The sequence below is a fragment of the Periophthalmus magnuspinnatus genome, chromosome 21, assembly GCF_009829125.3.
Source record: "Periophthalmus magnuspinnatus isolate fPerMag1 chromosome 21, fPerMag1.2.pri, whole genome shotgun sequence".
Lineage (NCBI taxonomy): Eukaryota > Metazoa > Chordata > Actinopteri > Gobiiformes > Gobiidae > Periophthalmus > Periophthalmus magnuspinnatus.
The window spans coordinates 3,859,061-3,915,011 of NC_047146.1; the positions used below are offsets into that span (position 1 = coordinate 3,859,061).

A 55,951-nucleotide genomic window follows, 5' to 3' on the forward strand; every position below is an offset into this window, starting at 1 on the left:
ATTGTCATTATTACCAGATAGAGAAAAAAGAGAGAGAACTAGAGGAGTAAAATAAGGGAGATGGAGAGATAAAGAAAGGAGGGAGAGAGAGCAGACTGCAGAGGTTTTAAGCTGTTGCAGGTTTAAGTCCTGATCTTTTTGATTCTCCTCATGTCCACAGCACTTTTCGATGCTCCACTTCACCTCCTCCTCCCTCCTTCTCTCCCTCCATCACTCTCTCCTGTTGGTGCAGAATGGCAGCCACACCTCTGTCCACGTGCCCCAGGGCGGCTGTGGCACAGGAGAGGCCGAGGAGAGACGGCTTTTAAAAAAACCTGAACCCGTCTCTGCACTTCGAGTCTTTAAATGATCTGAGTACTAAACCAGGACTAAACCAGGACTAAACCAGGTCTAAACCAGGACTAAACCAGGACTAAACCAGGACTAAACCAGGTCTAAACCAGGACTAAACCAGGACTAAACCAGGACTAAACCAGGTCTAAACCAGGTCTAAACCAGGACTAAACTAGGACTAAACTAGGACTAAACCAGGTCTAAACCAGGACTAAACCAGGACTAAACCAGAACTAAACCAGGACTAAACCAGATGTAAACCAGGTGTAAACCAGGTCTAAACTAGGACTAAACCAGGACAAAACCAGGTCTAAACAGAGTTGTAGTCTGGGGTGTTTTAATGTCTGATTTATTTTAGTTGTACTGTAAGTGTCCCATGTCTGTATTGGAGGGTGAGTTGTTTTCAGTCTCGCTGTGCATGTGCACGGTGTTGTACATGTGCACGGTGTTGTACATGTGCACGGTGTTGTACATGTGTACGGTGTTGTATATGTGTACGGTGTTGTGCATGTGCACGGTGTTGTGCATGTGCACGGTGTTGTGCATGTGCACGGTGTTGTGCATGTGCACGGTGTTGTGCATGTGTACGGTGTTGTGCATGTGTACGGTGTTGTGCATGTGTACGGTGTTGTATATGTGTACGGTGTTGTGCATGTGTACGGTGTTGTGCATGTGCACGGTGTTGTGCATGTGTACGGTGTTGTGCATGTGTACGGTGTTGTGCATGTGTACGGTGTTGTGCATGTGCACGGTGTTGTGCATGTGTACGGTGTTGTGCATGTGTACGGTGTTGTACATGTGTACGGTGTTGTACATGTGTACGGTGTTGTGGGGAGGGGTCTGGACACATGATGAACAGTGTGATTGGTTTAACAAGTCGCCACACGTCAAACTCTACCAGAAACACCTGGCTGTAATCAGGGCAGTCCTGTGTGATGTCACGTAGTACTTTAAACTGCAGAGCCCACTGGAGCCCAACACATTTTTGACTGTTTTTGATCAGAAAGCTGCAAAAATAAAAAAACAAAAGGGCCATAGGAGCAGTGAAATGATGCTATTAAAACACCACAGACACAGTTTAGCAGCAATAAAAGTGAATTTAGTGTTTAGTTCCACTTTAACTACAGACTTTATGGGACCAGCTTTAAAACTAAAACATAACTTTGGAAAAGAAGAAAGAGGAGCAGAGGAGAATACAGAGGAGCAGAGGAGGATACAGGAGGGAGCAGAGGAGGATACAGGAGGGAGCAGAGGAGAATACAGGAGGGAGCAGAGGAGGATACAGGAGGGAGCAGAGGAGCAGACAAGGATACAGGAGGGTACAGAGGAGCAGAGGAGAGGGTCAGAGGAGCAGAGGAGGATACAGGGGGGCACAGAGGAGCAGAGGAGGTCAAACGGCGCCTCCTCTCTCCCTCTTGTTTCGTATCGATCATGTTTCACACGTGTTTGGTTTTCAGCGCTGCATCGATCACAACAGTTTGACCTTTAACCCCCCACTGAGCCCAAATACTGAACATTTGTGAAAAATATAAAGAACGAGAGAAAGAGAGAGGTAGGACAGAGGAAGAGAGGAATGAGAGAGGAGAGAGAGGGAGGACAGAGCGAGAGAAGAAAGAGAGAGGAGAGAGAGGGAGGACAGAGCGAGAGAAGAAAGAGAGAGGAGAGAAGAGAGAGAGAGAGACTGGGCCCAAATACTGAGCAGATATTTGTGAAAAATATAAAGAACGAGAGAAAGAGAGACGGAGGACAGAGCGAGAGAGGAAAGAGAGAGGAGAGAGAGGGAGGACAGAGCGAGGGAAGAAAGAGAGAGGAGAGAGAGGGAGGACAGAGGGAGAGAAGAAAGAGAGAGGAGAGAGAGGGAGGACAGAGCGAGAGAAGAAAGAGAGAGGAGAGAGAGGGAGGACAGAGCGAGAGAAGAAAGAGAGAGGAGAGAGGAGAGAGAGAGACTGGGCCCAAATACTGAGCAGATATTTGTGAAAAATATAAAGAAAGAAAGACACAGGGGGGACAGAGGGAAAAAGAGAGGGTAGAATGAGCGAGAGAGAGGGAGGGAGGCCAGAGAGAAAGAGAGAGGGAGAAAGAGAGAGAGGGTGTGGAGCGATAACCAAGGGAGAGAGAGAGAAGAAAGGGAGAGAGTGCCCAAATACAGAGCAGATATTTGTGAAAAACATACAGAACGAGAGAGGAGGACAGAGGGAGAGAGAGGAGAAAGAGAGAGAGAGGGTGTGGAGGGATGGCAGAAGGAGAGAGAGACACAGAGAGAGAGGAGAGAGAGACTGAGCTCAGATCCAGAGCAGATACTTGTGAAAATAGGGTCAAATAAAAAGGTTAAACTGACTCTCTGATAAACTCTGATGATATTTATGTAGGATTATTAGTATTTATGTAACGTAAATGTACAAATCCTATGGCAGACGGGTGGATGTCGTCTCGGGCGTGTGGAGCTCGTCTCCAACGCGGTGTTGACACGGTGCTGGTGAATTCTATAGCGCCGTCTGGTGGTTTAAAACAGAACTGCTTCCTCTGCAGAAGAACTGACACGGCGTTCAGTCAGAGCTCTGCAGATTAATGTGAACTGACGCAGAGGATATCGGTCACGTATCGATCACACGACACAGGGGATATCGGTCACACGATACAGGGGATATCGGTCACATATCGGCCACACGACGAAGAGGATATCGGTCACATGACACAGGGGATATCGGTCACATGACACAGGGGATATCGGTCACATGATGGCGAGGATATCGGTCACATGACACAGGGGATATCGGTCACATATCGATCACATGACACAGGGGACATCGGTCACATGACAAAGGGGGTATCGGTCACGTGACACAGGGGATATCGGTCACAGGACACAGGGGACATCGGTCACATGACACAGGGGACATCGGTCACATGACAAAGGGGGTATCGGTCACGTGACACAGGGGATATCGGTCACAGGACACAGGGGACATCGGTCACATGACAGGGGATATCGGTCACAGGGGATATCGGTCACACGACACAGGAGATATCGGTCACACAATACAGGGGATATCGGTCACACGACACAGGGGATATCGGTCACACGACACAGGGGATATCGGTCACACGATACAGGGGATATCGGTCACACGACACAGGAGATATCGGTCACACGACACAGGGGATATCGGTCACACGACACAGGGGATATCGATCACACGACACAGGGGATATCGGTCACACGACACAGGGGACATCGGTGACTTTTCTTAACGTGACTCAATGACACAGCTCCCCGCGCGTCGACTCATTTGACCCGTCACCACACAGAACATTTTTACCGTAAACACAAAGCCGTGCAGTCCTGTTCCGTGCCGTTACCTCGTGTCTTACTCCTGTTTTCACTGGTGCAGACTCACTGTGATGCATTTCCTTCTCCAGGTTTATTTTCGATTTATTTTTGCTGATACGCGTAGGATTCAGCAGCGTCGCATAGTCATTTAGGTACAAATGAAAAAAAACAAACACAACATGACGTTTACGGCGACGTCAGCTCCCGTCGGACAGCGGCGTTTGGAAGTCAGTCGGTTTAAATGAACATTGTGATTTCAAAAGGTGCAAATTCTGTCAGCTTTAACTGGACTGAAATGTGATGGAGGACGGAGAGGAGAGGAGGAAAAGAGGAGAGAGGCAAGGACAGGAGAAAGGAGGAGAGGAGAGGAGAGAGAGAAGAGGAGAGGGGAGAGGGAAGGACATTCAGCGGGCCATGATCCTCCAGAGCCTAAATAAAAGATGAAGCACTTTTTCAAATCCTCCACAGAGACTCGGAGCAATTTAGAGGAAAATCAGACACACAGAAGAGGAGAGAGAGAAGAGGAGAGGAGAGAAAGAGAGGAGGAGAGGAGGAGGAGAGAGAGAGAGAAAGAGGGGATAGATGGAGACAGAAGAGGAGAGAGAGGAAGAGATAAAGAGAGAGGAGGGGAAAGGAGGAGAGAGAAGAGATTAAAAATATGAATCTCAGACGGGGAAAGAAGGAGGAGGCGAGGAGGAGAGGAGGAGAGGAGGGGAGATGACCAAACCAGGACTAAATCAGATCTAAACCAGGACTAAAACAGGACTAAAACAGGACTAAAACAGATCTAAACCAGGACTAAAACAGGACTAAAACAGGACTAAAACAGGACTAAATCAGATCTAAACCAGGTCTAAACCAGGACTAAATCAGATCTAAACCAGGACTAAAACAGGAAACCTGCATCTCTGACCTGGAGCGCCCTCTGCACAAACTGATTTTCTTGGTTCAGTTTCTTGTTGTGAATATTTCATGGCTCTGCTCCATCTGCAGCTGAGAGCCAAACCTCCCAGGACCTCCTATAGTCCAGGCCTCAGATCCAAGTCCAGAGTCCAGACCAGAGTCCAGACCAGAGTCCAGACCAGGGTCCAGACCAGGGTCCAGACCAGGGTCCAGACCAGAGTCCAGACCAGGGTCCAGACCAGGGTCCAGACCAGAGTCCAGACCAGAGTCCAGACCAGGGTCCAGACCAGGGTCCAGACCAGAGTCCAGACCAGAGTCCAGACCAGGGTCCAGACCAGGGTCCAGACCAGGGTCCAGACCAGAGTCCAGACCAGAGTCCAGACCAGGGTCCAGACCAGGGTCCAGACCAGAGTCCAGACCAGAGTCCAGACCAGGGTCCAGACCAGAGTCCAGACCAGAGTCCAGACCAGGGTCCAGACCAGGGTCCAGACCAGAGTCCAGACCAGGGTCCAGACCAGGGTCCAGACCAGGGTCCAGACCAGAGTCCAGACCAGAGTCCAGACCAGAGTCCAGACCAGGGTCCAGACCAGGGTCTAAACTAGACTCCAGACTGATACAAACTTTTATAAAACTCCAGGTAAAGTTCAAAACTACTAGTTACTATTTACAGCTACTACATACTACAACCAATACCACTACTGCTAGTACTGCTAGTACTACCCCTCCAGTACTTCTCCCCTGTGCATATGTGGGTGCAGTTTTTCCTCCTCTGACGGACTCCTGCTGTATTTAACTTTCTGAACAGGTCCATCCTTCACTCTCGTCCTCTAATGATTTTCTATAATCTCCCCCCCCCCCCCTCCCCCCGTCAGGGCCACACCGGCAGTCACCTGTCACTCACTGTGAGGAGGAGAGAGGAGGAGAGGGGGAGAGGGGGAGAGGAGGAGAGGAGACGAGAGGAGAGGGGGAGGGGAGAGGAGAGGAGGAGAGGAGAGGGGGAGAAGAGGAGAGGAGACGAGAGGAGGAGAGGAGGAGAGGGGGAGAGGAGAGGAGAGGAGAGGGGGAGAGGAGAGGAGAGGGGGAGAGGAGCAGAGGAGGAGAGGAGGACAAGAGGAGGAGAGGAGGAGAAGAGCATATTGTCAGAGGAGGAGAGGAGGAGAGGGGGAGAGGAGAGGAGCAGAGGAGCAGAGGAGGAGAGGAGGAGGAGAGGAGGAGAAGAGCATATTGTCAGAGGAGGAGAGCAGCACAGGGTCACATGAGGAGAGGAGAGAAGCAGAGGAGAGGAGGAGGAGAGGAGAGGAGAGGAGGAGAGCACAGGGTCAGAGGAGGAGAGGAGAGAAGCAGAGGAGAGGAGGAGGAGAGGAGAGGAGGGGAGCACAGGGTCAGAGGAGGAGAGGAGCAGAAGCAGAGGAGAGGAGGAGGAGAGGAGAGGAGCACAGGGTCAGAGGAGGAGAGGAGCAGAAGCAGAGGGGAGGAGGAGGAGAGGAGAGGAGCACAGGGTCAGAGGAGGAGAGGAGCAGAAGCAGAGGGGAGGAGGAGGAGAGGAGAGGAGCACAGGGTCAGAGGAGGAGAGGAGCAGAAGCAGAGGAGAGGAGGAGGAGCACAGGGTCAGAGGAGGAGAGGAGAGGAGAGGAGCACAGGGTCAGAGGAGGAGAGGAGAGGAGCACAGGGTCAGAGGAGGAGAGGAGCAGAACATGTACAGTTGTTCCTCTGGGATCAGCTCCACTTTTGTGTTTTATTAATGAGAAACAAACAAAGCTGGAAAAAGGACACAACAGTCCAGACTTAGACCTGATTTAGTCCTGGTTTTCTCCTGGTTTAGACTTGGGTTAGACTTAGTTTAGTCCTGGTTTAGACTTGGTTTAATCCTGGTTTAATCCTGGTTTAGTTCTGGATTAGTCTATTTTGGAGACACAGGTGGAAACGCCTCATGTTCTGATGTTGATGATTCGTTGAACTCTGTGACTTTGAGTGTTTTGAATGTTCTGGACCACGGCCCCGGTGAAGGTTAAAATGGATAAAGATAAACAGAAAGCGCCGCGGAGGAACAGTGACTCGATCAGGGCACGGAAAAGGGAGGAGGGCCGAGCGGGAATGGAGCAAGTCAAAGCTCCAGGTTCATTATGAGATTTACAGAGAAAAGATGCACATGTACAACCACAGTTTATGTAGAACAAGGGAGAGGGATTTTTCTGACATTATTGGAAGTTGTAGTAACAACTCTCGTGTCCTGTTTGCAACAGTAAACAGATTAACAAACCCTCCAGCTCCACTGAGGATAGAACTAATTTCCACATCAAAGTGCAATGAGTTTGCAGTATCCTTTAATGGCAAAGTTCAAAAATGCCATAAATTCCACAATAACAACCCAGCACCACCGAGACACTTAGAGCGGACTCACTCTGCACCTGTAACTGACAAAACTGTCCACGAGATCGTCACCAGTCAGTCCATCTACAGCTGCCTCCATGCGTTGGCCAGTAGATTTCTAAAGTCTGTGCTCAACAGTTTGCTGTCACCACTCGTTTGCATAGTCAATGTCACTTTAATCTGGAACATTCCCAAGATTGGGACGTTATCAAGCTAAAGAAGAGCAGTCTTGATGTCGCAATACTGAACAATTACCGACCAATCTCAAATCTGATATTTGTAGGCAAAGTCTTTGAAAAAGTAGTTTATCAACAGCTTATTAACTTTTAACACAACAAATATTTAGAGCAGCACTGAGTCTGCTCTTTTTGAAAAATGACGTCCGCCTGAACACTGATGCAGGAAAAGTCTTGATCCTGTTGATCTGAGTGCTGCATTTGACACTGTGGATCATGGCATCCTCTCACAGAGACTAGAGGACTGGAGGACTTTGCTGAAATTGGAAAATGTGTCTCAGAAAAAATGTCCCTGACCTGTGGGGTGCCCCAGGGGTCAAGTCTAGGACCCTTGTTGTTCACTCTCTACATGCTGCTGTTAGGTCAGTTAATACACAGCAATAATGTGTCCGACCACAACTGTGTTTAATGTGTTTTGTCCCTATTTAAAATAAATAAATAAATAAATAAAATAAATGAGATGTGAATATGATTATGCCTTTTTATCCTGCACTCTTCACGTTTAATGTTAATTTCATGACGCTCATTTGTGATTATTTATGTTTTGATTTGTTGTATTGTAGTTTTAGTATTTCTTATTTTGTAAAGTACTTTAAACGACCTCGTGTTGTACAAATAAACTGCCTTATCTATGTTGACGTGCTGTTTGTGCAAGTGGGAATGCAGTCTTGGTTTAGATCCATTTCAGACCTGGTTTAGTCCCTGGTTCAGTCCTGGTTTAGTCCTGGATTCATCTTGTCTTTGGTCCAAGGTAAGTTCTATTTTAGTCCTGGTTTAGTCTGTGGTTTAGTCTGTGGTTTAGTCCTGATTTAGTCCTTATTTAGTCCTTTTTGAGTCCTGGTGTAGTTCTATTTTAGTCCTGGTTTAGATCTGGTTCTGTTCTGGTTCACTCCCACTTTAGTCCCTGTGTTTAAGTCCTGGTTTAGTTCTATTTTAGTCCCAGTTTGAGCTCCTTTAAGTAGCTGTATTTAAGTCCTGGTTTAGATCCAGGTCTGGTCCCTCTGGAGTGGGTCCCTGTTCAGACTGGAGTCCTGCTTAATGAGATCTGATGAGTCCAGTCCCAGAAGCCATGACCCAGACTGAGCCCAGACCAAGTCCAGACTGAGTCCAGAGGAGGTCTAGACCGAGTCCAGACTGAGTGCAGACCCAGTCCAGACCAAGTCCAAACCCAGTCCAGATCCAGCCCAGACCGAGAATGACAGTGAAAAATGAGCCGCCTGCAGCCGAGGGAGCGTCTGCTGCCACGAAAAAGAGACCTGGTTTGAACTAGTCTAAACGAGGACTGAACCAGGTCTAAACCAGGTCTAAACTAAGACTAAACCAGGTCTAAATCAGGTCTAAACCAGGTCTAAACCAAGACAAAACCAGGTATAAACCAGGTCTAAACCCAGACTAAACCAGGTCTAAACCAAGACTAAACCAGGTCTAAACCAGGTCTGAACCAGGTCTAAACCAGGACTGAATCAGACTTAAACAGGATTAAACAGTACTAATCTGCTCCCGTCCCATCCTCTCATCCCTCTTTTCTCCTCCTTCCACGCTCCCGTCTCATCCTCTCATCCCTCTTTTCTCCTCCTTCCACGCTCTCGTCTCATCCTCTCATCCCTCTTTTCTCCTCTCTTATCTCTCCTCCTTTTCCCTTTCTCTCCACCTGTCTCTCTTTCTTGTGTCCTCTCCCTCTCTTCCTGCTTTTTCCTTCACTCTCTCCCTGTCCCATTTTCTCTCTCTCCTCTGCATCCCTTCTCTACTTACCGCTCGCCCTGTCCCACATTCTCTCTCTTTTTGATCTCCTCCCTCCTTCCCTCTCTTGCTTTCCTCTTCTCATTTACTCCTCTCTTATCTCTGGTCTCCTCTGTCTCTCTTCTCTCTTGCTCTCTCTCCTTCTCTCTTTCTCTTCCTCTTTTTCTTCTCCCCCTCACTCTCTCCTTCTCTCTTTTCTTTCACCGTCTCTCTCTCTGCTCCTAACCTCGTTCCGACTCATTATAAATCTGAGCATGAACCCAGGGGAGAGGTTCAGCTGCAGACGAATCCGGTTTAGACCTGGTTTAGACCTGGTTTAGACCTGGTTTAGACCTGGTTTAGACCTGGTTTAGACCTGGTTTAGACCTGGTTTAGACCTGGTTTAGACCTGGTTTAGACCTGGTTTAGACCTGGTTTAGACCTGGTTTAGATCTGGTTTAGACCTGGTTTAGTCCTGGTTTAGACCTGGTTTAGACCTGGTTTAGACCTGGTTTAGACCTGGTTTAGTCCTGGTTTAGACCTGGTTTAGACCTGGTTTAGGCCTGGTTTAGACTTGGTTTATACTTGGTTTAGACCTGGTTTAGTCCTGGTTTAGACCTGGTTTAGGCCTGGTTTAGACTTGGTTTATACTTGGTTTAGACCTGGTTTAGTCCTGGTTTAGACCTGGTTTAGTCCTGGTTTAGACCTGGTTTAGTCCTGGTTTAGACCTGGTTTAGTCCTGGTTTAGTCCTGGTTTAGACCTAGTTTAGACCTGGTTTAGACCTGGTTTAGTCCTGGTTTAGACCTGGTTTAGGCCTGGTTTAGTCCTGGTTTAGACCTAGTTTAGACCTGGTTTAGACCTGGTTTAGACCTGGTTTAGACCTGGTTTAGACCTGGTTTAGACCTGGTTTAGATCTGGTTTAGACCTGGTTTAGTCCTGGTTTAGACCTAGTTTAGACCTGGTTTAGACCTGGTTTAGACCTGGTTTAGGCCTGGTTTAGACTTGGTTTAGACTTGGTTTAGACCTGGTTTAGTCCTGGTTTAGTCCTGGTTTAGACCTGGTTTAGGCCTGGTTTAGACCTGGTTTAGGCCTGGTTTAGACTTGGTTTAGACTTGGTTTAGACCTGGTTTAGTCCTGGTTTAGACCTGGTTTAGTCCTGGTTTAGACCTGGTTTAGTCCTGGTTTAGTCCTGGTTTAGACCTGGTTTAGTCCTGGTTTAGACCTGGTTTAGACCTGGTTTAGTCCTGGTTTAGTCCTGGTTTAGTCCTGGTTTAGACCTGGGTTAGATCTGGTTAAATCCTGGTTTAGTCTTGGTTTAGTTCCTGACAGCACATCTGAGGCTTATTACCCTCCTTTTCTATCTCTCCCTCTCATATGTCATCTTCTTTCTCTCTATCATCTCTTCCTCTTCTCTCCCTCACTTCGGTCCCTCTTCCCCCCTCTCTCTCTTTCTCCTCTCCTCCCTCTCTTCTATCCCTCTCCCCCCCTCTCTCTTTCTCCTCTCATCCTCTTCTCTCCCTCACTTCTGTCCCTCTCCCCCCCTCTCCCTCTCCTCTCGTCCTCTTCTTCCCCCCCTCTCTCTCTTTCTCCGCTCGTCCTCTTCTCTCCCCCCCTCTCTCATTCTCCTCTCGTCCTCTTCTCTCCCTCATTCTCCTCTCGTCCTCTTCTCCCCCCCCCTCTCCTCCCTCCCTCCCTCTCTCATAAACATGGCGTATCTCCTGATTGAAGTCTCTGTGGGGGAGTCCACTAAACCCACATTATGCTCCACTGACACCGTGTCCGTCTGTGGCAGAGTGGTTAGCCTTCGCCTCGCAGCCGCGCGCTCTCGGGTTTAATCCTCTTTGCATGTTCTCCCTGTGTCTGTGTTTCCTCTGTTTTTCCGCAGTGGAGCTTTAACCCGGGTCTAATGTAGTAGGACACAAAGAGGAGAGGAGCGAGAGAAAAAGAGTTAACTGCATCCCACCGTCTCTTTCTCTTAATTCATCCCTCCCTCTCTCCCCTCTCTCCATCTCTCCCTTTCTCTTAATTCATTCTGCCCTCTCTCCCTCCTTCTCTCATCTGTCTTTCTCTCTTTTTCTCTTAATTCATCCCTCCCTCTCTCTCCCCTCTCTCCATCTGTCTTTCTCCCTCTCTCTTTCTCTTAATTCATCCCTCCCTCTCCATATCTGTCTTTCTCTTAATTCATCCCTCTCTCTTTCCCCTCTCTCCATCTCTCTCTTAATTCATCCCTCCCTCTCTCTTTCTCTTCATCCATCCCTCCCTCTCTCCCTCTTGCCCCCTCTCTCCATCTCTCTCAATTCATCCCTCCCTCTCGCCCCCTCTCTCCATCCCCCCCTCTCTCCATCTCTCATTCTCATAATCCGTCCCCCCCTCTCTGCATCCCTCTCCCTCTGGCCCCCTCTCTCCATCTCTCTCTTTCTCTTAATTCATCCCTTCCTCTCTCCCTCTCTCTCTTTATCCATTTCTCCTTCTCTCCCTCTCTCCATCCCTCCCCCTCTCGCCCCGTCTCTCCATCCCCCCCTCTCCCTCTCGCACCCTCTCTCCCTCTCGCCCCCTCTCTCCATCCCTCCCCCTCTCGCCCCGTCTCTCATCCCTCCCCCTCTCCCTCTCGCCCCCTCTTTCTCTCTTTCTCTTAATTCATCCCTCCCTCTCTCCCCCTCGCTCCCTCTTGCCCCGTCTCTCATCCCTCCCCCTCTCTCTCTCCCTCTCTCTTTCTCTTAATTCATCCCTCCCTCTCTCCCCCTCTCCCTCTCGCCCCCTCTGTCCATCCCTCCCCCTCTCCCCCTCGCGCCCCATCCCTCCATCCCTCTCTCTCATATCAGTGTTGGATCAGGAGGAGGAAATGGACTCCTAGCGTCGTTTATCGTAGCGCGGCGTTAGCGTTAGCTCCTCAGATAAAACCGACCAATCCGGCGCGGCCCTCAGATAAGACTCCACTGCACGCGCTCACAACCTGCTCCTGGCTCTGGACCATTTTTCAGAAAGAGAGAAAATAAAATAGGGACAGTTTCCACGACGATGAGCTATTTCAAACGGAATATTAAACGTTTTGAATGTGAAAAAGTGAAGTTGAGTATTTAGCATTTTATGTAACACATTTTTTCCCATTTATTTGAGCGAAATGTGTCTTCGTGTACAAATCCGTCGCATAAGCAGCTCTGGAGGTCAAAACAAGTCCTCTGTGTGACGTTTGCATCTAATTATGAAATGTTTTATGGTCTGGAAAAGCAGGACGTGCACTGGTAGCATGCTAGTTGTCGTTAGCTTCACTGCGACACTGCCCTGGTCGTGAAAAGCTCTATTAAACTCATCGTGGTGAATAATTAGGATGTTCTGAATGCGTAAGTAAAGTGAGGAATAAATTTAGACGACTGCAAACTGTTTAAAATGAACTCTTTCTGTTTTTCACATTTTCTAAATCCGGTGCGGCGTCTTTAACTTTGGGCCGAGTGTGAATTCAATGAGACGTGACACAGTCCCACGTCCACAGAGCTCAGTCTGAACCTGGACTCACTGCTGCAGGGACTTTAACTTTTTACACTTAAATATGAATCTGGATTTATAAAACGTGAGGTAAACGTGTCCTCTGCATTTGACCCGTCATTCTGTGTCTCTGGGTTAACTGATCAGTGTCTCTTATGTCTCTGGTTTAGTCCTGGTTTAGTCCTGGTTCAGTCCTGGTTTAGTCCTGGTTTAGTCCTGGTTTAGTCCTGGTTCAGTCCTGGTTTAGTCCTGGTTTAGTCCTGGTTCAGTCCTGGTTCAGTCCTGGTTCAGTCCTGGTTTAGTCCTGGTTTAGTCCTGGTTCAATCCTGGTTCAGTCCTGTTTTAGTCCTGGTTCAGGCCTGGTTTAGTCCTGGTTTAGTCCTGGTTCAGTCCTGGTTCAGTCCTGTTTTAGTCCTGGTTCAGTCCTGGTTCAGTCCTGGTCTAGTCCTGATATAATCCCGTGTTAGTACTCGTCTCGTCCCCGTTTAAGTCCTGGTTCAGTCCTGTTTTAGTCCCGGTCTAGTCCCGGTCTAGTCCTGGTCTAGTCCTGATATAATCCCATGTTAGTACTCGTCTCGTCCCTGTTTTAGCCCTGTTTTAGTCCCGGTCTAGTCCTGGTTCAGTCCTGGTCTAGTCCTGGTCTAGTCCTGGTCTAGTCCTGGTTCAGTCCTGGTCTAGTCCTGGTCTAGTCCTGGTCTAGTCCTGGTTCAGTCCTGATATAATCCCGTGTTAGTACTCGTCTCGTCCCTGTTTTAGTCCTGTTTTAGTCCTGTTTTAGTCCTGTTTTGCCCCCGTCTCCCCTCCGTGCGTCACATGATTCTTGGATCGATATTCCCGTTTTAGCCGCGGTTGTAAACTTAGCAGCGTCATTAGCATTAGCGTTAGCCTCAGGTTCAAGGACACGGGAACAGATGCCCTGAAACCAAATTATATCAGAACTTCAGAACACGCCACAGACCCGTTCTTTCGGTCTAAAAACAGAAAAGGGCAAGTTATGGACCACCAGACTTTCCTCAGGGTGAAAACGTCCCTGATTTTTTAGAAAAATAGGAGAGCACAGGTCTGGAGGAACGAGTGGTTTTAAATGTTCATGTTTGTTTTCTATTCCATGTGTGTTATATCTGTGTAATCCCTCAGTGTCCTGTCGGTTCACAGATTATTCTGAAGACAGTCAAAAAAGACTCATTTCTGTCCTGTGGTGGTTCAGTCCTGGTTTAGTCCTGTTTCAGTCCTGGTCTGGTCCCTGTTGCAGTCCTCTTTTAGTCCTGTTTTAGTCCTGTCTGGTCCTGGTTATAGTCCTCTGTTAGTTTCATTTTAGATCTGGTTTAGTCCTGTTTAGTCCTGCTTCAGTCCTGGTTTAATCCTGGTCCTTTAGACGCAGGTTTAGTTCTGTTTCAGTCCTGGTCTGGTCCTGATTATAGTCCTCTTTTAGTTTCATTTTAGTCCTGTTTTAGTCCTGTCTGGTCCTGGTTATAGTCCTCTTTTAGTTTCATTTTAGATCTGGTTTAATCCTGGTTCTTTAGACACAGGTTTAGTTCTGTTTCAGTCCTGGTTTAGTCCTGTTTCAGTCCTGGTTTAGTCACTGGTGTAGTCCTCGTTTAGTCCTCTTTTAGTCCTGTTTCAGTCCTGGTCTGGTCCCTGTTGTAGTCCTCTTTTAGTCCTCTTTAAGTTCTCTTTTAGTCCTGGTTTGGTCCTGATTATAGTTCTCTTTTAGTTTCATTTTAGTCTTGTTTCAGTCCTGGTCTGGTCTCTGTTGCAGTCCTCTTTTAGTTGTTTTAGTCCTGTCTGGTCCTAGTTATAGTCCTCTTTTAGTTCTTTTAGTTTCATTTTAGTCCTGGTTTAGTCCTGGTTTAGTCCTGTGTATACTAGTCTACGTGTCTTATACTTGTTCTGATTCAGCTCAAGATCATTCTAAAACTATTCAAGAAAGGTTCATTTCTGTCCTGTGAATGTGACTTCTTTAGTATCGATACTTGCTCAAATGAGTATCTAGTTTCGATACTAGTTTTAGCATCTATAAGTATCTGATTTTTGACACTTTTGACAATCCTACAAGGCAAACACGTACAAAAAAAGTCTCCACGTTCCCTGTACGTTTGGCTCTAACCTGAACAATTCTACCTTTTCCCAATCTTAACCCAAACCTACAACAGTTGAACGAAAAAATACTCACCTATAAATAACTGTTCTATTACAAAAAACAAATATGGCGCATTACGAGTAAAAAAAATCTAACAAGGGACTGGCAAATTTGACGCACTAAACTGTTAATCTGAGGTAAGAAATGCCGTTTTGAAAATGGCTGATCAACGAGTCGCTGAAATAAACAAATCTGATTGGACGGTCGACGGACGAAATACAGATCAGGTTTATCAGTCTGGACTTGCCACCTGACGCTCTTCGTGGAGATACTGATACCGATACTGATACTGATGCTCTAACGACGTGTTCCTCTGCTCTTTGTTCCGATCTGAATGTTGAATCGTGAACCTTGAAACAGCTGCGGTCAAAAACATAGATTATCCTGCAAGAGAAAATGAAACCAAGGTCATCCGGCCTCAGTGCGGCGGCAGATACACAATCGCGGAGCCAAAGAGCGCCTCACCTTCAGCGCACTCGCCCAGAATACGAATCCATCTGCTTCACCTCCCTCGCCATTTTCAAAACGGCGAGCCCGACACAAACCACAACCGCGCGGATGTGGCTGTAAGAATAAAGCTTATCGCGATGACGAAGTGCCGCCGCCGCCGCCGCTGCTGTGGTGTGAACGTTTTACCTTGAAGTCGCAGATGCAGGTGACCATGTTGCCGATCCTCAGGCACTCTCCGTCGAACTTGCAGGTGTTTGTGTCGCAGAGGAACAGGTCGGTGTCACGGTCGTCGTAGCCTGAGGACCAAAAAAAGAAAAACGGTGCGAAGATTAGGGCTGTGTAATCCCTCCGCCGTCCGGGTCTGAGCCGCAGCGAAAGGCGAAGTTTAAATCTGTCAAACGGACGAATCGTTGCGGGGGGAGGGAAGACGTTTCGCTTTTTCGAACTGAAGAAACGGCGCGGACGGGCAGCGAAACGTCTTCGCTCCCACAACGACCGGTCCAGTTGACAGATTTGAACATCGTTTTTCCGCTACCACTGCAGTATTCGCTAACATTCTCTGGTATCTGTTCACAAACTCTCAAGAATCCGTCTGGAGATACTCCCGACGTAAGGTTCAAATTCACCCACCAACGGATGAACTTCAGCCTTTTCTAGCCAAACCGTAACAGGCGAAATCGGCGAAGTATCAGCTTTATTTTTTACAATTATTCTCTATGTTTTTGTCTGTAAAACCCCTCACCACATTTCGCACGTTTCTCTCTCGTTTAAACTCTCTCAAAGTTCAAACCTTCATCTTTTTGTAGAACAGGACCATGAACGTTCTTCTTGATCTCGGGCTCCTGAAAACTTTACTTTTCTGAAAACTTTAAGACAGATTAATACGGAAATTTTGTGGAGCTAATCCCAAACAAATAATGATAAAGTTCAACGTTTATGGATCAAAAGTTTGGAGATTTCTTTCAAAAACAGTCAAATTTTTATACAGCGGTCCGTCGTTTATCGTGGGGGTTGCGTTCGAAAAATAACCCGTAATAGTCCAAATCTGCGAAGTATCAGCTTTATTTTTTACATTATTCTCTCTGTTTTTGTCTGTAAAACCCCTCACCACACACTTTATACACTTTTCTCACACAGGCGTTGACATTTTCTCACATTTCTCTCTCGTTTAAACTCTCTCAAAGTTCAAACCTTCGTAGGCGTCTTTGTCGGTGCAGAACGTTTCATCGACATTGTGGGTTTTGTCGGGGAGAAAACAAATTGCAAACGTACAGCACTTCAGAGTCACACTGCGATCCAACATTTATGTAAATTTGTCTGAACACACTGGGAAAAAAAGCATGTAAAAAAGCACTAAAATAATCCACGAAAGGTGAACCGCGATATAACGAGGGACAACTGTACACGACCAGCCAAAAATTTTGACAAACCCTCTCATTCAGTGCTTTTTTTGTTTGTTTATTTTGACTACTTTTACTACGTCTTATATACACACAGAAGACATCACATATATGAAGTAAGATATATGGAATTATGTAATTAGAGAAAAAAAAAAAGAAGTACTAAATAGTTTTCTACATGTTATATTCAAATCCTCAAAGTCTCCTCCTTTTTGTTTTGTCGAAAGAGTTATTTTCTTTCTTTCCTACATAATTCCATAAATGTTACGTCACATACTTGATCTGATGTCTTGTGTGTTTATAAAATGTTTAAAGTAGTAAAAATAAATAAAAACTGTAAATTTGTCTGAACACATTCTGTACTGGACAGGAGACACGGCACGGAGGAGACTGATGGACAATGGTCTACAGTCCAACAGCCAATCAGGACGCACGACACAATGGTCTACAGTCCAACAGCCAATCAGGACGCAGAACACAATGGTCTACAGTCCAACAGCCAATCAGGACGCACGACACAATGGTCTACAGTCCCTAAGACCAAAATGACGAGTCTGACAGCAGCAGTTAAAGAGAGAGGACACAAAAAACAAAAAATAAAAAAATAAAATATTTTTTTTTTACTCAAAATAACAAAAAAAAAAAAAAAAAAGAATTCAAAATAGAAAAAAACAAAACAAAACAAGAAAAAACAAAATTGACACTGATGGACAATGGTCTAGAGTCCAACAGCCAATCAGGACGCAGAACACAATGGTCTACAGTCCAACAGCCAATCAGGATGCACAACACAATGGTCTACAGTCCAACAGCCAATCAGGACGTAGAACACAATGCACGTTCATACGATGTAAAAAAAACATGTAAAATTGCGTTAAAAAAATCCATAAAACAGCGAGGCAGCGGAAGGTGAACCGCGATGTAGCGACGGACAACTGTATTTTGTTTGTGAAAAATATTTAGAGGGAAAAATGTCGGCGCTTTTCGCTCCAATTTAGCCAAACTTAGATTTTTTTTGGCTTGTTCCGGACTCAAACATAAATCATGACGTTCCCCGTTTTCCCGATCATTTTCCGTGAGAAAGAGAGTTCAGATTGATAAACGTACAACTCATTTCAGACGGATACACACGTGAAACTTTTGTCCGGGTGAAAGAATCGACTTTTTCTTTTATTATGGATCGTACCCGGACGACGTGAAACGGGTTAAGATTCACCGCGATCGGATTAAAACTGCAGTTTGAACAGCTGCGACCGCAAAGACTGCAGTTTTTGAAGTACCGTAATTTCCTCCACAAACAACGAAATCTCCCGCGTTAGCACAAAAACTGCTCACCCTGTGGTTTAGATCTGTGCAAACATGTTCTGAAATGTGATTCATGTATTAATTATATTTTTTCCCTCCCGATCGTTCAGCCCTAAATAGAAAATGAATAAACTGTCAATAAACGTTCAGTAAAACGTCCATAGAGTTTAGATTCTCCTCACAAGTGTCAGTCTGCAGCTATTGATCCACAAGCATGCACGGAATATAGACCAGGACTAGACCAGGACTGGACCGGGACTGGGACTGGACCGGGACTGGACCAGGACTAGACCGGGACTGGGACTGGACCAGGACTAGACCGGGACTAGACCGGGACTGGACCGGGGCTGGACCGGGACTAGACCGGGACTAGACCGGGACTAGACCAGGACTAGACCGGGACTGGGACTGGACCAGGACTAGACCAGGACTAGACCGGGACTAGACCGGGACTAGACCGGGACTGGGACTGGACCGGGACTGGACCAGGACTAGACCGGGACTGGATCGGGACTGGACCAGGACTAGACCGGGACTAGACCGGGACTGGACCAGGACTGGACCAGGACTAGACCGGGACTAGACCGGGACTAGACCGGGACTAGACCGGGACTAGACCGGGACTGGACCAGGACTAGACCGGGACTAGACCGGGACTGGACCGGGACTGGACCGGGACTGGACCGGGACTAGACCGGGACTAGACCGGGACTAGACCGGGACTAGACCGGGACTAGACCGGGACTGGGACTGGACCGGGACTGGACCAGGACTAGACCGGGACTAGACCGGGACTGGACCGGGACTAGACCGGGACTAGACCGGGACTAGACCGGGACTAGACCGGGACTAGACCAGGATTAGACCGGGACTGGACCGGGACTAGACCGGGACTGGACCGGGACTGGACCGGGACTGGACCAGGATTAATCCAGGAGCAAACCAGGACTAACCCAGGACTAACCCAGGACTAACCCAGGACTAAACCAGAACTAAACCAGCACTAAACCAGGGCTAAACCAGGACTAAACCAGGACTAAACCAGGACTAAACCAAGTCTATACCAGGACTAAACTAGGACTAGACAAAGGGTGCGTTGGTTTTGGCTCAGTTTAGTCCAGATGATAGACCTGGTTTGGTGAAGTTCTAGTCCTGGATTAGTACCAAATTTTGATGTGGTTTCTGTGTAAGTGTGAACCCATTTAAGAACTCATCCAAGGCCAAACCAGGACTAAACCAGGACCAATCCAGGACCAAACCAAGTCTAAACCAACTCTATACCAGCACTACGCAAAAATCGACACAAAACCCAACCTTTGTAAAAGTTCTAATTTCCAGCTGAACACGAGCAGTTTGTGTTTACGCTGAGCTTCATGGGAAAATATTTCTGGTCTGTGGGGATTTTTTTTTTTTTTTTTTTGCTGCAGCACCAATGAACAGCCACGAATCCAACATCGTGACTGGTCTAAGCTGTACCACTCTATCCAGATGTTTAAATAGCTCCACGGTTAGCATCTGTTAGCGTTGTTAGCTCGTCAGCGTGAGGCACAGGAAACAGCAGATTTCCCGATCGGCGCGCCCTGCTGCTCCGGAGCAGATTACAACTCTCTGAATTATTCACCAAAACAAGCTCCGGCATCAAATATTCATCACTCGTGTTTTCATCGGCCGAACGCTACGAACCAGAGCCACTTAGCGCACTCTGCTAGCGGCTACACCTGCTCCTCCCGCTCCGGCTGCTCTACACACTCTCACGCACATCAAACATTTAGAGACAGCTAAAATACACGAGCAGGACAAGCAGGAGGCCAGGGGTGAGGAGAGGGGGGAGGAGAAAGAGGAAGGAGAAAGAGGAGAGAGAGAGGAGAGAGGAGGAGAGGGATGGACGGCGGAGGAGCTGAGGGGAGTGAGGGAGGAGAGGACCAAAGGATGTGAACTCCGAGTAGGAAAAGGGTATCGTGGGAAGAAAAGGAGACAAGAGGAGAGAGGGAAAACGAGAGAAGGGGAGGAGGACCCAGGAGAGAAGAAGAGGCTGTAATCGGGCTAAAAACGGTAACTGCTCATGTCGTTGTTTACGGTCGTCTGTCCAGAACCACGGGCTTTGACTGAACTTTACAAAGACGATAGTTTTTCAATGTAAAGTGAATTGGAGCCAGCGGTGAGCAGGTTAGCTATGTCCATTTATATAAAGTATGAAAACAGAGCAGATTTACGCAGAATCAACAGTCAAAGCACCAAACTCTTATTTATCTCAAGTAAAAAAAATAAAAAATAAAAAAAGTGATATATTTAGTTCTGAATGAGACGGGAGTTCTGGAGAGGAGACGTCTTCTGCGTTTGAGAGACATATGAGCGTCTGTGGTCGGGCGATGTTTACGGTGGAACGAGACAAGAGGAGATTCTCCCGTCATTTATGAGAATTTAAAAACACAGAGAAGCACTTTTAGATCACCACCTGATGATGTCATGAGGTGTAACAGACTCTGTAGCAGGATTACTAAAACACGTAAATGTGGCCAGTGCGACGAATTCTCATAACATCTGCGAGTTCAACAGAATCCATCTTGGCAGCCTCCCAGTCGGACAGAGATTGGACCAGTCACAGAGCGGCGTTACGGCGTTACGGCGTGGGCGGCGCCGGAGCCGACAGACAAACTTCAGCTTATTTTCACAGAAATACAGACTGTTTAGAATGTGATAATTGTGCAGAGGGAAGAAGAAGTTTGTGCATTTGTGGAGGGAAAGACGCGCGTGCTTTTCTCTCAACTGGATGTGACGAAGTTTGATTTAACGCCTTGTTCGGCTGGTGTAAGGCGTCGGCCAATCAGATTTAAACATTGGTGATGACGTTTTGACCCTGGACTGTGAAAAGAAGTGGACTAAGGCAGCGTGACGTCAAAAACAGCGTCTGGCTCCGGTCAAATGAAGCTCATCGACGCTAAAGGTTCAAGGGGCGGATTTAGGGTCGAGTTCCATAATTAGAAATCCAATCACGAGTATCATAGCAACCAAAGAGCCAATCAGGAGCGAGGCTGTGGAAGGTAACGCCCACACCACTGGTTTAGCAGGGAGCAGGCGCTTAGCAACACTGTCAATCAAACCTGTTGCTAACGCTGTTGATTTACAGACAAAATAGCGAAACAAAAACCCCAAAATCGAAAAAGAGGGAACAGAGTTTTTCAATAGAAAGTGAATTGAAGCCAGAGTTGATAGAGCCGGAAGCGCGCCCACGATCACTTCCTGTTACTTCAATCAAAATTTTAGACAACTAGCAGTAAAAGTACTGTGAAAAGTACTGTGAAAAGTACAAAAGTGACCTCTGACCCTAGACTGATAAGTGTAGAACTCGACTCTAAACCTGAATCTGGAGTTGGCTGAGTTTTTCGAACAGAATACAGGAGATTTAACTTAACCTCAGAGGATTTCGAGTAAAGACTGAATCAAACCACGAGCAGATGAAGGAAATGAATTTATATTTTTAGTTTTTTGGCTGAAATCTGTGAGTGAAGGAAGATCTGGCAACCGCGGGGGATTCAACACTTTTTGCTCTTTTAGTTTGAGCAGAGACGGCCAGAAAAGAGAGACAGGGAGGACAGAGGGAAGCCAAAAGAGAGAGGGATGGAGAGAGGAGAGAGGGAGCAGAGAGAGGAGCGATGGGGGGGGGAGAAAAGGAGCAGCCAAAAGAGAGAGAGGGAGTAGAGTGAGAGAGAAAGAGCAGGCACTGAGCCACAGAGCGATAAAAACTGTGGCTCTTTAAAAACGTTGAAACTGAAGCTTAAAACCAAATACAGCACAAAAAGAACTGAATCAGAACTGAACCAGGACTAAACAAGGACTAAACCAGGACTGAACCAGGACTAAACAAGGACTAAAGCAGGACTGAACCAGGACTGAACCAGAACTAGACCAGGACTGAACCAGGACTATGCCAGGACTGAATATAGGCAAGGCAAGGCAAGTTTATTTGTATAGCACAATTCGTACACAAGGTAATTCAAAGTGCTTTACAGAATAAGAAAGACATTAAAATCACACAAATCAAACATAAATAATCACAAATAATCATCATAAAATCAATATTAAAAGAGAAGAGTGCAGAATAAAAACCTGTCAGTCATATGCACAGCTAAACAGAACTGTTTTGAGTCTGGATTTAAACATTGTCAAAGTAGAGGCCTGTCTCACATCTTCAGGAAGACTGTTCCAAGTTTTAGCTGCATAAAATTTAAACGCTGATTCCCCATGTTTAGTCCTGACTCTGGGCACCAGCAGGAGGCCGATCCCTGAAGTCCTCAAATTGCGAGATGGTTCATATGGCACTAACATGTCGGAGATATACTTTGGACTTAGGCCATGGAGAGACTTATACACAAGCAGAGCTGCTTTAAAGTCTATTCTTTGAGCTACAGGAAGCCAGTGCAGAGACCTGAGCACAGGACTTATGTGCTCATACTTCCTGGTTCTAGTCAGGACCCGAGCAGCAGCATTCTGGATGTACTGCAGCTGTGTTAAGGCTCGTTTGGAGAGGCCAGTGAGCAGGCCGTTACAGTAGTCTAACCTACTGGAGACAAATGCATGGATAAGTCTCTCTAAGTCTGGCTTTGACAGTATACCTTTGATTTTTGCAATGTTTTTTAGATGGTAAAAAGCTGCAGATGTTATTGATTTGATGTGGCTGTTAAAGTTCAAGTCTGAGTCCATTATTACCCCTAGATTTCTAGCCTGATTTGAAGGTTTTAGAGAGAGAGACTGGAGGTGACTGCTGACACTTTCTCTATGTTTCTGTGGGCCAAAGATGATAACTTCAGTCTTGTCTGAGTTTAGCAGAAGAAAGTTGTTTTGCATCCACACACTGATCTGTTGGATGCAGTGGCAGAGTGAATCCACTGGTCCATATTCACCTGCTGCTAGTGAGACATAGATCTGAGTGTCATCTGCATAGTTGTGGTAAGACACATTATTGCTGCGTATTAACTGGCCTAATGGCAGCATGTAGAGATTGAACAGCAGGGGTCCCAGGATTGAACCCTGGGGCACCCCACAGGTCAGGGACATTTTATCTGATATACATTTTCCAATTTCAACAAAGTACTCCCTGTTTTCTAAATAGGACTTGAACCAGTTTAGTGCCGTACCAGAGATGCCCACCCAGTCCTCCAGTCTCTGTAAGAGGATCCCATAATCAACAGTGTCAAAAGCAGCACTCAGATCTAACAGGATCAAGACTGAGACTTTGCCTGCATCAGTGTTCAGGCGGATGTCATTTGTCACCTTGATAAGAGCAGTCTCAGTGCTGTGGTGGGGTCTAAAACCTGATTGGAAAACATCAAAGGAGTTGTTCATTTCAAGGAAGTTAATAAGCTGTTGGTAAACAACTTTTTCAAGGACTTTGCCTAAAAATGGCAGATTTGAGATTGGTCGATAATTGTTCAATATTGTGGCATCAAGACTGCTCTTCTTTAGGAGAGGCTTGATAACCGCAGTTTTCAAAGCACTTGGGAATGTTCCAGATTGAAGTGACATATTAACTATGTGAGTGAGTGGTGACAGCAAACTGTTGAGCACAGACTTTAAAAATTTAGTGGGTAGCACATCGAGGCAGCATGTAGATGAACTCAGACTGGTGACAATCTCTTGGACAGTTTTATCAGTTACAGGTGTAAAGTGAGTCAGCTCTAAGTGTCTAGGTGGGTGCTGGGTTGTTATTTGTGTTGTGGAATTTATGGCATTTTTAATACCCTGAACCTTGTCATTAAAGAATACTGCAAACTCATTGCACTTAGATGTGGAAATTAGTTCTAACGGCAGTGGAGCTGGGGGGTTTGTTAATCTGTTTACCGTTGCAAACAGGATACGAGAGTTGTTACTACAACTTCCAATAATGTCAGAAAAATACCTTTGCCTTGTTCTACATAAACTGTGGTTGTACATGTGCATCTTTTCTCTGTAAATTTCATAATGAACCTGGAGCTTTGACTTGCGCCATTCCCGCTCGGCCCTCCGGCACTCCCTTTTCTGTGCCCTGACCGAGTCATCATTCCTCCATGGCGCTTTCTGCTTATCTTTAACCATTTTAACCTTCATCGGGGCAATGGTGTCCAGAACATTCAAAACACTCGAAGTTACAGAGTTCAACAAATCATCAACATCAGAACATGAGGCATTTTCAAAGTGTATCATTTCCATGAACAGTGCACCTGTGTTATCATTTATGTGTCTCCTTCGAACAACTGCAGGACCAGCCGCTGGTTTGGGAATAACAGACAGGTCAAAGAAGACACAGAAATGATCAGACAGAGCAACATCCACCACATTGACATTTGAAATATTTACTCCTTTTGTAATGAGCAGGTCCAAGGTGTGTCCTCTGTTGTGGGTGGGCTCGCTGACATGCTGAGTCAGGCCAAAGGTTTCAAGGACAGAACTGAGCTCTTTAGCGTTCCTGTCAAACACATTATCCACATGTACATTAAAATCACCTGTAATGACTAAACCATCAAAGTCTGTGCATATGACTGAAAGCATCTCAGTAAAATCATCAATAAAACTCAGACAGTGCTGGGGAGGTTTGTATATGAGTAAGTAGAGTATGGAGGGGGATTGTTTTAGCTCCATTTTGAATGAAACATACTCAAAAGATGAAAACACTCCAAATGACAATCTGTGAGTAGCTAAACTATCTCTAAAAAATGCGCACACACCTCCACCTTTTTTGTTTACTCGTGTTTCAGATTCAAATTTGAAGTTGGGTGGAGTTGATTCCACTAGAATTGCATTACCTGTGTTTTTGTCGAGCCATGTTTCAGTTAAAAACATAAAGTCAAGACTAAAAGAAGAAATAAAATCATTAATTAAAAAGGACTTGTTACATAAAGATCTGACATTGAGCACAGCAAGTTTCAGATTAGTTTCAGTAGGACTGGATGTTATCTTCTTACAGGGAATGTGAACTAAATGTCTCTGATTGGACAGTCTAACTGTCCTTCTGTTAATCAGTCTACGCGGTGTAACTGTAGATATAGCTCCATCACAGGGCCTCAGCATGATATTATCTTTATCATGACTGTATGTCCTGAGACAGCAGAGGCCCTGTGTGTCCTAGCTCTTGTTGATAACAGCTCTGGGGGAAGGCAGGGAAGGGCGAGGAGGGGGGAGTTTGGGTGAGGGACCAGGTGAATGAGCAGGGGGGAGTTTGGGTGAGGGACCAGGTGAGGGCCGAGGAGGCGGAGCAGGGGGAGTTTGCGTGAAAGACGAGGGGGGATAGGTGGGTACGGGGAAGAGTTCAGCATAGTTGATGCCAGAACTCTTGATCGCTCTATATTAGGTGTGAGAGGAGCCATCTTAATTCCTGATCTGATGAGACTTTCTAGATGGTCGGGAAGGGCCATAGGTGAAGGTGGGGAGGAAAAGGAGAGTGAGGAGTCCCTAGAGGGAGTGGATGTAGCAAAGGGGACCCAGGGTTGGTCTGTAGGCAGGGGTGATTTGTTCTCTTGGGGAGGTGGTGGTGCTGCTGAATCCTTCGCTGGGGGAGATGGTTGTGCTGCTGGTGGTGACTCCTTCGCTGGGGGAGGTGGTGGTTGTAGTTGTGGTGCTGCTGGTGGTGCTGACACATTGGCTTGGTCTGTGGTTGGTGCAGCAGGAATGCTTCTCTCATTCCTCTTTTCTCTCACTGGCCCAGGACCCTGTCCAGGCCGGTTTCTCAGAGCGTGGAGGAGGTTATCCGTCAACACTCTTACTCCACCTCTGCTCAGGTGCGGGCCATTTCCCTTGAACAGGTCCTCTCGTTTCCAGAAAAGATCAAAGTTCTCAATGTAGTGCAGTCCTCTGGCTGCACATTCGTTGAACAGCCATGTGTTCAGCTGAAGCAGCCGGGTAAATTTGTTCATCTTCCTTCTGTCTATGGTAGGAAGAGGTCCACTGATGAAAGTCTTAACCTCCACTTTATCAAGCTCCTCAAATAATTCAATGAAATGCTTTTTCAAGATTTCAGTTTCATTCATTCTGGTGTCAACTGCACCCACGTGCACAATCAGCTGTTTAGCTCCTTGGTGTGTTGACAAAACTTTTGGGAGGAGTTTTGTAATCTCAGAGACAGTGTGACAGTGACAGTGTGACAGTGTGACTGGGGTACGAGCAAGTCCTGGTGTAGAATATAGTCTACACCAGGACTGAATCAGGACTAAACTAGTACTATTCCAAGTCTCAGACTCCACATCGGGGGTCCTTCCCTCCTCCTTCAGGCCCCGCCCCCTCGCCTGCGCTCCTTTAATCCTGTTTCTGACTCAGAGATGGGACTAAACTCTGATTATGAATATTGGATTACACATTTATGATGACAATGAATAATCTGTCACCAAGCTCCCAGATAACACTGTAGTACAGCATTTGTTTGGGCCTGATTTAGTCCTGGTTTAGTCCTGGTTTAGTCCTGGTTTAGTCCTCGTTTAGTCCTGGTTTAGTCCTGGTTTAGTCCTGGTTTAGCCCTAGTTTAGACCTGGTTTAGTCCTGGTTTAGTCCTGGTTTAGCACTAGTTTAGTCCTGGTGTAGTCCTGGTTTAGTCCTGGTTTAGTCCTGGTTTAGTCCTGGTTTAGTCCTGGTTTAGCCCTAGTTTAGCACTAGTTTAGTCCTGGTGTAGTCCTGGTTTAGTCCTGGTTTAGTCCTGGTTTAGCACTAGTTTAGTCCTGGTGTAGTCCTGGTTTAGTCCTGGTTTAGTCCTGGTTTAGCACTAGTTTAGTCCTGGTGTAGTCCTGGTTTAGTCCTGGTTTAGTCCTGGTGTAGTCCTGGTTTAGTCCTGGTTTAGTCCTGGTTTAGTCCTGGTTTAGCCCTAGTTTAGACCTGGTTTAGTCCTGGTTTAGTCCTGGTTTAGCACTAGTTTAGTCCTGGTGTAGTCCAGGTTTAGTCCTGGTTTATTCTTGGTTTAGCCCTAGTTTAGTCCTAGTTTAGTTCCGGTTTAGTTCCGGTTTAGTCCTGGTTTATTGTTTGTTTCATTCTTGTTTAGTCTTGGTTTCAAGCTGGTTTAGTCCTGGTTTAGTACTGGTTTATTCTTGGTTTAGCCCTAGTTTAGTTCCGGTTTAGTCCTGGTTTAGTCTTGGTTTTAAATCAGACACATTGTGCTTTTTTCAGGATGAATCACAATCACATTTACTAAATCATGAAGCATCATCATCATCTCCATAAACAAAACCTCCTCCTTGTGCTTCAAATCTGCGGCCGGTGCAGTTTAAATCTGTACAAACATGTTCTGAATGTGACTCTTGTGTTAGTTTGTCACTTCAGATTTCAGTGTTTTTGTCAGTTCTTCTGGACATGTTTAAAATGTGAACTCTGAACCGAATGTGTCTGTTAAAACATAAACTACAAATCACAATACGTATCAGAAAAATTTGAATTTGACATTTTTGCTAAATCTGTTAGCCCTATTTTGGTTTATTTTGGTTTCACCCTCCCTGTGTCTCAGTGGGGTCTTATTCTGTCTAAAAGCTGCTAACCCTTTAACCGTTTACTTCATTCGTGTCACTGTAATGGGGGCGTTCGCAACCTATTAGCATCCTGGCTACCCCCTAATGTTCTCTTTGTTTCCCTAGTTTGCTTTGGGTTTGAGGCGTTACAGACGGAGGATGGATGACGTCTGAGGCCCCTGTTCAAGGAAGGATTGTCTTTCCTAACAAAAATCGCTTCTGTTTTTCTTCTATCCTCCATCTATAACTCCAGTGTCAGACCCAAAGTAAACAAACAAACAAAGAAAGCAATAGGGCTAGCCGGGATGCTAATAGGTATGAAAGTCCCCATTACATTGACCCGAATGAATACGATCAGCATGACTCAGGCACAGTGCGCAGTTTCAGTTTCCCTCCCTGCAGATATAAGGCAGTGTTCAGCAGCAATCTGACCAGAGCCGAAGAAGAGCCCAGGACGAGCAGAGACACGTCTTCACCTCTACGGCGTTTTGTCCAGTTGACAGATTTGACTTTTGGCTTTTACTCTGGATCAGACCCGGACGAGGACATCTGAGGACATCTTCTCAAGGACTGTGGAATTACACTGAAAAGAATCAACAGCTCAATGGAGAATGACAGGTTTGTGGAGATGCAAGCCCCCTCACAGGATGCATGTTTTTGATGCAATAAACAAAACCAAAATGAAAAATAAAGTGTCATACTGTGGCTTTAACATTAAAAACCAAATCAGGAAGTAAACATGAGTCAGAATGAAAAGGACTGAGGCTAAACCAGGATTAAACTAGTCTAAAACAGGACTAAACCAAGGCTAAACCAGGACTAAACCAAGACTAAACCAGGATTAAACCAGAATTAAACAAAGGCTAAATCAGGATTTAACCAAGACTAAACCAGGGCTAATCCAGAACTAAACCAGGACTAAAACAGGATTAAACTAGGATTAAACCAGGACTAAACCAAGTCTAAACCAGGACTAAACCAGGATTAAACCAAGGCTAAACCAGGATTAAACCAAGTCTAAACCAGGACTAAACCAGGATTAAACCAAGGTTAAACAAAGGCTAAATCAGGATTTAACCAAGACTAAACCAAGACTAAACCAGGGCTAATCCAGAACTAAACCAGGACTAAAACAGGATTAAACTAGGATTAAACCAGGACTAAACCAAGTCTAAACCAGGACTAAACCAGGATTAAACCAAGACTAAACCACGGCTAATCCAGAACTAAACCAGGACTAAAACAGGATTAAACTAGGATTAAACCATGACTAAACCAGGACTAAACCAAGTCTAAACCAGGACTAAACCAGGACTAAACCAGGATTAAACCAAAACTAATCCAGGATTAAACCAGGACTAAACCAGGACTAGACCAGGATTAAACTAGGATTAAACCTACACCCAGGACTAAAGCAGGACTAAACCAAGTCTAAACCAGAGCTATACTAGGACTAAACCAGGACATTTCAGCTTTAAAAAATGGAAAACTTGCCCCATATTTCTGTCTCTAAAAGAGTCTTTATCAAACTCGAGCTCAGACATGTTTATGTTTGACAACATTCAAACAACATACCGTACTTTACAATTTCGTCATCATCACCCATTTGTCTCCATGGAGATGTGATTGCTTTTACCAGAATGTGAATGATGAACAGGAGACCTCATCAGGGCAAGTTATGGGTCAGATTTGTGGAGAGGAGAGGGCTGCTCACAGTAAAATGCATGTTTTTAAAAGACTCTTCAGCGCCTGGTGTGAAATAAAGTGCACGATAGGTCAGTTTAATGCCATACTGCGGAACATTCCTGACAAAACAGTAATGTTTTCATGGAGACGAGCAGGTAGCGGACAATAAAATACACCTTAAAAAATTGATGAACATACTGAATAAAATCAGATTTTCTGATTTAGTGTTCTAGTGAATTCTGGACTTTTCTGGTTCTGATCCTTTGTCCTCTGCCTCAGGGACACGCGCTTCATTTAAACAGAGGCTGAAACGGGTCAGATGAAGCTGCTGACCATCCACAGGGTCAAAAATAACCTCAAAACAACAGATTTAGATTTGAAACGAGCTAGTTTATGAGAAATGCTCCAGGGGATGTTTAAAGGGGACGTTTAGAGGGGTGTCTGCTTAAAGGGGAGGCTCTGAGTCCAATTGACCAAAACCAAATGATCCGCTCACAGGTTTGGGCGAATTCCGTTAGATTCGGTGAAAGGAGAGAGAGGTCTGTCTCTGCGCAGCGTGGACATTTTTAACCTTTGCAAAAAGAGAAACATGAAGCTGAAACATTGTTCACGCGCGTCTGTGTCGCTCTGCCGCGTGTCCGCCGCTCTGCGCGCGGCAGAGCGCAGACACGCGGTGGGCAGGTGAGAGCGGCGCCGCGCGGTACCTACCGGAGCAGTTCCAGCCGGTGGGCGTCTGACAGTCGCTGAGGGAGGACGGGAACGCGCGCAGCTGCTCCACAGGTAACGCGGCGAGGAGCGACACAAGCGTCAACCGCAGCCAGCCGCCCGCGCCGCTCCAGCACCAGCCGCGCGGCAGAATCATGTCAGCGGCGACACGCGGCGCAGGCGTCACAGGCGGCGGCAGGAGGCTCCGGGGGAAGAACACACACACGCCGACGATCTCAGCTCTCCGCGGCCGCTCACAGCGCTCCCACACCGGGGCATCGTCCGCGCAGAAGAGCCGCCACCCCCATGCGCCAAAAGTTATCCATACGCGGTGTCCGGAGGCGAGGTTTTCCGAAGCGAGCGATGCTGTAGGATCCCGGGGAGGCGCGGAGGCACAAACACGGAGGCGGTATTCCGTTGCGTATTAATAAAATCCAGTGTTGGAGGCGCGGGAACCGTGCGGTGCGACGCGGTAAAGGCTCCTCCGTGCGTCCGCCGCGGTGTCGCTCCCTCTGTGTCCGCGGTGTGAGCTGTGCGCCGTGACTTTCTCTCCCTCTCCCTCTCTCTCTTTCTCTCTTTGATGGGGTCACGTGGTGTGTGATGGTGGGATGGAGGAGGAGAGAGACGAAGAGAGGAGGAGGCGATGGAGGAGAGGACGACTGGGGATAAAGAAAGAGTGGAAAATGAGGCGCGTGAAATCAGGCCAAGCCCAAAAGAAACCAGCAGAGGGCGCACAGACAACAGCCGCGCGCGCACTGAGGACAGAAGCAGCCACCTGATGACGTCACAAGCTGCAACAGAGTGTTGTGAGCTGTGCAGGATTACTGAAACAGGACTGCACCAGGGCTGAACCAAGACTGAACCAGGACTAAACCAGGACTAAACCAGGATTGAACTAGGACTAAACCAGGACTAAACCAGGACTAAACCAGGACTAAACCAGGATTGAACCAGGACTAAACCAAGACTGAACCAGGAATAAACCAGGACTAAATCAGGACTAAATCAGGACAGTCAAAGGGGATTTTTTTGTCCCGTGATGAAACATGTCGGTTTGTGTCACGGGTTCTAGGGAGAGGAAGATACGCTTTACAGTGAAGGAACGAAAAAAAGAGGGAGGGAGAGGCGAGAAAGAGAGGGAGAGACAGAGAAGGAAGAGGGAGAGGGAAAGGCAAGACAAAGATAAAGGGGAGAGAAAGAAGAAGGGGGGGTGAGAGAGAAGGAAGACGGAGCGAGAAAGAGAAGAAAAAGAGGAGAGATAAACAACATTTTCCTGAGCGTGAAATCAGAAACAATGGTCCAGTGTCGCGCCTCCTCCGGACAAGGCCAAGTTCGATACGAGAGCTACTAAGTGCTACTAGTGCTACTACTGCTGCTGCTACTGCTACTGCTACTGCTACTGCTACTGCTACTACTACTACTACTACTACTACTACTACTACTACTACTACTACTACTACTACTACTACTACTACTACTACTACTACTGCTGCTATTTCTACTGCTGCTATTTCTACTGCTACTGCATTTACTACTATTAATACCACTGCTACAGGTTTAACACACAGACATTGAAGGATTACAATAATAAAGTATTATTGGGTTTCGGATGGGTTTAGATCCTGGGTTTGGTCATTTTAGTTTAGTCCTGGTTTAGTCCTGGGTTAGTTCTGGGTTAGACCTGGTTTAGTTCTGGGTTAGACCTGGTTTAGTTCAGGGTTAGTCCAGGTTTAGTCCTGGGTTAGTCCTGGGTTAGACCTGGTTTAGTTCTGGGTTAGCTCTGGGTTAGCTCTGGGTTAGTTCTGGGTTAGTCCTGGTTTAGTCCTGCTTAGTTCTGGCTTAGACCTGGGTTAGTTCTGGGTTAGTCCTGGTTTAGACCCGGGTTAGTTCTGGTTTAGTCCTGGTTTAGTCCTGATTTAGACCTGGTTTAGTCCTGGTTTAGACCCGGGTTAGTCCTGGGTTAGTCCTGGTTTAGTCCTGGTTTAGACCCGGGTTAGTCCTGGCTCAGTCCTGGGTTAGTCCCGGTTTAGTCCTGGTTTAGACCCGGGTTAGTCCTGGCTTAGTCCTGGTTTAGTCCTTGTTTAGTCCTTGTTTAGTCCTGGTTTAGACCTGGTTTAGACCTGGTTTAGTCCTGGTTTAGTCCTGGTTTAGTCCTGGTTTAGTCCTGGTTTAGTCCTGGTTTAGACCCGGGTTAGTCCTGGGTTAGTCCTGGTTTAGTCCTGGTTTAGACCTGGTTTAGTTCTGGGTTAGTCCTGGTTCATAATCACCAAATGTTTGAATAAATCATGTGTGTGAGCGACTGACAGCGCCTCCCGGGGGCTCCGGCCGGGATCACATTTCACCGGAGGGAAAAGAGAGGGAGGAGAGAAAGGGGAGGATAGGAGAGAGGAAGGAGAGAGAGGAAAAAGGAAAGGAGAGGTAGAGGGTTGAGAGGAGGGAGTAGAGGGGGGAGAGAGGAGGCTAAAAGAAGAAAGAGAAGGGGTTAGAAAGGAGAGGGTGAGAGACAAAGAGGAGGAGATGTAGAGAAGGAAACAAGGGAGGAAAGGTAAGAGAGGGGGAAAAGGGAAAGAAAAGTGGAGCGAGAGAAGTAGGTGCACAGACAGGAGAAAGAGAGGGCGAGAAGGAGAGATAGAAAGAAAAAAGAGTTAAGAGAAGAAGGTGTAGAGAGAAGAGCAAGAGAGGGAGAGAAAAAGAAAAGAGTGACAGAGAAATAGGAGAACATGGGGGAAGAGTCGGGATGAGAGAACGACATGCGTGTGTAGGAGGCACAGAGAGAGTGATAGAAGAGAGAGGGAGGAGAGAGGGGTGATAATGGATAACTATGATGTCACCCTATGTATTGATTTTGTATTTTGGAGATTTTTGTTTCTTTGCGACTAATGCACTGAACATCTGCTCAAGTTTAGGCTCCGTTTATGGTGAATACTGCGTCTGCGTCTGCGCTGTGTGAATGTGTGTGTAAACAGGTGAGCGGTTCCTTGACGTGTAGGAAAAACGTTCATTTATAACATGTCCCCACTTCTCCACGTGTCAAACAAAGTAGAAATACGAACCAAACCGCTGTCTCTCTGCTCTGCATCCGTCTTTTTATCACGTTTTTTTCATAATGTCTTTTATTATTACACAATCATTGACTTTTACGGCGCGTGTTGTTTTGAACCCACGTCCTCTCCGCCCGTACGATCTGTGCACATCATCGCGCGCGGAAATGTCACTGCATTCTGGAGTGTTTCCGATGATAATAAAATATCAAAGGGCGCGCTCGTGTCTGTGTGTGAGGGAGAGGGCGGGGATGTGTACAGGCCAGGAGGACAGGCTAAATGAGTGTGTGTGAGATATGTAATATGATTGAGTACAATAGAAAAAAGACATATTAGAGTAGGGGTCGTATCGGCCGGGAGGACATGGGGGAAACGAAAGACGACATGCAAACAGAAGATTGTATCAGTCGAGAGGACGGGGTAAAATAAAAGAAATATGCAACATGAACACAGAGGGTGGTGGATCGTATCGCTCAAGAGGACATGGTGAACGAGTGTGTGTGATATGAATACAATAGAAAAAAGACATGACACTTTCCATATGACATGTGGAATCGTATCAGTTGAGAGGACAGGGAAAAACAGTGAGTGCGTTTATGAACAAATCTGTCAGCTGTAGATATTGGCCAAGAGGACAGATTAAACAACAACATGATATTTGTGCTCTATAGTGATAATCTATGACACCCATGGATCATTGTGTTAAAATTTGCACATTTTATATCACAATATTCATCTAAAATGCAGACTGCAGTGCCCGATGGGAGCTGACGTCTTGAAAATAAGCGGTTAAAGATCGCTCATTTACAGGTCAGTCTACGTTCCTACCCTCACTTATGGTCATGAGCTCTGGGTAATGACCGAAAGGACAAGATCGCGGATACAAGCGGCCGAAATGGGTTTCCTCTGCAGGGTGGCTGGGAGGTCCCTTAGAGATAGGGTGAGGAGCACTGTCACACGGGAGAAGCTTGGAGTAGAGCCGCTGCTCCTACAGGTCGAGAGGAACCAGCTGAGGTGGCTCAGGTATCTGTTCAGGATGCCTCCTGGACGCCTCCCTAGGGAGGTGTTCTGGGCATGTCCCACCGGGAGGAGGTCGTGGGGAAGACCCAGGACACGCTGGAGGGACTATGTTTCTCAGCTGGCCTGGGAACGCCTTGGGGTCCCACCGGAGGAGCTGGAGGACATGTCTGGGGTGAGGGATGTTTGGGAGTCTCTGCTTAGACCGCTGCTCCCAAGAACCGGCCCCGAATAAGTGGAAAAAAATGTATGGATGCTTTGCCACCACCAGCAGAAAGAGAAACAGAAACCGCTGGACTCAACCACTCTCTGATGTTACGATAAGACCTACAGATGATATCAAACCCTTAAATCAAAAATTTAAAAAAACAAAAGGAAAGTTCACAAATTATATTTTTGTGTTGGCATTAGATCCACAAAGCATCCATCTTCTTCTTACTGGCTTTCAACTGACAACAAACAAACAAACAATAATCAACTGGATAATACCATAATAAGATACATAGAGCTGGACAAACAGCTGAAATTATTGAATCTCACCTGTCCACCTGATCTATTTAAATCTAACATTTTTTGAACTCATGTCATTATCAAATAAAAGTGTGCTTTTCTTTTCTCCTGCACCTTAAGACATTTGCAGCAAAACCAAAAGGTAGAATCTATTTTGGGTGCAAACCCGGGACTGAATGAGACACTGTTCAACGCTGAACAAGATAATGTCCAAACAGGGGGCGGAGGTGGTGAAATATACAATAAGCCAGCTCAGGACCTGTTCCAAGACCAGAGGGCAGGTCAGAGCCAGGACCAACTCTAGAGCAGCATGGCATCAGAGAGTTAATATTCTGTTCATCTGTCCTAAAATCTACTACATGATACATTTGATTTTTCTTCACGATGGCATCAAACTTGCTTATCGCAGCTTCCCATCACCAATCACACACACACACACACAACTTTCTTACCTGGCACTGTGGGTGAAATGTCTTGCCTAATGACACAACAACAGAACTCAGTCTGAGCGGGATCAATCCTCTGACCTTTGGGTTGGTGGGCGAGTGCTCAAACAACTGACTCACTATCAGAATTAGCCAATCAGACAATTGTTAAACTCCACCATACCTTTATATTTATTAAAATTATTATTAATTTATTTTTTCTTGTGCTCCAGGGACACCCTGCAGAGTTCGCTGCAGCAGTACATTTCAGACTGCTACAATGACATAGGAATCATCAGAGACTTCACTAACAGGAGTGACCAGTGGGAACAGGCCCGGCAGGCAGAGGTGCAGGAGCTGGACCGGAGCGAACTGTCTGAGCTGGAGATGGGAGCTGTCCTGGAAAAGACACTGGCTGGGCTGAAGGACCTGCAGAGCTTCCTGGAGGCTGTGGAGCATCTGGTGGCTTCTTCAGTGCATGTGTTCCTGCAGCAGAACAACCCTGAGGTGTATGGAGTGGTCTTGTCCTGCCATGTTATGGCTCCTCTGCTTCTGCTGTTCAAAAAGGACACTGAGCTGTTCTTCAAGGCTAAAATCCTTAACAAAGAGGTCCTCCAGAAGCAGCTGAACAGCTACATCAGGACTGCGAGGATCCTGTGTGAGGGCTTCAAACAGAGGTGAGACCAAGACCTAAATATATATGCTTTTATCTGGTATAAAACAATGTGTAATCCCTCCGTCGTCCAGGTGTCAACTGGACAAAAGTTTTAGAGTGAAGACATTTTGCTGCTCATTCAAGTGTCTTCTTCAGTTCTGGTCAGATTCCTGGTAGACACTGCCTTATATGTATCTGAACGGAGGAGCTAGTATTGATCTAAAATGACATAATGATAGAAACAGGTTCACGGACTGATAGAAAGCAGTTGGCAGACACAGCTGGTAGGTGAAAACAGACATTTTCTGAGCACTTACATACAGGAAAATACAGGATGACTCAAACATGAATCAATCAGAATACAACTCTTATAAACCGCCTGGCCAAAATAAAGTCACCACCTTGATTTAACTAAGCAAATAGGTTGGGGCTGCTGCAGTTCGTCTGGTCCACGTTCAGCAACAGTCTGTGCCAGGTTATTCCATCAATGGCACGGGCATATTCCAAAATGGCAATGTCAGGATTCATCGGGCTCAAATTGTGACAGAGTGGTTCAGGAGCATGAGACGTCATTTTCACACATGGATTGTCCATCACAGAGTCCAGACCTTAACCCCATTGAGACTCTTGAACTCACTGAATGAAAATAATGACATTGCAGAAGTTTATCGAAACAATGCCACAGTGAATGTGTGACGTAATCAAAGCTAAAGGTGGAACAACCAATTATTAGAGTGTGTGACCTTTATTTGGGAGGCAGTGTATATCTTCTTTAAAGTCCAGCCCACACGTTTTCTACAATTTGAGGGGGCAATCCATGTAAGAGTGGCACAGACTGATCAGTAGGTCCAGATGCACAGCCTGTGCTGTCACAGAGATGGTTTGTTCAGAGGAAAACGCTGGAGCAGATGTTAGGAACAGATCCTCACTGACAGAATGTTTTTTTTTTTGTTTTTGTTTTTTTACAGTCCTCTGGATTACATCAGCCTGAATCCACCTCAGATCCACCTAGAAGACGTGTCTGAAGAGGACAGTCAGAGGATGCTGTCCCAAATCCAAGCTCTCCTTGCTCTCAGGTACAAAATAACATATTACCTGGTTCATACACAGTTTGACATGGTCTTCACTCATGCTGGGGTTCTCAGAGGTTTGTGAGAATCAAACCCAGGACCTCAGTGATGTGAGGCTGGAGTGCTCACCACACAGCTCAGTCTCTCTGTTTCTTCCTCTGTTTCTAGGGCGGACCCACACTTCAGGATGCTCTGCTTGTTCCAAGGCAAATCTTCCACCTTCAGGCAGATGTTCTCTGAGCTGAAGCCACAGATGGAGGAGTGTTTGGGGCAGTTAGAGGAGTGTGCTCAGAAGCTGGACAGCATGAATCTGGGAGCCCATATCTCTGGAGTGGTCAGCAGCACATTGGGCATCATTGCGGCCATCCTGGGTGTGATTGCTATCCCACTAACAGGTGGTACTTCTCTAGCGCTGACCGCCACAGGTGTGGGTATCGGAGCGGCCAGTGGAATCCAGGGCATAGTGACCATTCTTGTGGAGCATGGGGTCAATAACACACAGAATGACAGGGCTAAAGAGGTATATGAAAAGTGTATGAAGCTGATGAAACAGATGCAGCAATCTGTGCACGATATCATCCATGAGCACTTCCAGGGTGTGAGTAATAACGTCCTGAAAGAAAGTTTGATTGGCATGTACAATGGTGGGGTGTTGGTCTATAGTCTGTTTGGAGCAGTTGATACTTTTAAAGAGTGTATCAAGGAGGGGGAGGTGGCTGCGGATGCTGCATATGATGCCAGTGAGGGAACGCTCGAGGTGAGCAGGGTTGTGGGCAAAGGTGTGCGGCTGGCAAGAGTGGGTCAAGTGGTAACTGAGGGCTTGAATGTAGTTTTTGCAGGTGTGGATGTCTACTTTCTCTGCAGTGACATCAAAGGTCTGCTCGATGGCACAGAGACAGAGGTTTCCAAGTGGATCCGGGCCAGAAGCGGTCTGTGCCGCGCCGAGATCCAGTCCTGGCAGAAAACCCAAGATCTGATTGGCCAGGACGAGAGGCTTTCTGATCAAGAGCTCCTGAAAAAGTATTTTTGGCCCGAGCAGAGCCCTGCCCTGCTGTAGCTCAGACATGTTTGTGTTAGAAACATGTGGCCTTATAGTCTGTCTGCTGAACACACAAGCTTCAAAACACCATTTAAGTAGCTTTTCTGTAGATGCTGTAGAGTCTATATTGCTCATATTGTCTCGACTATGTTGAAGTTGAAGAGACAACATGAGCAGACACAGTTCACAGAATGGAGAGGTGCAGTGAGTGAGAGATGAAATGTTATCGTGCAAAACCTGTGACAGTGAGCGTGTTTCTGCCTCGGCGTTAGCAGCTCCCCACACTGTTGACCATCCAGCTCTTCCCATCCTCTTCCTTTCTTTTTCTCTTTGATGAAATATGTCCTTAAAACAAAACCTGAACAGATGATCACAGATTCAAGTTTTTAGCAGAAAAAATCCAAACACAAAGGGAACAATAAAGGATGTTATACCAAATACATGCAATCACTAAGGTTGAATATTAAATTAAACTTTGTAGATACTGTGAAACCTCTGCGATAAAGAATAAATTTACTCTTGTGTTGTCCCTGACTGTGGAGGTGTCCTCAACCTCTCGCTTCTGAGTCTGACTCTGAGTCTGATCGTCTGTCCAGGTCTTGTTTTGATGACGTTTTGTGCTTTAACATTTCATCTCTCACTCGCTGCAGCTCTTCATTCTGTGAGCTGTGCCTGTTCATATTGTCTGTACGTTCTCAACTTCACCACAGTCAGATGACATCATAGTAGATAAACTGAAATGTGAGGGAGAGTGAAGAGAGATCAGATCAGGAAGCAGAGGAGAGGGTCAGATGGAACTATGTATTCATATTTTCTGATATTTTCAATAAATACCTGCTTTTGCATCAATCTCACTGTTCACTTCTGTGTATTTTTATATGAAATCCTGGATGTCAGAAAAAAACTGTTCAGTTTAACCAGGACAAAACTGAGGATTTAGTCTTGAGGTCCAAACAAGAATTATGAAAATACAATAACGTGTTTCATTTATGTAGTTGCTTTTTTGGACTTTGAAAGACACTTTACAATTTTGTGCATTATTCATTCACTCTACACTAGTGATAAACTAATATTGTAGCCACAGCTGCCCTGGGGCAGACTGATGGGAGTGAGGCACACACCACTTTCGTACAAGGCAATGTGGGTGAAATGTGTTTTGCCCAAGGACACAATGACAATTTTGCCACTGGTGCCCTGATATTTACAGCAGTCTCCCATCCAAGAACTGACCAGGCCCGGCCCTGCTTATCAACAGAGACCAGACCAGAACAGGCCTTGACCAGGACGTTTGGCCTTTTGATTCATCACCACAAAGGAAAAACCTGGGTGTCATTTTTAACTCTGACTTTTATCCCACACATTAAGAACATCACAAAAATAGTTTTTATCACCTAAAATGCATAGCCAAAGTCTGGCCCATTCTCTCTCGGGCCATCATGGAGACACTGATGCTTTTGTCACCAGTCAAACAAACTACTTTAATGCCCTGCTCTCTCTTCCCATAAAGAATATCTCAGGTTTACATTTTCTCCAAAATTCAGCAGCACGTGTCCTGACTAGGATCAGAAGGTGAGACCACATTACACTGGTTTAAAATCACTACACTCTGTCTGTTTCAGAATTGATGTAGTTTTACTGTTTTTTAAATGTCTTAATGGTCTTGGGCCTTGTTATCTTTGAGAACCGCTTTTCCCCCATGAACCTTAGCACTTCTCTGGCAACAGGCTCCTAGTCATTCCCAAATTCCGGGAGATGATGGCAGGCTCCCACTTGAGGTCCTGGGTTATGGTGCTGCAAAGGAAGTGGAAAAAGTCCACGATGGTGAGGGGAGTATCAGTCAGGGCGAGGCAGGGCAGGGGGGCCACCATCATCTCCACTGTCCTCTGGGTGTGTTGCCACTGCACCAGGTCACCAGCCGACACACACCTCCCTCTTCTAGCAGAGCCGTGGCCATCCGAGATGAGTCCGAGTGTTGGTGTCTCAGACTTGATCAGCTTTGTGGACTCTTGACTGGAGGTGTAGTCGTTGGTGCACAGGGAGAAGAGCATGTACAAGTACAGGCCTGTGTCCGAGTGTCAGACATTCTTCCAGTCGCACGAGCCGACTCTGGTCCATCAGGAAGTCTGTGCGTCTGTGAGTCGGGTATGATGTTGAGCAGGATCTGGCGTAGGTGTCTGGGGAGTCCAGGTGCTGTAGAATGAAGTGAAGTAGCCAGGTTTATCAGTGCTACACAGATCTCTTAAATCTGTAGGCAATCTGCAGGGGGTCCAGGAGGGGGGAGGTGATGGACTTCAGGCGGGTCAGAATCACATGCTCAAACCTTTTCATAACTTGAAGGCCGGGACTTGGCATGATTCCAGGAAGGTGTTGAAGATGTCAGTTGAAGACAGGAGTCAGCTTGTCCACGCAGGGTCTCGGGGTGGAGTGGGAGACATTATCGGGTCAGGGACCGGCGAGTGCACTGGGGCGAGGGGGATGAGAGTCGTTAACTGTTTCAGGTCATCAGCAGCATGGAGGGCTTTTGGTTTGTAATTGGTGATCTGCCTCAGCCCTTTCCAGACAGTAGCAGAGATGTAGCGGAGAAATGTTGCTCCGCTCGCTTGTTGTATTGGGATTCTCGCTCTTGACACCAAATCCATACTGAGCGCCTCTGCTGCTGTCTCTGTTCCCGTCTCTGAACTCTGACGGTGTCTCTGCCTCACCTCTCCTCTGGTTTGATTGCGTGGGGTTGATTGTTTTGGGGCGATTGGGTGGAAAGGGCATGTGGCATTGTTTTTAAATAAAGTTTGACTGATTGGTGAGTCAGTTCTGCAGGTTCAGTAAAACAGTGTTTATTCTGCAACGCCCTCTTGAGTCCAGAGGAGTGAAATGCCTTGTCCCGATTTTGTCCAGGTCTAGTCTTGGTTCAGCCCTGATTCCTTGACTAGAGCCTTGGTTCTAGTCCTGATTTTGCCTTGGCCTAGTCCTGGTTCAATCTTGGTTCAGTCCTGGTCTAGTCCTGCTTTAATCTCGCTCCTCTGGTTCTTCGCATCTGTTCCTGGATTATTCTCCTCATGAAAAACATCTCAGGACATATCGGCTGGGAGGAAATGGGTCAACGAAAAAGGACACGCAAAAAGAAGATTGTATCAGTCGTGAGGACGGGGTAAAATAAAAGAAATACACATCATTAAAACAGAGGGTGGTGGATCGTATCGCTCAAGAGGACATGGTGAACGAGTGTGTGTGACATGAATACAATAGAAAAAAGAGGAAAAAAGACATGTCAGAGGGGGAATCGTAGTTGAGGACAGGGAAAAAACTGAGTGCGTTTATGAACAAAACTGTCAGTTGTAGATATGGGCCAAGAGGACAGATTAAACAACACATGATATTTGTGCTCTATAGTGATAATCTATGACACCCATGGATCATTGTGTTATAATTTGCACATTTTACATCACAATATTCATCTAAAATGACTAAATAAAAGAAACAAATCCACTGACTTCTGCGTCAGAAAACTGCAGTGCCCGACGGGAGCTGACGTCGCCGTAAACGTCATCACAACAAAAAGCCATGTAGCTGTCGGCCCCTCATACAGATAGCTGCAGATCACACTAGAGCAGGGGTCTCAAACTCATGGCTCGGGGGCCAATTCCGGCCCATGAGAGGATATTTTATGGCCCACAGGACAATATGTCATGATCCGCACTGTCCGCTCCTGGTTTTACTCCTGTCCTGCTCTTTCCCTCCCTCACCTGCCAGACCTGGGCTGGGCTCCTGGCTCCTCCCGCGCGCACCTGCAGCCCATCAGTGCAATCAACACACCTGCTGTGCATAAAGGGAGCTGGGAGAAGAGACTCAGCGCGGGATCATCATCGTGTCACTACCTTCCTGTCGTGTCTCTGCATTCCTGTCTGTTCCTGCGTTCCGTGCTCCGGTCCTGGATGTCTCCTGCCTGCTCTGCCCTACGCCCGTCTGGTCTGCCTGTCGTCCTGTGGTCCCTTCATGTCCCCGGTCCCTGTGTTTCCTGTGTTCCTGCTCACCTGCTCACCTCCGGATCACCCGCTGTTTGTATCTTGTCCTATTCTACAATAAATCCTGTAAATATTCCCCGAGTCTGCATCCTTTGGTTCGCTACACTCACCCGTTATGACACAATATGAAAGTTTAATGTTAGTGTGGCATTACCATGTTGCGTGTAGAAGGTTCCGCCAAATCGGTAAACCCCAAACACACGTGTCACTCGCGCTGTGTCCTCCCGTCGCAAAAGATTCAACAAATAACGATGTATATCCATAAAACCCACAAGAATTGGAATATTTCCCCAAGTATGTTGAAAACAGCGATGACGTTTGTGAAGATTTTAACCACGCTTTTTTTGTGGAATGCCTGATAAGCCCAGCCTCACCCAGACTCTGCCTCCCCAGATAATTTGAGTTTGAGACACCTGCACTTTTTTCATGCGTCCAAAAATGACTAGTACGAATCCAACGCGTATCAATGATTAAGAAATAAAAATGTAAGAACAAATTGCGTACGACACAGTGGGTACGTACCAGTGGCGGTGAAAACAGAAGTTGATCGGCAATATGGTGTCTTGAAAATAAGCGATTAAAAATTGCTCAAACATTCATGAATCACCCCAAAAACAACTCTGAGAGAGTCAATGAGAGGGGGAAACGACCATAACATGGTTTCAAAGCTCTGAAAAGTCCATTTTGCAGAATAGGTCTGCTTTAACAAATATAAGATAACATTTAAAAACTATAAGGAAAACAATGTACTTTTGAAACAAAGCCTTCCCACTGTACTTGTAATCTTTTATTTGAAATGTATTTTTATCAGCATGGGTGGAATCAGTAAAAGGAAACACAAGGGATATTTCTGACTGTATTTCCAGAAATGTTTTGTAGTTATTTGCTTTGCCACCACAAGAGGAAGGAGACACAGAAACAGCTGGACTCGACCACTCTCTGATGTGGGGATAAAACCTAAATATGACATCAAACACTTAAGTAAAAAACAAAACAAAAAAACAAACCCAAAGTCCACAAATGATGTTTCGGTGGCACTGGCTCCACAAAGCAACAGCTGATCTCACCGGCTCACCTGCCCCCTTGATCTATTTAAATCTAAAATGTTTTCATCTCATCTCATTGTCAAATAAAAGTGTGTTTTTCTTTTCTCCAAATACTGATTCAGTATTTACTGTAACACCAAACGGTAGAATCTATTTTGGGTGCGAACGCAGGACTGAATGAGACACTGTTCAACTCTGACCGAGGTAATGTCCAGATAGGCGGGGGGTGGGGGTGGGGTGGTGACATATATAATAAACCAGCCCAGGACCAGATCTGTACCAAGACCAGAGAGAAGATCAGAGCCAGGACCGACTCACAGAACAGCATGGCATCAGAGAGGTAATATTCTGTTCATCTGTCCTAAAATCTACTTACTCATATTTGATACATTTATTTAACTTCTGTACAGACATTAAAGGTGTTTTTTCTCCACGATGGCATCAAACTTTTATTAAATTGCAGGTGTTTTCATTGCACAAAAATCCCTTGAATAGCATATAAGTGGGTCTTTTTGCTCCGTTTCCTCCAGGGACACCCTGCAGAGTTCGCTGCAGCAGTACATTTCAGACTGCTACGATGACATAGGAATCATCAGAGACTTCACTAACAGGAGTGACCAGTGGGAACAGGCCCGGCAGGCAGAGGTGCAGGAGCTGGACCGGAGCGGACTGTCCGAGCTGGAGATGGGAGCTGTCCTGGAGAAGACGCTGGCTGGGCTGAAGGACCTGCAGAGCTTCCTGGAGGCTGTGGAGCGTCTGGTGGCTTCTTCAGTGCATGTGTTCATGCAGCAGAAGAACCCTGAGGTGTATGGAGTGGTCTTGTCCTGCCATGTTATGGCTCCTCTGCTTCTGCTGTTCAAAAAGGACAATGAGCTGTTCTTCGAGGCTAAAGTCCCCAACAAACAGGTCTTCCAGAAGCAGCTGAACAGCTACATCAGGACTGCGAGGATCCTGTGGGAGGGCTTCAAACAGAGGTGAGACCAAGACCTAAATATATATGCTTTTATCTGGTATAAAACAATGTGTAATCCCTCCGTCGTCCAGGTGTCAACTGGACAAAAGTTTTAGAGACACTGGAGCAGATGTTAGGAACAGATCCTCACTGACAGAATGTTTTTGTTTTTTTGTTTTGTTTTTTTTACAGTCCTTTGGACAACATCAATCTGAATCCACCTCAGATCCACCTAGAAGACGTGTCTGAAGAGGACATTCAGAGGATGCTGTCCCAAATCCAAGCTCTCCTTGCTCTCAGGTACAAAATAACGTATTACCTGGTTCATACACAGTTTGACATGGTCTTCACTCATGCTGGGGTTCTCAGAGGTTTGTGAGAATCAAACCCAGGACCTCAGTGATGTGAGGCTGGAGTGCTCACCACACAGCTCAGTCTCTCTGTTTCTTCCTCTGTTTCTAGGGCGGACCCACAATTCAGGATGCTCTGCTTGTTCCAGGGTAAATCTTCCAAATTCAGGCAGATGTTGTCTGAGCTGAAGCCACAGATGGAGGAGTGTTTGGGGCAGTTAGAGGAGTGTGCTCAGAAGCTGGACAGCATGAATCACGGAGCCCGTATCTCTGGAGTGGTCAGTAGCTCAGCGGGCATTGCCGGAGGGATCCTCTCTATCCTGGGTGTGATTGCTATACCAGTAACAGCTGGTACTTCTCTGGCGCTGACCGCCGCAGGTGTGGGTATTGGAGCGACCAGTGGAATCCAGGGCATAGTGACCACTGCTGTGGAGCATGGGGTCAATAACACACAGAATGACAGGGCTAAAGAGGTATATGAAAAGTGTATGAAGCTGATGAAACAGATGCAGCAATCTGTGCACGATATCATCCATGAGCACTTCCAGGGTCTGAGTCATGACGTCCTGAAGGAAAGTTTGATTGGCACGTACAGCGGTGGGGTGTTGGTCAATAATCTGTTTGGAGTGGCTGGTATTATTAAAGAGCATATAAAAGAGGGGGAGGAGGCTGTGAATGCTGCGCTTGAGCTCACTGAGGTAGGAGCAGAAGTGGGCAAAGCCGTGAGCACAGGTGTGCAGGTGGCAAATGTGGCCCGAGTGACATCTGGGGCCATGAATGCAGTTTTTGCAGGTGTGGATGTCTACTTTCTCTACAGTAACATCAAAGGTCTGCTCGATGGCACAGAGACAGAGGTTTCCAAGTGGATCCGGGCCAGAAGCGGTCTGTGCCGCGCCGAGATCCAGTCCTGGCAGAAAACCCAAGATCTGATTGGCCAGGACGAGAGGCTTTCTGATCAAGAGCTCCTGAAAAAGCCTTTTTAGCCCGAGCAGAGCCCTGCCCTGCTGTAGCTCAGACATGTTTGTGTTAGAAACATGTGGCCTTATAGTCTGTCTGCTGAACACACAAGCTTCAAAACACCATTTAAGTAGCTTTTCTGTAGATCTGTAGATTCTGTTGATTATGCCGTCACCTGAATATGTTGAAGTTGAGACAACATGAGCAGACACAGTTCACAGAATGGAGAGGTGCAGTGAGTGAGAGATGAAATGTTATCCCAGCAAAACCTGTGACAGAGCAAACGTGTTTCTGACTCGGTGTTAGCAGCTCCCCACACTGTTGACCATCCAGCAGCTCTTCTCATTTTCTTTCTTTTTTTTTTCTTTTTGATGAAGTACGTCATTAAAACAAGACCTGAACAGATGATCACAGATTCAAGCTAATAGGAGAAAAAGTCCAAATAACATAAACGGAACAATAATGGATCAGACTTTTTATGATGTCTATATCTGAGAACTACAACGTTAAACAGTTATGTTCTAAATGATAAAAGTGTAATATAGTGGCATATAGTGGTAATATAGTGGTATGAAATAGTTATAATCTCGCCTAGTTTTTTACTAGTTTGGCCTACAAACAATAATAGAAAAGAATATAAAATTAAACCTTGTAAAAACTGTAAAACTTTTGCAATAAAGAATAAATATACTCCTGTGTTGTCCCTGACTGTGGAGGTGTCCTCAACCTCTCGCTTCTGAGTCTGACTCTGAGTCTGATCGTCTGTCCAGGTCTTGTTTTGATGACGTTTTATGCTTTAACATTTCATCTCTCACTCGCTGCAGCTCTTCATTCTGTGAGCTGTGCCTGTTCATATTGTCTGTACGTTCTCAACTTCACCACAGTCAGATGACATCATAGTAGATAAACTGAAATGTGAGGGAGAGTGAAGAGAGATCAGATCAGGAAGCAGAGGAGAGGGTCAGATGGAACTATGTATTCATATTTTCTGATATTTTCAATAAATACCTGCTTTTGCATCAATCTCACTGTTCACTTCTGTGTATTTTTATATGAAATCCTGGATGTCAGAAAAAAACTGTTCAGTTTAACCAGGACAAAACTGAGGATTTAGTCTTGAGGTCCAGACAAGAATTATGAAAATACAATAACGTGTTTCATTTATGTAGTTGCTTTTTTGGACTTTGAAAGACACTTTACAATTTTGTGCATTATTCATTCACTCTACACTAGTGATAAACTAATATTGTAGCCACAGCTGCCCTGGGGCAGACTGATGGGAGTGAGGCACACACCACTTTCGTACAAGGCAATGTGGGTGAAATGTGTTTTGCCCAAGGACACAATGACAATTTTGTCACTGGTGCCCTGATATTTACAGCAGTCTCCCATCCAAGAATTGACCAGGCCCGGCCCTGCTTATCAACAGAGACCAGACCAGAACAGGCCTTGACCAGGACGTTTGGCCTTTTGATTCATCACCACAAAGGAAAAACCTGGGTGTCATTTTTAACTCTGACTTTTATCCCACACATTAAGAACATCACAAAAATATCACCTAAAATGCATAGTCAGAGTCTGTCCCATTCTCTCTTGGGTCATCATGAAGAGGTCCTGGGTTATGGTGCTGCAGAGAAAGTGGAAAGACTCCACGATGGTGATGGGAGTGTCAGTCAGGGTGAGGCGGGGCAGGGGGGCAGGGGGGCAGGGGGGCAGGGGGGCTTACCATCATCTCCACTGTCCTCTGGGTGTGTTGCCACTGCTCCAGGTCACCGGCCGACACACCTCCCTCCTGTAGAGTCGTGGCCGTCTGAGGTGAGTCTGAGTGGTGTTGTCTCAGTTGATCAGCTTTGTGGACTCTTGACTGGAGGTGTAGTATGTAACCCACTTCAAAGTATGTTCACGTCTCTCAAGTTCATAGGAGCTGAGACAGAGCAAGAACAATGGACACAGGTAACTGTAGTTAAATGTGAACTTTTAGTTATCAAAAATATAAAAGAAGTGCATAATAGTTACAATCAAACATATATGGGCCCAGAATGAAACTAAATAGAAGTGTCCCCTGGGAAATGTTCTTTTGAAGTGTTGCCTTGTAACTTCAATCAATGTTCAAGGCTGAGCATCACTTTTCCCCAAAGTAAAAAAACCTGACCTGTATTTGCAAAACAGGTTTTATAATCCAATTCTCATTAGATTCACATAAAGATCCTATAAAGGTGTTGTACAACATAAATGTATCTTAGCAAATGGAAAATAACTAAATATAGTTAAGAAGTCGGTAACTTCAGTTACTCCCCAAATAAATGTCTCCTATAGGTAAAATATATCATTTTAACCCATAGTAATTTCAATGAAATGTAATGATAAGATCAAATTCTACCAATGCCATTCACTTATTTATGGACAACACATTCACTTTTACAGTATGATGCATAAACCATATTTTCTGTGTATAGTGTGTGACTTTGAAACTTTTTTTTTTTTTTTTTTTACAAAGGATTTTAGATTAAATAAAATACACTGTTTTAATTAACAAAAATCACGAATTTGCTGGTTTTACTCTTTTTAGATAACTTAAAATGACAATTTTATTTTCAAATGTTTTTTACTTTGAGCCATTTATGGAGTGTGACTAGTTTCTTTTTCAGTGTAAAATATCCACACTGCTCCTTTAATGACACATGACGTATCACCATGAATTATCCTTCTTACATAATCAATTAAATGGTTTTAACAGTATATTTCTTCACAAAATCAACTTAAAATGTGCAAACTGATGAGCTATGTGATGCTAGCTTACCAAGACTAACTCAGGACTGATTCAGCAAATTAAAAGTGCTTCATCCACGGTTTTCCCGCCTCTAAACAGGAGTTTCAGTCACATTTGAACATAAACTTAAACATTTGTCATTTTCAACACATTATATTTCGTTTTTCATACCTTTTTCTTTCTTTTTCAACAGATACATGAGAAAAGCCTGTGCTCTGTGCGTCAGGGTTAAGCTAACTGCTGTGTTCATACTACTTCCTGTTTCCCGTCAAAATAAACTTCCGGTTTTCAAAATAAAACCGCTTTCAATATAAAACGTGAAGAAAAAAAAAAAAAAAAACTATTTCAAAACAACTGAAACATTATCTGACTCTGACCAGGCGGGTTACAAGTAGTTGGTGCACGGGAGACATTTTTCCAGGAGGTTCAGGAGGGAGGAGGTGATGGACATGCAGGAGGTCCAGGAGGGAGGAGGTGATGGACATGCAGGAGGTCCAGGAGGGAGGAGGTGATGGACACGCAGGAGGTCCAGGAGGGAGGAGGTGATGGACACGCAGGAGGTCCAGGAGGGAGGAGGTGATGGACACGCAGGAGGTCCAGAAGGGAGGAGGTGATGGACATGCAGGAGGTCCAGGAGGGAGGTGGTGATGGACACGCAGGAGGTCCAGGAGGGAGGAGGTGATGGACATGCAGGAGGTCCAGGAGGGAGGAGGTGATGGACACGCAGGAGGTCCAGGAGGGAGGAGGTGATGGACATGAGGCGGGTCAGGTCCGTACGCTCAAAACTTTTCACGACCACAGACGTCCGGCCTGTTGTCGTTAAATCCAGCGATCCGGGGCTTCTTGAGGACAGGAGCGATGATGGATGACTCGAAGGCCCGGGACTTGGCGTGACTCCAGGGAGGTGTTGGAGGTGTCGGTGGAGGCGGGAGGCGGCTTGTCCGAGCAGGGTGGAGGGGAGGAGGGGGAGACACCATCGGAGTGTGGTGTCTCTGGTCCCGTCTTCTGGTTTGATTGCGTCAGTTTGGATGTTTGGGGTGATTGGGTGGATAAAGTTTGACTGATCCTGGTCTAGTCCTGATCTAGTCCTGGTCTAGTCCTGGTCTAGTCCTAGTCTAGTCCTGGTCTAGTCCTGGGCTAGTCCTGGTCTAGTCCTAGTCTAGTCCTGGTCTAGTCCTGGTCTAGTCCTAGTCTAGTCCTGGTCTAGTCCTGGTCTAGTCCTGGTCTAGTCCTGGTCTCGTCCTGGTCTCGTCCCCCTCTGCTCCTCTGGTTCTTCACATCTGTTCCTGGTTTATTCTCCGCATGAAAAACATCTCAGCTGTGATTCTCCTGCCGTGTTCTGACACCTCCAAGAAATATGAGTTCAACTTTTCCGGCCTCCCACAATCTGTCCTGTTTGGGCCCAGTTTAGTCCTGGTTCAGTCCTGGTTTAGTCCTAGTTTAGTCCTGGTTCAGTCCCAGTTCAGACCTGATTTAGTCCTGGTTTAGTCCTGTTAAATCCTGGTTCAGTCCTGGTTTAGTCCTCTTTAGTCCTGTTTAGTCCTGGTTTAGTCCTAGTCCAGTCCTGGTTTAGTCCTGGTTTAGTCCTGTTTAGTCCTGGTTTAGTCCTAGTTCAGTCCTGGTTTAGTCCTGGTTCAGTTCTGCTTCAGTCCTGGTTTAGTCCGGTTCAGTTCTGCTTCAGTCCTGGTTTAGTCCTGGTTTAGTCCTGGTTTAGTCCTGTTTAGTCCTGGTTTAGTCCTAGTTCAGTCCTGGTTTAGTCCTGGTTTAGTCCGGTTCAGTTCTGCTTCAGTCCTGGTTTAGTCCAGTTCAGTCCTGGTTTAGTCCTGGTTTAGTCCTAGTCCAGTCCTGGTTTAGTCCTGGTTTAGTCCAGTTCAGTCCTGGTTTAGTCCTGGTTTAGTCCTGGTTTAGTCCTGGTTTAGTCCTGGTTTAGTCCTGGTTCAGTCCTGGTTTAGTCCTGGTTTAGTCCTGGTTTAGTCCTGGTTTAGTCCTGGTTTAGTCCAGTTCAGTCCTGGTTTAGTCCAGTTCAGTCCTGGTTTAGTCCTGGTTTAGTCCTGGTTTAGTCCTGGTTTAGTCCTGGTTTAGTCCAGTTCAGTCCTGGTTTAGTCCTGGTTTAGTCCTGGTTTAGTCCTGGTTTAGTCCTGGTTTAGTCCAGTTCAGTCCTGGTTTAGTCCAGTTCAGTCCTGGTTTAGTCCTGGTTTAGTCCTGGTTTAGTCCTGGTTTAGTCCAGTTCAGTCCTGGTTTAGTCCTGGTTTAGTCCTGGATCAGATCTTCTAGTCCATAAATCAGCATCAACATTTGTCTTTGTGACGTTTATAAAGTCCAGATGAAGATCCAGACCAAAAGTTCATACAGGACTCATAGTACACAAAGTATTTAAAGTACACAAAGTATTTAAAGTACATACAGGACTCATAGTACACAAAGTATTTAAAGTACATACAGGACTCATAGAACACAAAGTATTTAAAGTACACAAAGTATTTAAAGTACATACAGGACTCATAGTACACAAAGTATTTAAAGTACACAAAGTATTTAAAGTACATACAGGACTCATAGTACACAAAGTATTTAAAGTACACAAAGTATTTAAAGTACATACAGGACTCATAGTACACAAAGTATTTAAAGTACATACAGGACTCATAGTACGCAAAGTATTTAAAGTGCACATAGGACTCATAGTACACAAAGTATTTAAAGTACATACAGGACTCATAGTACGCAAAGTATTTAAAGTACATACAGGACTCATAGTACGCAAAGTATTTAAAGTACATACAGGACTCATAGTACGCAAAGTATTTAAAGTACATACAGGACTCATAGTACGCAAAGTATTTAAAGTACATACAGGACTCATAGTACACAAAGTATTTAAAGTACATACAGGACTCATAGTACGCAAAGTATTTAAAGTACATACAGGACTCATAGTACGCAAAGTATTTAAAGTACATACAGGACTCATAGTACGCAAAGTATTTAAAGTACATACAGGACTCATAGTACGCAAAGTATTTAAAGTACATACAGGACTCATAGTACGCAAAGTATTTAAAGTACATACAGGACTCATAGTACGCAAAGTATTTAAAGTACATACAGGACTCATAGTACGCAAAGTATTTAAAGTACATACAGGACTCATAGTACGCAAAGTATTTAAAGTACATACAGGACTCATAGTACGCAAAGTATTTAAAGTACACATAGGACTCATAGTACACAAAGTATTTAAAGTACACATAGGACTCATAGTACACAAAGTATTTAAAGTACACATAGGACTCATAGTACACAAAGTATTTAAAGTACACATAGGACTCATAGTACACAAAGTATTTAAAGTACACATAGGACTCATAGTACACAAAGTATTTAAAGTACATACAGGACTCATAGAACACAAAGTATTTAAAGTACACAAAGTATTTAAAGTACATACAGGACTCATAGTACACAAAGTATTTAAAGTACACAAAGTATTTAAAGTACATACAGGACTCATAGTACACAAAGTATTTAAAGTACACAAAGTATTTAAAGTACATACAGGACTCATAGTACACAAAGTATTTAAAGTACATACAGGACTCATAGTACACAAAGTATTTAAAGTACACATAGGACTCATAGTACACAAAGTATTTAAAGTACACATAGGACTCATAGTACACAAAGTATTTAAAGTACACATAGGACTCATAGTACACAAAGTATTTAAAGTACATACAGGACTCATAGAACACAAAGTATTTAAAGTACACAAAGTATTTAAAGTACATACAGGACTCATAGTACACAAAGTATTTAAAGTACACAAAGTATTTAAAGTACATACAGGACTCATAGTACACAAAGTATTTAAAGTACACAAAGTATTTAAAGTACATACAGGACTCATAGTACACAAAGTATTTAAAGTACACAAAGTATTTAAAGTACATACAGGACTCATAGTACGCAAAGTATTTAAAGTACATACAGGACTCATAGTACGCAAAGTATTTAAAGTACATACAGGACTCATAGTACGCAAAGTATTTAAAGTACATACAGGACTCATAGTACGCAAAGTATTTAAAGTACATACAGGACTCATAGTACGCAAAGTATTTAAAGTACATACAGGACTCATAGTACGCAAAGTATTTAAAGTACACATAGGACTCATAGTACGCAAAGTATTTAAAGTACACATAGGACTCATAGTACGCAAAGTATTTAAAGTACACATAGGACTCATAGTACGCAAAGTATTTAAAGTACACATAGGACTCATAGTACGCAAAGTATTTAAAGTACACATAGGACTCATAGTACGCAAAGTATTTAAAGTACACATAGGACTCATAGTACACAAAGTATTTAAAGTACACATAGGACTCATAGTACGCAAAGTATTTAAAGTACACATAGGACTCATAGTACGCAAAGTATTTAAAGTACACATAGGACTCATAGTACGCAAAGTATTTAAAGTACACATAGGACTCATAGTATGCAAAGTATTTAAAGTACACATAGGACTCATAGTACGCAAAGTATTTAAAGTACACATAGGACTCATAGTACACAAAGTATTTAAAGTACACATAGGACTCATAGTACACAAAGTATTTAAAGTACACATAGGACTCATAGTACACAACTTTCTATATTTTAGGTTCATCCTGGTTTAGTCTTTAAGTCACTGTTTAGTCCTGAAAGAAGAGACTCCTCTTCCCTCTCTTCTTTCACTCTTCTTTCCTCCCCCCTCTCTCCCTCCCTCCTCCTCTCCTCTCTTCTTTCCTCCTCCCCCCTCTCCTCTCCCCTTCTCCCTCTCTCTCTCCTCCTCCTCCCTCTCCTCTTCCCTCCCTCCTTTACTCCGTCTCCTCCCTCTCTCCCCTCCCTCTCCTCTTCCCTCCCTCCTTTACTCCGTCTCCTCCCTCTCTCCCCTCCTCCTCCCTCTCTCCTCCTCCCTCACTCCTCCTCCTCTCTCTCCTCCTCCCTCACTCCTCCTCCTCTCTCTCCTCCTCCCTCTCTCCTCCCTCTCCTCTCTCCTCCTCTCCTCCTCCCTCTCCTCTCTCCTCCCTCCTTCTCCTCCTCTCCTCCCTCTCTCTCTCAGTTCACATATTCGTCTGCTCTGTGATTGGACAGTGTCTCCTCTCTCCTCCTCTCCTCCCTCGATTTGTCTACTCTGTGATTGGACAGTGTCTCCTCTCTCCTCCTCCCTCTCTCCTCCCTCTCTCTTTCTCTCTCGCTCTGTGATTGGACAGTGTCTCCTCTCCTCCTCTCCTCCCTCTCTCTTTCTCTCTCACTCTGTGATTGGACAGTGTCTCCTCCTCTCCTCCTCTCCTCCCTCTCTCGTTCTCTCTCGCTCTGTGATTGGACAGTGTCTCCTCCTCTCCTCCTCTCCTCCCTCCCTTCGTCTGCTCTGTGATTGGACAGTGTCTCCTCTCCTCCTCCCTCTCCTCTCTCCTCCTCTCCTCCTCTCCTCCCTCTCTCGTTCTCTCTCGCTCTGTGATTGGACAGTGTCTCCTCTCCTCCTCCCTCTCCTCTCTCCTCCTCTCCTCCCTCTCCTCTCTCCTCCTCTCCTCCCTCTCCTCTCTCCTCCCTCTCCTCCCTCTCTCCTCCCTCTCGCTCTGTGATTGGACAGTGTCTCCTCTCTCCTCCTCTCCTCCCTCTCTCTTTCTCTCTTGCTCTGTGATTGGACAGTGTCTCCTCCTCTCCTCCTCTCCTCCCTCTCGCTCTGTGATTGGACAGTGTCTCCTCCTCTCCTCCCTCTCGCTCTGTGATTGGACAGTGTCTCCTCTCCTCCCTCTGTGATTGGACAGTGTCTTCTCTCCTCCTCCCTCTCCTCTCCTCCTCTCCTCCCTCTCGCTCTGTGATTGGACAGTGTCTTCTCTCCTCCTCCCTCTCCTCTCCTCCTCTCCTCCTCCCTCTCCTCTCCTCCTCTCCTCCTCTCCTCCTCTCCTCCCTCTCGCTCTGTGATTGGACAGTGCTCATAAATCAGACTAATTCAAACCAGAAACAAAAACAAAACTTTCTCAAACTCGACACAAAGTTCGTCAAAGTTCACGTCTGGAATGTTTTTCATTTGAATTTTAAATGTTTTTCACCTTTTCACACTGAAATAAAAACATGTTTCAGTTGTTTTTATTCTGAATTCCAATGGCTGAATTTTGTGGTAAACAAAGAAAATAAAAAATAAAAAACTCAATTTTCTCAAAACCCCACAGATTAAATTCAGCTCCTAAAATCTGAGTTTTCATTTTGAATTTTTTAACTGACAAAAACATCCTGAGAGTGTTTTCTTCAACATTTACAATCAAAATAATTCAAACACACGAATCTCAGGGTAAAAAAAACAAAACAAAAAACAAAAAAACAAAAAACAAAAAAGCAGCTTTTAAAATTCAAACACTGATTCTTCTCTTCATACGTTGGGACTCAGTGACACTACTGCACATCACGCCAGGATTGTGAAGTTGTAGTGCAGAGTTTTGTTTCATATTTTTGTATATTTATGGAGAATCATCATGTGGGAGCGCGGGTGATGTGGGCTTGTGGGCGGAGACTTGTACAGGCTCGTACCCCCCCCCCCTTTTAGTTCAGTCCTCTTTAGTCCAGTTCAGTATAGGTTTAGTCCTGGTTTAGTCCTGGTTTAGTCCTGGTTTAGTCCTGGTTTAGTCCTGGTTTAGTCCTGGGCCATAAATACTCAGGTTACAGTCGATACACAGAAAAATAATAAAAAATAAAATAATAATAGTAATAATAAATACAGAATAAGGACAAAAAAGTAAAAATATAAATAAATACAAAATATGCAAATAGCAATAATTCAATGTAATAATAAAAAATAATAATAATACATAAATAATATAATAATAATAATAATAATAATAATAATAATAATAATAATAATAATAATAATAATAATAATAATAATAATAATAATAATAATAATAATAATAATAATAATACATAAAAATAAGAAAAATACAAAATATGCTTCTAGCAATAATACAATGTAATAATCATAATTCAGGCCCGGGAGAGATCACTAAATTACTCAAACATGTATGGATGACATCTACAACGTCTTCAGGTGTGTTTTTGCTCAGGGAACAGTGTTATATCAGTGTGGTAGTAGTAGTAGTAGTAGTAGTAGTAGTAGTAGTAGTAGTAGTAGTAGTATTAGTAGTAGTAGCAGTTGTGACACTTACCTAGAACTGTTCAAATCATCCTTTTGTCTCATTAAACTGATGTGTCATAGTTTCTCTGTGGTTTTATATAAATATAACATCCATTTTAACTCTCTCTCTCTTTACCTCATTCTCTCTCCTCTTCTCTCTTTTTCCTCTCACACTCTCTTTTTCTGTTTATCTTACACATTCTGTCTCTTCCTCCCTTCTCTCTCTTCTTCTTTCTTTTCTCCGTGGTGTTTTTCCTCCTGGTTTTGTGTCACAGACGTGTCCTCTCTCATTATTTCACACAAAACTCCTCTGTCTCCGAGTCACAGGTGAAAAACACAAAAATAACTCACGTTTAAATCTGAGATCTGCTCAGTTTTCTTCCTCAGTATGAAAAAAAAGTCAAAACCCTGTTCTAAAAAGATCCAATGTGCCACAGTGGGACTTTAACCCTGTTCTAATGTTCCACAGTGGGGCTTTAACCCTGTTCTAATGTGATGAAATGTTTCACAATGGGGCTTTAACTCTGTTCTAATGCAGTGACGTCCTCAGAAACGTCCCCTGGAGCTGCGTTTCATTCACACATGATTCAGTAAATCTGCAGATGTAGTCTCTGTTTCTCCTGGTTTAGTCCTGGTCTAGTCCTGATTCAGTCCTGGTTTAGTCCTGGTCTAGTCCTGGTTCAGTCCTGGTTCAGTCCTGGTTTAGTCCTGGTTTAGTCCTAGTTCAGTCCTGGTTTAGTCCTGGTTCAGTCCTGGTTTAGTCTTGGTTCAGTCCTGGTCTAGTCCTGATTCAGTCCTGGTCTAGTCCTGATCCAGTCCTGGTTTAGTCCTGATCCAGTCCTGGTTCAGTCCTGGTTCAGTCCTGGTTTAGTCCTGGTTCAGCCCTGGTTCAGTCCTGGTTCAGTCCTGGTTTAGTCCTGGTTCAGTCCTGGTTTAGTCCTGGTTCAGTCCTGGTTTAGTCCTGGTTTAGTCCTGGTTCAGTCCTGGTTTAGTCCTGGTTTAGTCCTGGTTCAGTCCTGATTTAGTCCTGGTTCAGTCCTGGTCTAGTCCTGGTTCAGTCCTGGTCTAGTCCTGGTTCAGTCCTGGTTCAGTCCTGGTTTAGTCCTGGTTTAGTCCTGGTTCAGTCCTGGTTTAGTCCTGGTTCAGTCCTGGTTTAGTCTTGGTTTAGTCCTGGTTCAGTCCTGGTTTAGTCCTGGTTCAGTCCTGGTTTAGTCCTGGTTTAGTCCTGGTTCAGTCCTGGTTTAGTCCTGGTTCAGTCCTGGTTTAGTCTTGGTTCAGTCCTGGTCTAGTCCTGATTCAGTCCTGGTCTAGTCCTGATTCAGTCCTGGTCTAGTCCTGATTCAGTCCTGGTTTAGTCCTGGTTTAGTCCTGGTTCAGTCCTGGTCTAGTCCTGGTTCAGT

At 45.4% G+C, this 55,951-nt stretch overlaps 2 protein-coding genes across 2 annotated transcripts in view; one reads left to right on the forward strand and one right to left on the reverse strand.

Annotated features, from left to right (window-relative positions):
- The window catches only part of LOC117389463 (tomoregulin-2), a 67,936-nt gene extending 52,449 nt beyond the window's left edge, over nt 1-15,487 (reverse strand). The window contains exons 1-2 of the mRNA XM_055230706.1: nt 15,367-15,487; nt 15,153-15,262 (exon numbers count right to left, since the gene is read on the reverse strand). Coding sequence (XP_055086681.1) covers nt 15,153-15,262; nt 15,367-15,487 — 231 coding nt within the window. The remainder of the gene's footprint in view (nt 1-15,152; nt 15,263-15,366) is intronic.
- Nucleotides 15,488-27,672: 12,185 nt separating this feature from the next.
- LOC129457306 (uncharacterized) lies at nt 27,673-37,295 on the forward strand. Its single transcript, XM_055230707.1, has 4 exons — nt 27,673-27,747; nt 34,747-35,190; nt 36,137-36,244; nt 36,407-37,295. The coding sequence occupies exons 1-4, from the start codon at nt 27,734-27,736 to the stop codon at nt 37,293-37,295; spliced, it is 1,455 nt and encodes a 484-aa protein (XP_055086682.1). The 5' UTR covers nt 27,673-27,733.
- Nucleotides 37,296-55,951: the final 18,656 nt, after the last annotated feature.

Bases quoted from the DNA above. Each gene is read 5' to 3' on its own strand.
- LOC129457306 (XM_055230707.1), top strand. The intron at 35,191-36,136 runs GTGAGACCAAGA...GTTTTTTTACAG, and splicing joins TGTGAGGGCTTCAAACAGAG to TCCTCTGGATTACATCAGCC. The intron at 36,245-36,406 runs GTACAAAATAAC...CTCTGTTTCTAG, and splicing joins CAAGCTCTCCTTGCTCTCAG to GGCGGACCCACACTTCAGGA.